Source organism: Panicum virgatum, chromosome 6N (genome assembly GCF_016808335.1).
Source record: "Panicum virgatum strain AP13 chromosome 6N, P.virgatum_v5, whole genome shotgun sequence".
In the NCBI taxonomy this organism is placed as follows: Eukaryota; Viridiplantae; Streptophyta; class Magnoliopsida; order Poales; family Poaceae; genus Panicum; species Panicum virgatum.
In genome coordinates, this window is record NC_053150.1 from 11,191,045 (window position 1) to 11,263,133 (window position 72,089).

Genomic DNA, 72,089 nt, shown 5'->3' on the forward strand with positions numbered 1-72,089 from the left:
GTGGAAATATAAATGACACCCCGGTATACTCCCGGGTAAAATGCTACAGCGGTATTCCATGCGCTTGCGGATCTATTCGTGGTTCATGAAATACTACTGTCCCAAATTGGCATCTGCAGGCGTCATCGCTACGTGACTTTGGTAGGCGCCAACAAGCATTTTTGGCGCCGTTGCCGGGGAAGGCACAGAGTGAAATATATAGACAGAGTTGTGAACAAAATCAAAATTGGTATTCGCTTGCTAAACAGGCTAACTTGGCTTTGTTTTCTTGTCTTCGTTGATATGAAAACAGGGTAGTGTATGACCGGTTTCGACTTGCCGCAAAACTTTCATTCCGATCCAAAGTCACTTTTGAGGAGGACGTGAGCTCGTCTCGTATCACCTCGGAGATCACTCTCGGCAGTTGATCCAGTCATCGCATCGTCGTCAGCTCCTAGAGCTATGGCCCAGAAGACACTCTGTGATTACTCTGCTCCGTCTGCTAGCCAGGTCCCGACCGGACCCGAGGTTAACACCAGAGGAGAAAATTTCGAGATCAAGACGGGTCTCATTACGATGGTGCAGGCCAGCCCATTTTTGGGCAGGGCCAATGAGGATGCCAGCGCTCATCTCCAGCAGTTCGTGGAGCTCTGCAGTACTTTTTTTATCAAGGGTGTATCGCAAGATGCAATCTGGCTCCGTCTGTTTCTGTTTTCTCTCTTGGGGAGAGCAAATCAATGGTTTTATACTAACAAGGCTGCTGTGGATACTTGGGACAAATGTGCCAAGGCGTTCCTCTCGAAGTTCTTCCCGATAGGCAAAACCAATGCTCTTTGTGGTCGGATTTTGAACTTCCAGCAGGCATCAAATGATTCAATTCCGGAAGCTTCGGAGAGGCTTCAGGAGTATATTTTGGCGTGTCCGCACCATGGAATAGATAATTGGCTCATTCTACAGAACTTCTACAACAGGTTGACACAGTCATCCCGTGATCATGTGGATGCCGCTGCGGGTAGAGCTTTCTTCTCGCTGACCATTGAAAGAGCTACATCATTGATCGAGAAGATGGTTTCCAACCAAGGTTGGAGCGATGATCGCCTCCAACTACGCCAGCGAGGTATGCACTTCATCAAGGAGGCTGACATGCTCGCTATGAAGATTGATCTCCTCCTCAAAAAATTTGAGGATTATTCCCAAGATAAGGCTCAGATGCAAATACTTCAAGCCTTGGAAACTCGCATGACATGCGAGGTCTGCGGGAATGTTGGACATTCGGGCGACAATTTCCCAGAAACCCAAGAAGAAGCTCTATTCCTCAATGGCAGCAATGGGTTTCGTCCACAAGGAGGTTAGGGGTGGAATCAACCGCGCCCATATTACCAAGGAGGTAATGGGAATTCGAATTCTTTCGGTCCTAACCAGCTTACCTTGAGAAATCTTGTCTACAGCCAAGCAAAGATCAGTGAGTCCCTTCAGAAGAAGTTGGCCGCTATGGACAAATCTATGGATACCATCCATGCCAAGATGGATGGATTCTCCACTGCCATCAAGAATCAGTTTAGTTTCAACAAGATGATTGAGACTCAACTAGCTCAAGTGGCTGCTACCATGCCCCCTGCTTTGGAGAATGTTAAGGCGATACGAGGAGGTACAACTACTCAAGACCCGCCTTATCCTAACCATGTTAACAGGAAGAAAGCAAGCCCGGTGGCAGAAGAACCACCTCGGGAGGAGGAACCCGAGAAGGTTCATGAAGGGAAGACGGCTCCGCATGAATTTTATGATACACAAGTATTGTCGTTCCCTATGAGGGCAAGGAAGCCAAGTACAGATGAGCAGTTCAGCCGCTTTGTTGAGATAATACAACAAGTGAACATCAATGTACCCTTGATGGATGCGATGAAGGTTCCGACCTATGCTCGTTATATCAAGGACATAATCAACAACAAGCGACCACTACCAACTACCGAAGTAATCAAGCTCACTGAGGCATGCAGTGCAGCTACACTTCAACAATTGCCCGAGAAGAAGAAGGATCCAGGATTCCCAACTATCAGATGTTCGATAGGGGCATAAAACTTCGACAAAGCCTTATGTGATTTGGGAGCCAGTGTTAGTGTGATGCCGAAGGCGGTCTTCGACCAACTCAACTACACAGAGTTGACACCGACACCCATGAAGTTGCAATTGGCTGACTCCTCAGTACGGCACCCAGAAGGAATCGCTGAGGATGTCCCCGTGAGAGTACGGGACTGTTTTGTCCCAGTCGATTTGTGGTACTTGATATGGATAATCAGAAGGAAACTACTCTCATTCTAGGACGGCCGTTCCTCAATACAGCAGATGCACATGTTGATGTTGGGGCCGGAGAAACCCGACTCCATATCAATGGTAAAGAGGAGAAATTTGACTTCCGACCCAAGAAAGAGCAATGCTTGATGATCCGGGTCAAATTTGGGCCAAATCCACAGAAAATCAAAGAAGTCGAAGTCACACCCTCTCAGAAAGATAGTCTTATACCTTTTATGAAGACACTTATGAAAGATGATCCAGCGAACTCAAAAAGGTCTAAGAAGAAGGGTAAATCAAAGGATCCTGTTCCTGCGCCGCCTACGCCACCAAAGAACACCAAGAATGTGTGGCGCAAGAAGAATAAGACGTCATCGACCGCTACTACTTCTCCAGGTATTGACGAAACGACCTCAACCTGATCAGGTATGGAGAAAGGTCCTGCTTTTTGACCCTAAACTAAGAGCTAGCTTGGGGGAGGTTCCCTCCCCTATGTCAACTGTATCCCTTTATTTGCTTTCAATAAAAATTGGTAAAAACTTCCAAAAACAAAATAAAAATTTACTGCTTTATTTCCCTTTTCCATGATGCGGGGTAAGAATGTTTTAACTCCCTTTTGATAAGTTGAAAAGATGAGTTTTGCTTTGCTCTATCATGTCTGTTGTGCTAGATTGAAAATAAGAGTTCTCTTGAGTTTATATTCGTTGGTTATACAAATATGTTGCCAATAAACCTGAAAGTTCCGTGGGTTGCATATGCTTGATCCGAGTCTAAGTTGTTGTGAGTTTAGATATGGTAAATAAGGTTATGCAAGCTTGTTCTAGTGATGCTTGAAGTCTGGACTTGTTTTTAGAAAAAAAAGGCAAGTTCCCCAGTGATATGCAATATCCTACCAGAGCCATATGTCATATTCCATGAAAAACCTTTACACATATGCTGCTTGATGTTCTGTTGAGTTTTGTCAAATTGTGTGACCCTAGTGAGATACTCTTCATGCTTTCTCGATCATAAGCACGTACACATTCCATCCATTTGCTATATTCCTACACTGGGAATTGTCACCACCATCCATTCACTCCACATTAATAAATGCTCCATGTCTTGGTAATATCTCTGGTAGAACATCCCTGAAATAAAATAAAGTCAGATTATGATTGCCCCAAAATCGGAAAAGATGGCATGCAAAAGAAGCATGACCCAAAAAAAAGAGAAAAAGAGGATAACCATGTCTCAAAAGAGAGAGAGAGAGAGAGAGAGAGAGAGAGAGAGAGAGACAGGGATGATTCGAGAGAGAAAAGCCATTACCTCAAGGAGTAAGCCATATTCATCCATCTATCCATCCATTCATACACCTGCACCTTTTGATCGAGATTGCATGACTTGTTTCTCTATGGATCCTCTCTTTGACTTTACAATAAATAGAATACAAGTGTGCTCTGTTCTTATCCTACCTTGAGCTCCACAAAGGCTTGTAGTAGCAGGGAAGATCAAAGGCAAACACTGCCATGGTAAGGAAATACAAGATGAGTGCCTCGAGAGAGTTATCCTGGAGCTTTGCCATGTTTTCAAAAAATCTTTCCAAAAAAGTGTCTCCAGATGGATTGAGGATCTATGAACAAGTAAGTACTGATTTATGCACCATTCTAACTCTCAACAGCCCAAGACAAGGAGATAGCTAAAATGCTCCATGAGGGAGTAAGGTAATTGAGCAAAGGTATGCTAACCAAATTATTTAAGCTTATAGATGAATCTCTTTGCTTCAGACTATGACATGACAGGTAAGGTACGAGTCAAAGTGATTTTCTGATCAACAACCTGATTTGTCCTACTTTGCTCAGGACGAGCAAAGGACAGCTTGGGGGATCTTGTTGACGCACACTAACGACCATTTCCAGGCGTCAACTTGATCAGAAAATAATGAGAGTTTGCATTTCTTACACGCATCCTTATCAAATAAAGTTCCTAAATCACACTTTACCTTTTAGAATATGCAAGTTGTGTTTTCAAGCTAATATGCAGGTTACAAGCACACTTTGGCCCGACACAAAATCACAGAAAATATCAGAGTACAGATTCAGGCTCAAATAGACCAAGTGAAGCCCAAGAACTGAAGCAAACCCAGCTAGGGCAGGCCGTGGCTCAACTTTAAGACAAGGGGAGACCAAGACAAGCCCACTTCAGGAAGTTGGGGGCGGTTGGCGGCCCGGGCAGGCCGACCGACCTACCTGGTCGGCCGGCCAGGCCCGTGGGCCCCACCGCATCAACCAAGGCACGTGGCGCCTCCCTGTTGGCTCACAACATCAGTTTGGGGTGCTGCGGCTGGTGGCTTCCTGCTATAAATAGAAGGGGGCCTAGAGAATAGAACACACACACACACACACACACACACACCTCTTCCTCTCTTGCATTTCTTGCATAGTCTTTAGGCTTAGTGGAGTTTAGGAGAAGTCTAGGAGTCATCGAGTCACCGGAGTTGCTTGAGAGTCTGGTTTGGGTTCATCTCTAGCTCTCTCTTGTAATATTCGGTCGTTTGTAATAGAATTAGACTATGGTTACCGATATCTACTTGAAGTATATTCTGAGTTATCGAGTATATGCTTCTTGTCATGGTTGCATTATTATTCAATGCTTGCATTACATGATCGCCCTGTGCTGGAGATGGTTAGTCTTTTGTTCTAAGAACTCTATCAACTGCTCCAGTATTCATATGATTGCTCTAGTGTGATGTCTGTCCATCCGGAGGTTGGGGGCTCAGCGCGGGACACTAGAGTATCCCTTACTAGTGTAGACATGGTGTCTAGATTAGCTAAGAGTTGCTGGATGTCAACTATACCCACAGTTTGTAGAGATAGCCGGTAGGTGGTGACAGCCCTGTCCGTGCCTTTTAGTAATCCTCCACGTTCGATATGGGGGGTAGGAGGTACATAAAGTCATCTAGGTGTACGGGCTCCTCCCGTTACTTCGATAGCGATCTCTCTATTGTGTAGTTTAATCTCTGACGAGCTAACTAATAAGAAAGTGTAGATATAGCTAGCCTAGCACAGCTGACTCGAGCTCTGACTTTTACCTTGCTCCCGGCCTAAAGTAACCTTTATTCTTTTATCCAAGAGAGTAGTTTGTATGTGTGTCACACTATCTCCTACCATGTTATTATCTTACCCCTGTTTATGCATGAGAATATCCAATCTGGATAGAGTTCACCAACTAATCTATATATCTTCTCACTCATCACCTTCCCTGCAGAAATATAAATGACACCCCAGTATACTCTCGGGTAAAATGCTACAGTAGTATTCCGTGTGCTTGCGGATCTATTCGTGGTTCACGAAATACTGCCGTCCCAAATTGGCATCTGCGGGCGTCATCGCTAGGTAACGTTGGTAGGCGCCAACAATGGCTGGAAGGGTCTCCCATTGGTTCTCTATGTACAGTCACTTGGGCTTCCAGTCGATTACTTTGCTAGAAAGCTTATAGGGGATATACACTTAATCCTTCCCCTGTCTAAGCTAAAGGCTCGCACTGCCAACTACATCTAAATCGTAGGAGTCTGGCTGGGGCTTGAGATGGAAAAAAATCGAAAGAGTTCAAAATGGGGCTCGATGCCCAAAAAAGCTTCGCACAAATGTACGAAGACGAAAATATGAACAAAAGAGTTTGGGGTGAAGTGGTGAAGCTGGATCTTGTAATAAGACAGGTGCCCAGAGAAGAATGCTGAACAAGGGAGCCCCAATCCCCGTTCAAAATAAGGGGCAAAAGCAATGATTTCGCCCGTATTTTCATACGGACGATCTTGGCCTAAGGCAGAATGCCATTGGATAATCGATTTTGCTGGTAATAAACCCACAGAAACAAGGGCCTCCAGGTCGGAGTCAGAGCACTTACTTGGCACCCATCCCTCGTCGCGAGTCGGCTGGCCGCCACGTCCTTGCCCTTTGTAGATCTCTTATGTGCCATCCGGAAATGTACTGGCGTCTTCACGCGCATACAAAGGCTAACCCTAGCAAGGAGTTGGGAACTAGAGAAGGCAAGGGAAAAGTTTAGATCTTGAAATAGCAAAGAGGTGCGAGAACATATCTAAACAGCAAAGGGGGGGGGGATGGCTGCCGGTGGGGTAAAACCTAGTTTACCGTTCTACTAAATAATAGTGGCAGTGGCAAAACGGTAAATACTCGTAAGTTTAAGAGTTAGTTACCATTTACAGTAAAAACGAGATTTTCTTTTGAGATATTTATTTTTTCTAAGATTACATTCCAGAAAAGAAAACACTCACATCCCATGGAAACTACTCGACTTAACTTTCCCACATCTGGGATTACATTCCAGAAAAAGTAAAGTACTCGATATAGTAAACTACTCGATAGTACAATTCGAGTACTTTTTCAAAAAACTTTACAATGACTTGGGCCTGCACGCACACCTCTTGGATCTCCTGGGCGAGGCCTGCTGCAGCTAGATCAGCTCAAGGCCATGACGAGGCACAAACTTGTTATTCCCAATAAGGGAATAATGATACTCGTATTCTGAGAGAAAAGTTTCAAGAGCAAGGAGGCAGATTACAGTAATCGCCTCAAAAGACCTCTTCTTGCATCTTGCAAAGGGAGCAAGGAGGCAGATTACAGTAATCGCCTCGCAAGACCTCTTCTTGCATATTGCAAAGGAATTTCTCCTTCTCCCTGAATATGTTGTGACGAGATTAAGTCTCCCCACCAGTGATGTCAGTTCTTGGGTACCCACAACCTAGGAAAACCAAGAGTATGACACAACTAGATGCAACCCGTCCTCCGAGAACCTGCCTCATTGGAATATGCAAGGAAATAATTTCTAGCATGGATTTGCTGAGAGAAGCAGGGTTGCAGGGTGAGGTAGTAGGGACTTTTCTTGTCACTCGCAAGCACTCTTCTAACATCTTTTGCTAGAAAACACTACACAACTTTCAGGAGGGTGAGAGCAAGAACACCAAATGCAAGCCATGGCTTCAGAGAGATGGTGCTTCTGGCAAGAACTGTCACCCACCTTATATAATCGCGTGGGTTTCACTGAAGGACAACCCGTGACGCTACAGTCACAGTGATCACCCATGACGCTACAGTCACAGTGATCACGGGTGTAATAATAAAGATTCTCCACACAGTGAATTCCCATGTGAGTGTACAGCAAAGAGATAGATATCCCGGGTTTTATTTTTAGTATATCACGGGTGCAATCAGTGTGGCATATCCAATCGTATCATTTTTCTAGGATATTACCCGAAAAAGGGATCTTTTAGGATATCGGATCTGATTAAACCTACATATATTCTTGGAATAAAATTTGACGCCACGAATTAGATCCTTAATTCTAAATCTTGGCTCGGGGGCTACCCACAAGATACGGGATTTTGATTTAAGGCTCGGGGGCTGCGGGATATGTGGCATCAATGATTTATTTTTCAAATATTTTGGAAAATAAAGGAAAAGACTGAAGTGACCCTCAGCCTGATTCTGCGATTCAACCTAAAGCTCAGGAGCTACTCCATATGGAGCGCGGGTACTTCGCACACCATATATGATCAAGATTTCGGGGCTTGAGCACATCACTGCCTCGGAGCAACCGGAGGAACTTGGAAGACTACTCGACGTATCTGAAGGAAGGCCCAGAAGCAACCAGAAGGACGTTCTGATCACTTGAAGTACTCGAAGACGCCTCGCCAAGTACTCGACGCCTGCAGGACTCGGCTACGAAGAGCTCGGGGGCTTGTCAGACCCGGGGCAGCGGGACTGCTTATAGGCATAGAATGTTCTAGAGTAAGGGACAGCACATGGATGTACCTTACCTTTCTTTTAACTACCCGAATAGGCGTAGAACTAGCTGCAATACAAGGAAACTACCCGACCGTGTTGAAGTAGGACTCCAACTGTACTCGGCTAAGACTTTCCATGTAATCTTGTCCCCGCGGATATATAAGGGCGGGCAGGGACCCCCTCAAAATACATCAACACCTAAGGCAATACAAGCAACCGCACAGGACGTAGGGAATTACGCACCTCGCAGCCCGGATCTGTCTAAATCCTTGTGTTCCTTGCACCATCGAGTTTCAGAGCAGTCGATCCCTACCTACAACCCTACTGCTAAGGGTATCCCTGAGAAGGCTTGGCGGTAAACACCGACACCCAGTGCGAGCGTGGCATGCAGTGCGTGGGCAGCAAGGCCGCACGAGGTCGACCGGTCGAGGTGCCTAGCGCTCACCGGTCCGTCGTCCGCCACGGGCTAAGCTGCGCCTGAGGTTTGGCTCGAGAAGGCGGCGGATGGGAACAGCGTAGTGACGGTTGGGGATGATGAGAGTAGGATGGACGGTGGAGGGCGCCGCCGCACCGGTTTTAAACGAGGTTGCTGCGTGTGGGCCGTCAGGTGGGAGATGGGCTGCTATTGTTTTTGGGTTGAAGCAGAGTTTGGGACTTTGGAAGCCTATTTTGTTGTGCATTTTACTTTTTAGCCATATATAAAGAATATGCTATGCATATAATTGTTTTGCAAAAAATAATAGATATTTAGTTGAATACCCTTGAATCACTATAGGCCCGCCCCAGGCCATCATACCCCCGCAGATCTAGTTTTTTTTCTTAGTTTAACTAGGGTTTGACTGTGTGTCACGGCCCACGGGCAAGATGGACAGTGCATGCATTTGGTTTTTGACTTTAGATTTGTAATTTAACGTTCCAAGTACTTTCTAGTCATCCTGTTTAATTTGCAATGATAGTGTTTGGATCTATATGTAATGGGATCAACTGTTATCAGGGACCATTCTTTCTAGTGAGGCCCTTTTGCGTTTTGCTGCCATGAAAACTTTATTTTGGGGTCACCGCGTTTAGCATGCATTTTGTAGAATTTTCATGCCATATTCTAGTTTGTAAAAAAAAATTGTTATAGATCTGTAAAGTTGAACTCAACTCTGTAGTTTACAGATTTTATAGTGTTCCTAATACTCAACTGTCAACTCAACTATATATACAGTTTATGGATTTTGCAGTAGAGGGCTTTCAATTAGTATGTGCAACTGCAAAAAAAAAACTTACATTTCTGGACAGAGGGCGTATGTATCAATGGAAATGAAATCATCTAGTATCAAGGCGAGGTCTTGAGTGATGAGGTTCCTTCTACCTCAGAAGCAACTGAATGGTGTACCCTACCATAATATTATGTAGTTAAATAAGTTATGTTCCAGTTCTTTACCATCTAACATACTCTATCCCTCTCAAAATAAGTGTTCATTTAAAAATTTCGGACACATTACTAGTAGTGAGAAATGACCTTGTTACCACTAATTAAGACTCTGTTTGTTTCCATGGGGCTAAAATTTAGCCCACCACTTTTAGCCATTTTTCGCCATTAGGCTATTCTCAGTGGAAGTACACATCATCTAAATAGTGTTTGAAACTAAGATGAAACACCTCCCCTCAATGCATAGTTTGATCTATTGTTGTTTTCTCAATGCATAGTTCATTTATTGTTGTTTCCTAGGTTACATGCAAGACACAAGCTGTCTAGGTAATAGTGTAGGGTTTCATCCCCGTGAAACTCATTTCACTCCTCTCTTCATTAAAACACTGCCATATCATCAAAATTGCTGATATGACAGTCTATTTAATGCCCATACAACACCCACTAAGAATGACATTAGGGAAGTAAACAGAAGAGGCCACATTAGCCTTTTAGCCCCTCCAAGGTAGGCTAAAAAGGGGCTAAGTACCCCTTCCCCTCCAACAGATAGGCGCTGCCCCTCTCTTTTTCTCTCCCCACCAGTTCCCCTCCACATCCCCCATCCGCCCTCTTCTGTTGCCGCTGTTCTGACCTCCTTGGGTTTGGCGTCCATCATGGACCGCCTGACCATGGTGTCGTCCTCGGAGACTGGCGCACCGCCGCTGCGCGAGGCCATATCCCCGAGCAATGTGATGACGTCGACCACATCCCTGCCGGCCCTCATGAGGCGCTTGATCCAGCCGTAAGTGATGGTGTCCATGATCTCCAAGGTCTCGCCATCGACGCAGTTGGCGCAGCAGAGCCAGTAGAAGACCTTGAGCGTGCACTAGGTGTCACGCCCCTCCTGCACGAAGTAGACGAGCACGCAAGCAGCAGCTCCCGCGGCGACAGTGCGGCTAGTGGGGTCTCATCGTTGCAGATGCCGGTCCACTCTAGGTGCTCGATGGTAGTGGCGAGGAGCCCGTCGGGGGTGGCAACAAGGTGCCCGTTGGGGGCTACGACGGAGAGGGGTGGTGCCCCGTGGTCGAAGCTACTACAAAACATCTGTTAATGCATGATGATTTAATTTCGTCATAGAACATTGAAAAATCATTATAAAATAGTATCTATGATGATCTCAAATTTTGTCATGTATTGAGCATCACTGATGACACCTCGGATGTTTCTTAAAAAATCATGATAGATTGCTTAATCCATGACGTTTTGAAACCATCATAAAATATCACCGGCCCCGCAGCCCAACCCAAACCTATTTTTATCAGGCGGTGTAAGCGCGCTCCGGATCCGCGTCCCACATAATCTCGGCTGGCCCAAACATGAGGAAGACGGAGATCAGTCCCTCGCGGGCAGGGCCGACGAGCGAGGGTTCTTGAGGTGGGGGAGGAGGCCATCGTTTGCATCCTGGAGATTTTGGGGCGCTAGAGATTAGGAAGCCAAGAGGAAGACTCAGGATCTTAAATGAAGATTAATTATAAAAGCTCGCGTGATATTTCCTCGAAGCTTACTCTCTTTCTCTCTTTGTGTATCTATCATTCTCTCCATTTTTACGGTTGTTTCTCCGACAACTCTTGTCTAGACAAATTAACCAGGCCGGTTTTGTTTCACGGGCCTAAACTTTAGCCCTCTAATTTTAGCCTCATTTTAGCTCTTGGAGAACCAAACATGAGGGCTAAAAGTGGAGTGCTAACTCTAGCCGTAATATCCCATTAGCTCCTTGAAGGTGGGCTAACTAGTGGGGCTAAAAGTGATCCTGTACGACTAAAAGACTCTCTCTACCCTCCCACAATATTAATCGGGGACATTAATTAGATGCAAAGGAGTTTCTGTACTCTCTGCGTATTGATAAAGGAAGTTGTTTTGAGTTTGTCTAAGTCAAATATTTTAAACTTTGACTATAAATAAATTCATTTAGGTTGAGTTTGAAAATACGAAAGCGATGTAAGTAGATTCATCTTGAAAATGTAACAACAACAACAACATAGCCTTTTATTCCAAGCGGGTTGGGTAGGCTAGAGATGAAACCCACAAGACACAAAGGTCACAGTCCAGGCACGTTGATCGCTAGTCTCCAAATGCTTCAACGTGCCTGAAAATGTAGTGTTGTAAAAATATATTGACTATATTTTATAAATTTTTATAGCAAAAATATAATGGTGAAAGCTATTTTGAAGACCGTGTCCATATCCAAAACAACTTTCTTTACCAACTTGGAGGAAGTATACCTTTATGCTAAACTTTAGCCCTTGTATGCAAATAGAAAAAAGGGGCTAAACTTCGGCCCTTAATCCAAAGTTTAACCTAAGGGATCCCAACAGACCCTTACTCTCTCCGGGCTCTTTTCTAGAACATATTTCCATTTTGCAAAATGACCGGTTTGTTGGGCGCGGCTCCCTCGGTACCAAAGAAATTTAATTGGCGAGATCATTAATTCAGTTTTCCGATGCACAGTGAAAGTCCTGCTTGACGGCACGGCATCATGTGGAATTTGTGGAAAGAGCAAAACCACCGTATTTTCGACAACATCCACTCGATGGCACGACAGGCAACTGAAAGGACAAAAAAATGCTTAGAACAGTTTAAGCGGGCACGTTCTTTAATTCCGGTCTGAGTCCTTGTGTTACTTTGCTTCTGTGCTTCTGTGTTGCACCTTGGACTCTTGTCCAGACTACACGGTAGGGGTGCGTGACCTCCTTTCTCCTTTTGTTCTTGTACTTTTAAATTTTTTTATTTTAATTGAAAGTCAGAGCTCCTGCCCACCAGTTCATTCAAAAAAACAGGAAAGTCCCGCTAGGTGCCATTCTTGCCCTTCATTCTCTTAATTTTAAACTTGGTAAACATTTTGAGATACCACACGGACGCTATACCGCAGCCGCAGCAGCAGCAGCAGTAAGGCTAAGGATCACATCTCTCAATCAGAGTCGGAGCCAAAGTCGACATCACGGATCCTGGCGCACCTCGCCCACAGCGCGTCGTCGGCGACGATGTTGAAGCAGTCATCACTCAGGTGGAGAAGCTCCAGCTGAGGGCAGCCGTCGAGGACGGAGGCGAGCTCGTCGTTGGTGACGTCACTCCCGTGGAGGGCGAGGGTCCGCAGCCCGTGCATGGCCGCAACCCCGAGTGCTTCCCCGCCGGACGTCGCGGTTGGTCGTCTTTGGCTTCACAGGAGAGACAAAATACGTCCATGTCGTCGTCGATGATGTCGTCCAGCACCTTGTGGCGCGCCATGTCCACGGACCAGAAGCGAAATAAATCAATGTCGTCGACGAAGTCGTCCAGCACCTTGTGGCGCGCCATGTCCACGGACCGCCACAGCTCGGGCAGCTTGGCGGCCTGGAGCCAGGAGCGGCACACGAGGCCCGCGCCCATCAGGATCTCGATGGCGCCGAGCTTGACGAAGACCGACGCGAGGGCGTCCAGCGGCAGCTCCGACCAGTACCTGGCCGGCACCGCCGAGTCGCCGCCTGTTCCGGTTGGCAGCGCAACGATTCCCTCGACGCACCTGATGAAACAAAACAACAGACAATTGCTAGTAAGGGCACGTACAACGCGCCGTCGGTTGCCGTCGCTATGCAAGGAAGTTTTGCAGAAGCCCACTGCGCGCGCGTCGCAGAGGCCTGGTCGTCGTCTCGCTCGTCTACGAGCGGAGCTCGTGCTCCAAGGACCGAGCGACGACTCGGCGCGCGTTGTAGCAGCCGCTGCAGGGAGACGGCGGCGGCGGGGATCCCTTGCGCGCGCGGGAAGGTTCGCGCCAGAATCCCCCTAGGGATGCTCGGCGTGCGCCAGTGCTGCGAGAGCGAGGGAGGATGAAGAGGAAGGTACCGGCAGGGAGGCGGGTGCGGCGGTGCGTGTGAGGGAGCCGGGATTGAGCGGTGCGTGCGCCTGGCGGAGGGAGCGAGGGAGCCGGGAGAGATCGAGTCAACGGAGACTGCGAGAGAGATCGAGAGATGCGTCGGTGGAATACAAGGAAATATAGAGAAAAAAGAAAAAAAAGAAAAAGGAAGTGGAAAAAAATAAAAGAAATGAGATGGAAAAAAAAGAAAAGGGAGAAAGATAACACCATGTATGTAACAAAATGGCTACAAAAATCAAATATGTATTAGATCATCATGATTTGTGTGTCAAAAAATACATTAAACACTTTGTAGACAACTAAACAGACAACTCATAGTACAAATTATCTGTTTAAGTTATCTATTTATGTCAAAAAGACAGTAGCTGTCTCCACCATTATACTCGCCCTAATTCACCATCAACCCGCAACGATCCATCTTGCGACGGCGGCCGATCGCCGTACCTTCGGCCATGAACCGTCGAGGCCATCTTCCACCACCACCGTGCCAGCTGCCAAGGAGATGGGGAGCTCGGCGTTGTGACAATGGATGGATTGAGGCCCTCATTGGAACCCAATATTTTCAGAAGTCCCTATCACATCAAAAAAAATCTTACTATTTTATAGTATTAAATAAAATCTGTTTATAAATATTTTTTGACAGCTGAGTGATTTTTCGCGAGACGAATCTAATGAGCCTAATTAATTCATAATTTGCTACAGTGATGCTACAGTAACTATTCGCTAATCATGAATTAAGATACCTCATTAGCTTCGTCTCGCAATTTAGCCCCAGGATTCTGCAATTAGTTTTATAATTAACATTTATTTAATATTTCTAAATACTAAAAAATCTCTGAGACTTTTTTAAGTCCCTATTTCAAAACACCCCTCTGTTACTGGTGGCGCCGTAGTTTATAAAGACGAGCGATCAAGAGGCTTTTCAGTCCCGCCGCGGCTTGCTTAATGAGAAATGCCTCGTATCCTGTGAGAATTAAAGCGCAACTTCAAAGGCCGGCACAGATACAAATGGGGTGGCCAGGTGCGGTTTCCCACGGACGCGTGTTGACCAAAAGAAGACGACGAGAGGTTTGGCGTGCTCAGCCTTCATCACGCGGCTGCGAGGTCTCTTGAGTTCTGGCTAGGGTGCCAATTACTATTAGGTGCCTCTCCAATCCTTCCTAATTCAAAATTTTATATTAAATTTCCAAAACTATATTTTAATTTAGAAAATTAGTATAAAATTTTGAACTAAACAAGGTTGGAGGTGTATCTAAGGGTCACCCATTTACACCCCTAATTCTGGCATTATCCGACTCTCTATTGTCTTAGATCTTTTATTTGGATCGGAACTGACACTACTAGAAAACAAACTTTAGGTCCACCCAAAAGTACCAGTATAGAGATGAACCAATACCTTAGGGTGGATGAAATCTATGAATGAGTCTTAGGTACCGGTTAATATTATCAACCGGTACCTAAGGCTCTCCATAGGTACCGGGTGGTAACTTTATATTAGTACTGGGTGGTACCACCAACCGGTACATATAGACGAGCCTTAGGTACCGGTTGGTCTCTCCATGGGTTACTTTAAAAAGAAAATATCTCCTTCTCAATTAGAACTGCTGCATAGGTGAGATGGCAAAGTAGCAACACGCGAGGCTAGAGGTCGCGGGTTCAAATCCCAGCCAAAGGATATTTTGCGTGAATATTTTAGCCATAGGTACCGGTTATTTTACCCAATACTAAAGACTCGAGCCTTTGGTACTATTTTTGGGGTACCGGTTCAAAAAACCGGTACCAAAAGGCACTTTCAACATATACCCAAGGGCAATTTTCTAGTAGTGTGACGATGTCTCGACTGTCCTCACAGATTCATGAAATTGGAAACCAACGCAGTTCGCAGTCTGAAATCATGGTGCTGTCACTAGTGCGACATTCTCAGAGCAAGTTTAACAAGAAAGCTAAGTGCTTAGCTGCCAGTCAAATCGTAAAAGCCAATCTATACAATAGCGATCTCTTATATGTATATAAGAAATATTTTTATTCCATGCTCCATCTTCTTTTTTTCTAATCCACCTCACGTTCATTTAATCTATGACCCACCATCTACATATGCTTCCATGTCTAGCTTTGGTGCTTACATGAGAGCCAAGCTCTCCTCACTCTCATCTCTTCTCTCCTCCGCATCAGCATTTGCTTGGCTATAAGTTGATTATTGTGTTTACTCTCAGGGCATGTACAATAGTTTATGCCACTAATGTAATATATACTTTGCACTTTGTTTGCCTTAACATGTGTAATGGGCCCATAGGTCGTCAAATTGGTTCTGCTGGGAAATCTAAAATTACTTGCACGAATAATTCAGGTATTGACAATGGTAATTATGGGACAAGCGCCATTATGCAGTTTGGTACTTTATCTTCCGATGGAAAATATGGCAATGCAAGAATTTGAAGAAATTACACTCAGTTATGCCAACTTCCTGGTCCAAGATGAAATTTGTTGGAGCTAATTTACGTGACAATATAGAGAAGTTCAGAAAATATATCTTCGTTGGTCTCGTGCATGTTGAAATTATTGAGGAGACACCAAGTTAATAAACGGTTCTTAATGGTAGCCTTCCTTAAAAATACAAAATCTTAACCAATTGGACTCTGCAGGCCCAGACAGGTCTGACCAGTCGGCCCAACTGATCAAACCGGTCGGCCTTGGTATTTATCAATTTTGACTGTCAACATATGCCTCCCTGCTTAAAAAAATGTATTATACATAATATACATGCTTAAAAAATAGTGTCAAGGGCGAGACTCAAATATCGGCCATCCCCATATTTAAGCGTCTTGCAACACACTGGGTAGTATTTCTTTAAGTATCTTTCATTAAGGGCCCTGAGTAGACGCTCTCCCTGCAGCGTCTCTACCATATATGAATTTTCGAAGATAACCTTGATAATCTTGTATGGACCCTCCCAACTTGGCGACTACTTGCCAAACTTGTTGCTCTTCGTCCCAAGATGTAGAATTGTGTTCCACATCAGCTCACCAACCTAAAAAGATTTACTTCTCACCTTTTGTTGTAAGCTCTAGCCACCTAAAACTTATCCTTTTTAATCTCCTTTAAATCCTTCAAATGCTTATTTGTTACCTCATCAATGTTATCCGTCATCAAATCATGGTAATCAACAGCAGATAGGTCATTTTGTTTAACCAATCTATAAGCGTCAAGATTCACCTCAACGGACAAAACAACTCCTTGACCATATACAAACTCAAAAGGAGTGACTTCAGTAGCACCATGTCTTGATATGCAATGAGCCCACAAAGCTTCAGATAAACCTCACACCACCTCCTAGGATTTTCTTTGATCTTTTTATTGATATGCTTTATCAACATCTTGTTACTAGACTCGACCTGACCATTATCTTGAGCATAATATGCAGATAAATTGAGTAACTTAATCTTGTAAGATTTCGTAAATTCACGCACCTCTTTTGATATGAATGAAGGACCTTAATCTGTTGTCAAAATTTGAAGAATACCGAATGTATGAATGATATGCTCTGTAATAAACTCAATTACCTCTATATGTGTCATGTTCTTCAAAGAGACTGCTTCGGTCCATTTTGTGAAGTAATCAGTAGTAACCAACACGAAGCGATGCCCTTTGAAGATGGAAAATCAATTTGACCAATGAAATCCAAACCCCAACCTCGAAACGGCCATAGTTTGATAATATTTAGAAAAATTAATTTGACCAATGAAATCCAAGCACCAACTGTAAATCACCGAACTGCTGACATTCTTCACATCCCCTTATAATATTTAGGAAGAAGTCCATTTTTGATCATTGAACTATCACGTGAGTTTGGTTTTGGACATCCAACTATCACAGAGCAGAGCAAATTCTGCAACAAATGGCAGAGGCAGAGGCAGGAGCAGACCTTATGGTAGAAGAGACAGAGTCACTAGTAGCAGAGGCCCGCCTTCCAGCTTACCTCACCACTGACTCAGACGTATCGGAGGACAATGTGGGCCTCGCACATGTTTTTCCTATTCCCGGAGCCACTCACGACGATGAGGCAGGAACGTCAGCAACAGCTACCACTTCTAACACCCCAGTGCCGGTTCCTCCTCCGACAGTCACAACTGCAGTTCCGAACACCCTAGCTCGGATCTTAGACACATTGACACACCAGCAGGGGTCGATGCAGGCTGAACAGGCTCACCGGCACAAGGTGCAAACTATACTCTTTCGAGAGATCAGACAGCAGCAGGATGCCATGAGAATGCAGGTCCATCAGCAACAGCAAATACAACAACAAATGTTCACCTTCTTCTCTGGCTGCTTCGGGACTATATATAACCACATTGGACTGCCTGAGCCTCAGGTTCCTACTACTCAACAGCTCCAGTTCGACTCTGCTGCCCCTCCTCCACTTGTTGGCAGTTTCGTGCAGACACCCTTGGTCTCGTTCACTAAGTCTCCACTCCTTCAGACAGGGGTGTTTGCAGCTCAAGTGCCTCAGCAGACTTGATGACCGAGCAGCAACATGCACAATACTTAGAGCAGCAGCAGTTCTTCAACAGATTCAGTAGAGCACAGCTCAGTCACGTCTACCTGCGTCAATTGTTCTATACTTGCCGGTTACCTCTCCCAATTTTGAGTCTCCCATGCCGTCTCAGCCAATTCGTCCTGAGGTCATTCGTCCTACCTCGACGGACCGCTCTCATCACTTCTCTAACAGCTTCTATTGCACCCGTAACAAAGTCCACGAGTGTCGCTATGAAGCCAGCAGCATCTTGTGCTCCTTCTACTTCAGCTGCTCCGTTGACTACTCCGGTCGAGCCCGCTACATCCGCCAACTCCTCTTCTGATGATGATGACCTCGATCGCTTCTTCACCATTCTATCTACTCCAGCTAGGACTAGTTCTTAGCTTTAGCTTTCCATTTTGGCATTTGTTGCCAAAGGGGCAGATAGATAGGGGGAGTAGAAATAGGAAGAGTATGGTGGTTTGGGTGACCTGCCCCTTAAAAAGCCATCTCCAGGAGTGAGTCACCCCCACCCGCTCTTGAAATGGCACCCATTTTTAGGGTCGGGTGGGGGTCGGGGTGACTTGCCCTTACAAATGACATTTTTAGGGATCCGATCCCTTTGTAGAAACGAGTGACATTTCGATCCACACCTAAAAAAGGAGGCATTGCTACAAATCAGTTTGTAGTAGTGTCCGAAAAATCGATGGAAAGTCAACAAATTCGTACCACTTTCAGTTGGGGGGATTTCAATATCATAAAAAGCAATGATCGCTACAATGACCGATTGCCTTTCTTATTCAATGTGGTCATCAATAGCCTCGATCTCAAAGAAACAGAGTTAACGGGCCAAAAATTTAGCTGGGCTCACTCTCTTCCTGAGCCGACTTTTGAAAGGATAGTAGTTTTCACGGAATGGGAACTAAAATTCCCCGGCTCCATAGCTCAAGCTCTAACAAGAGAAATCTCCACCGACTACACTTCTTCTCTCTTCTGGTATAGCTCCATGTGCAACACAACCTATGTTTAGATTTGAATTGAGATGGTTGATACGGGATGATTTCCATGAGGTAGTGCCAAAAACGTGGAACGAGGATTGTGGTGGTAACACTTCTCTTGAGATCTGGCAAAATAAAATGAGAAGGCTGCGGCAATTCTTATGGGGCTGGGCCAAAAACAAAAGTGGACATTATAATGGACATTATAAGAAGGAGAAAAAGGAACTTATTGCAAAACTAGAAGTGCTCGATAAAAAGGCACGAAATGTTGCAACAATGAGATATAGACTTAAAACAAACACTGAAAAAAGGTTAATTCAACTCCTTCTGGAGGAAGAGATCAAATGGTACCAAAGAGGAAAAACCTCTAAAAACCTTCACGGTGATATGGATACTAAGTATTTCCAACTCATAGCTAATGGAAAGCATAGGAAAACAAGAATTTTCCACCTAGAGAATGGTGATAAAATTATACAAGGAAATGAAGAACTAAAGAAATACATTATTGATTACTATTGTGGTTTATTTGACCCTTCGGAGGAGAGTCTCTTATCTATGGATGAAAATAGTAGGGCTGATATACTACAGATTATGGATGATGAAAATGTCCGATTGACAGCCATGTTCACCTGCGAAGAAGTGCGAGAGGCTATTTTCCAGATGAAACATAAAAAGGCACCGGGTCTAGATGGTTTTCCAGCTGAATTTTATCAAACCTTTTGGGAAATAATAAAAAAGGACTTAATGGTCATGTTAATGGATTTCCACAATGGAGTTCTGCCCCTATATAGCTTGAACTTTGGAATAATCACACTCCTCCCAAAGAAAAGTGAGGTAGTACAGATACAACAATTTAGGCCAATATGTCTCCACAATGTGAGCTTCAAAGTTTTTACAAAGGTGGTAGTAACAGACTATCATCACAAGTGGCAGGCAATGTGATCCACCAAATGCAGTCTGCTTTTATGCCTAGAAGGCACATCTTGGAAGGGGTGGTGATTCTGCATGAAACACTACGTGAACTGCACAAAAGCAAATCCAATGGGTCATCTGAAAACTAGATTTCAGGAGGCCTATGATAAAGTCAAATGGAGCTTCTTACAACAAACATTAAGGAAACTACCTGATAGACATTGGAAAGGACTCCTTAAGTAGTATTCAACTAGGATTTCCATGTAACCATGTCCCCCCAGACTATATAAGGGCAGGCAGGGACCCCTTCAAAACATAACATCATCTATGGCAATACAAACAATAACACAGGACGTAGGGTATTACGCATCTCATGGCTCGAACCTGTTTAAAGCTTTGTGTTCCTTGCACCATCGGATCCAGCACTCGGCTATTTCCTACCTACAATCCTATTGCTTGGGGTATCCCTAAGTAGGCTTGACGGCTAAACACTAACAGTACATAAAAGTATATGCATAGGGGACTATGATGGTTTTCCAGCTGAATTTCATTAGGGCATGGATAACGTATGGATCGAATTTGTAAGTCTTTGGTTTCTATACCATCAACACGCCCTAGAAAAGTCCCTCATCAGTGCATTCTCTATGCAAGTGTTTCCTCTTATTTCTATACTCTAGCTCTACTACGTCTGTGCTTTCTCATCCCCTAGTTTAATTTTTTTATCATGTAGCATTAAGGTCAAAGAATGCCAAAAAACAAGTATATACAACATCGGCTTCATGGACAATAGTGTAAAGATCTGGACAAATCAGACCGAGAACATTATATTCAGGGCCTTGGATATGCGCATTCTTGTACATTCATTCTATTGCCATACAACTTCAAGTGAGTCCTTCTACTATTTTTCATCACTTTAATTTGACAATAAGTGTATCCAACATTTCATCTATATATACATATCAACAACTTCCACTAGATTTTTCTATGTATTAAGATCGATCGGGCCCGAGTTGTGGTGTTTGACTCTACGAGGAAGCCAGTAGAACAGTATCAAAACCTCATAGACATCCTCAACAAGGCATGGGCTCACTTCCTCAAAAGCATATAGGAGTCACATTAGCGTCGTGCCATCTTGAAGTCTACCTTAACAAGTTGGTATGAATACATACCACACATCTATCTACTGTCATTTCTTTAATTAAACACCATGAATATTTCATAGCCTATCTATATATAATGTTTGAGACAGGCGCAAGGAAACAACCTATGTGGCTACTACGTACATGAGTTCATGCACTACTTTTGCGGTGGCACCAAGAGGATGACACAACACGAATTCGATGTACGTATAAAATTACTAACAATTTCTTGCATTTAATTCCATACATGTATTAATTGTTGATGTTTGCACCTCACAGATCTAAGAAATGAAAGAGGACCTCATCGAACTGGAAAGAATCAGGGCAATTCAAGAATCAATCTGTGGATTCTTGCTCGATGAGGTCATAAATCCAAACGGAGAATTTTATGTGGATCATAGGTTAACCGTGGGTCGACTTGATCCAGACATGGACTATGAGGAAGAATAGAATTATTTGAAGATTTTGTCGGTAAATTGCTACTTGTACATTTTTTAATCCCAGGTGCATTATTCTATATTAGAAGTAATTATAATATTTCAAGTGCATATAAATATAATATATTTAGTCTTTGCTTTGCTAGATACGAATGCGGATGCCAGATATGAATACAAATACACAAACAACAACAAATATGAATATGAATATGAATACCAATCGGTACTAAACTGCCGCACCGGGCGCCGCAGTGTGGCAAACAGTTTACTACCGGCTGGTAACATCAACCGGTACTAAATGCTACATTTAGTACACTGATCGGTACTAAATGCACGCGCATTTACCCCTTGTTTAGTTTGCTAATTTTTTTTTGCTTTTAGTACTGTAGCACTTTTGTTGTTATTTGGCAATTAATGTCTAATCATAAACTAATTAGACATAAAATATTCATCTCATTATTTATAGATAAATTGTGTAATTAGTTATTTCTTAACTGTATTTAATGCTTCATGCATGTGTTCGAAAATTCGATGTGATGGATACTTTGAAAATTTTTGGGAACTAAACATGACCTTAATAGCGATCAGATAGTACCGAGAGGGGATCCGGTACTAACCTGGACTTCCCGTCCGGTACTAACGCTAGTTTTTCTAGCAGTGCTTGGTACATTTGGTCAATTACAAATTCGCTTCGGTTACTTTTCTTGTCGAATTAAGTCTGTCCAACATAACTTGTTTCTTAATGTTTCACACCAACACTAAGCTACGAATAAAGTCATTTCATTCTCTATTCTAGCACAAAGGTTTCTTGAAGTTACCCTTTCTACATTATTGAAACAATTTATTCCATAGAATTAAACAAATACATTCAAGGATTGCATATAACTGGATCAACTGATATGCAGTCGAAAGTGTTTGTACCTGCTATACTAGGGAGTTCTGGCCAGTGTTTTGAATAACTTCATAGAAATCCATTATTGATTACTAAGGCCATTCCCACCCAATTTAACTGGCTCGGGTGCTCTGATCATTGTTGCTAGGCAACGCTGACCCCCAAAAATGGCACTCACCAGTAGTTCCTCAAGTGAAGCCTCGATTAAAGTCACGCTTTCCAGGATCGCACAGACAACACTCACACGAAGGTGAGCCCAGATATTACAACCCAGATCATCTCATACATATCAGAGTTTTGCAGCGAAAAGTTAAATTACTGCAAACCAGGTTCTGAAAGTAGCGGAGTACTACAGAGTCATATACTACACAAATTATTCAAGTCTCATTATTTCAGCGGAAGGAGTACAACGACATCTAGAGAAACAAGGGACGCCTCGATAAAGCCCGTACGAGACATCACTCAGTGGGAGAGGTGTCAGCGCTGTAAGGATCACCGGGGTGTCCGACCCTAGAGGGGGAGGGGGTGAATAGGGTCGCTAATCGCTTTTCTATCCTAGGGCTCAATCTAATTGCATAAGATAAACCTAACACGTCCTACACATGCTAGTTATGACTAAGGTTTATCTATGCTACCCTCTACTTACCCCAAAAGACTTGCAACCTATAGCCAATCCTAATCAAACTAACTAGGAAAGTAAAGGTAAGCAAGAAAGAGTAAATGCGGAAACGTAATGCTGTAAGTAAAGCGGTAAGGGAGAGGATATGCAAACTCCCGTGAAGACACCAAGACACACGATTTAACGTGGTTCGGTTAGGACACCAAAGTCCCTCCCTACGTCCACGGCCACTTGCTCACAAAGAACAAGTGTGATGCCGAGTCTCTTCGCTTGATCACCGTCTTGCCACGCCTCCAAGGCTCCCGACAAGCAAAGGCTAAGTGACGCCAAGTCACAAAGACGAGGTCACCGCCACCGTCTATCTCGAAGCGTCACCACGGCACCGTCTTCACTATCTTGGAGCTTTAACACCAAGTAGGGGCCTCCTTCCCCGCACAAAGTGTCGTTGCCACTCCACACCAAGTCGGAGGGTCACACGACGAGTACACAAGTTGCTTGCCGCAGCAAGACTTTCTCTCAAGCTAGTTCTCTCAAGAACTAAGCCTAAACAAGCACTAAGCACTCTCACAAGTGTGCTTAAGCCTATATGATGTACAATGAAGCTCTATGGTGGTTGGAGATGATCTTTAGCTCTAGTATACTTCTTTGAACTCCAGCACACTCAAATGGTGCGGCCTTGGGGGTATATATAGGCAGCACAAGCAAATATAGCCGTTGGAGAAAAGCTGCCAGAAATGTGCTTAACACCGGTTAATCCGATGCTCCCCAAATCGCCATCGTCGGTTTAACCGGTGATACTAAACTGCCCACTGAAAACTAGCCGTTATGTGTACGGGCAATCAACCGACGCAATCGACCGGTGTATGTAATGTTAGCGTCGGTTTAACCGGTGAGTGCAACTGTCCTCTGATCCTTGAAAAACAAACTCTCTGGACAACTGCACCGACGCCATTAACCGGTGCATCATCGGTTCATCCGATGTATGCATTTTTCTTGGTCTGCTTCTGCCATTGCACCGACGTATTCAAACTTCCTATCGTCGGTTCATCCGGTGCCAAACCCTAGCCCGCAGGCCATCTCTGTCATTGCACCGATGAGTACATTTTGCCTTACGTCGGTTTAACCGGTGATACTAAAACTCCCAGACGTGCTCAAGTCAATGCACCGACGTGTGTAATTTGCTTGGCGTCGGTTCAACCGGTGACTTGATTTCTTTTAGGTTTCAGGGCGCTGCCCTGAGACCCGCGAGGGGCGGCTCCCCCTCGACCCCCGTCCGCTAACCGGGTAGCGGAACCCCCGTAGGGGCGGCCCTTCGGGCCTAGCTTCGCCTCTCTTCTCTTTGTCATCACTTGAACCTAAAAGCCTGAGTATATCATCTAAGCAAACACATTAGTTCAAGTGTTGCGTGTGTCATCAATCGCCAAAACATTATATTGAAATATGGCATGAGAGGCCATTTTCGCTACAAGCGCCCGCTGAGGGACCATCCCACTCGACAAACCAGTCCGGAGGCAAAGTGCACGGCCAAGTCAAACTCGCAATCACATCTTCAAAGTCAGTACCTGAAAGTAGTGCCAAAAACAAATCTCATCCCGAGATTGGATGAACGAAACAGGAACAGAGATAAAGGTACCTGGGGTAGAGCTAAGAAAACCCGGGAAATGTCGATTGAGATAGTCCTCCGTCTCCCAGGTGGCTTCTTCTTCGGTGTGATGAGCCCACTAAATTTTATACATTTTCACCACTTTTTGACGAGTGCCTCTCTCTTTTTGATCCAATATTTTGAGTGGATATTCGACATAAGAGAGATCGGGCTCCACCGAGATTTCCTGTTGCTCAATGATCTCGGTTGGAACTCGGATGCATTTCTTGAGTTGAGATATGTGGAAGACATCATGGATGGCAGCGAGTTGCGAAGGTAGTCGCAGTCAATAAGCCACTGGTCCACATTCTTCAACGATTTCATATGGTCCGATGTATCGTGGTGCTAACTTGCCTTTGACTCCGAAGCGTTTAAAACCTCGAGTTGGTGAAACCTGTAAATAATCATGATCACCAACATTAAATTTCAAAGGTTTCCTCCGCTTGTCAAAGTAACTATTTTGCCGAGACTGTGCTGCTCTGAGATTTTCTTATACCACTTTCACCTTCTCTTCTGCATCGACCACTAATTGAGGTCCGAATATTTTGCACTCTCCAGTCTGGGACCAACTCAAAGGAGTTTGACACCGCCAATCATACAAGGCCTCGAAAGGTGCCTGTTGACGGTCATTAAGTGCGAAATATGACCGTCAACCATACTTATAAAAGAAGGAAAACTATACCTCTTACTCACATATTTGTATCACTAACCTAGCTCCATAGTTGTTTTCGAAGATCTATGATTTCAGGAGCACAAGTCTGGAATAAGAAGAAAATACGACGAATATGCAGACAAAGTCGCAGAAGATCGCGTTCTGCGTAACACATGCAAAGGAGGCCCACAAACCAGACCAAACCGACCAACGAAGCCCCAGCACCGACCATCTGACATCAGGACCCACCAGGTAGTGTACCATAGAAAGGCGGTGGCCAGAGCCGCCAAAGTGGGGCCGGCCGAACCCTCGGTTCGGCCGAACCTGGACTGATGCCAGTCCAGCTGCACTTTGGCGGGAAGATCACTCTGATCCTCCTGAAGGCGGTTATGAATGTTTCCATGTTTATTTTGGCGGGAACCGACCTCAAGGAGCTATAAAAGGGGCCTCCCACCACTCTCACCACACACACCACTTGAAGGCCTCTCTCTCACACTCTCTTGTGACTTGTACTCCTAAGGTAGTGGAGCTAGGCTAATACTTCATCTCTTTAGCAAATCAAGTTGGCCTCTGGTATGGTTTTGTATTCGTATTCCGACTCTTGTTATGCTATTCATATTGAGTTCATTCTTGGTTATCTTGCTATGTTCTTAACATGCTTAGCCTTGATCTATGCTTTATCAAGTTATACTAGTTGCTTGCTTAGACCAGATGATCTGGGTAAGGATATCGGTCCGTTGTGCTTTCGGGCTTGCCTTAGCATCTTACCTGTCCATCCGAAGGGTGGGGGACCCGGGGGTGCTAGGGTAGTGACCTCATATGCGGGCATAGTGCCCGGGTATGTGGGATCCTTCGGATATGACGGTGCTCCACGGTGTGACTGGGGTAGAGCGCAGGTGGTGACAGCCCTGTCGGTCCGCCGGGAAGCTGTTTCTCGGTTAGCGTACTTCCCGACGTTCGGGTATCGTGTAGGAGTTCATGCAAAGATGAAACGGGACTGGATGTTCTCCAGTGCGGGTCATTCTTCCTGATGTCCCTAATTTCTCGGCACCTGCAGCTCTAAGTATGTGGCTAACATAACTTACCTGCTAACATGAATAGTATACTAGGATCTGTGCCTATGCTCCCACTAACCTTAGGTGTGCTTGTTTATTCTTTATTCATGAGAGTTGGCTGTTCTGTGTGTGTCACATTACCCCTGATTATCCTTTATTTATCACTTACCCCTGTATAGTCAGTATTCTGCACCTTATTTCATAAAGTCATGGTTATGGAACTAGTAAATATCTTTACACAACCAAGCCATCCCTTTGGAAAATATAAATAATGATACCCTAAATACTTCCGGGTGAAATGCTACAACGGTATATCTGTGCACTTGCAGATCCTTCTGTAAACGTTAAGACATACTAACACGGCATTCCCTTGGCGGCGTTGCTAGGAACTAACCCCTCCTAGTGGCGACGCTAAGAAATGCCAACAAGCATTTCTGGCGCCGTTGCCGGGGATGGCACTAGGTGTAAAGATTTTACTAAACACATAAACATGGCAATATGACTAAGAGGTAGCTACTGCTTATACATGATAATGTGTTTATCTTTTTATTTTCTCCTGATTGGATGAAAATTGGGTAGTGTATGTCTAGTTTCTCCTTGCCGACAAACTTCATTGAAAATCCCGAGAAGCTCATGAGAAGGGTCCGACCTCGCGTCGTCCCTCCTCCGCTCTCGCAGTCGACAAGTGAGCCAGCTTCCCAACCACCATCAACGATCACCAAACCCATGGCTGAGAAGACTCTCCACGACTTCTCCGTCCCCTCAGCTGCCAATGTGGCAACTGGACCCAACATTGATGTTGGGGACGTCAACTTTGAGCTGAAGTCCAGCCTCATTAACATGGTGCAGGCTAGACCATTCTGTAGCAAGCCGAATGAGGACGCCAACGCCCATCTCCAGAACTTTCTGGAGTTATGCAAGACCGTAACCATACGGGGCGTTATGGCTGACGCCATCAGGCTCCACCTATTTCCTTTCTCCCTCTTGGGGAAGGCTAAATAGTGGTTTTATCAAAACAAGGAAGCCATCAGCACATGGGACAAATGTTCCACAGCGTTCCTCGCCAAGTTCTTCCAGTTGAGCAAAACAAATGCCCTACATGGAAGAATTTCAAGTTTCCAGCAGACAGGGATGGAATCCAGCCCAGAAGCTTGGGAGAGACTGCAAGAATACATACTCGCCTGTCCTCATCATGGGATGGACGAGTGGCTTGTGCTCCAAAGTTTCTACAATGGGCTAACGACAACATCCAGAGCCCACCTCGATGCTGCTACTGGAGGAGCCTATCTGGACCTTACAATTGCCAAGGCCACGGCCTTGATTGAAAAGATGGTATCCAACTAGGGCTGGAACGAGGAGCGTTCCCAGTTCAGAACCAAGGGCAGAATGCATACCATCAAGGAGACGGACATGCTTGCCGCCAAGCTGGACCTCCTACTGAAGAAACTTGATGAATGGAACCAGCCACAGATGCCTGTTCCCGTCCATGCCATGAACTCATACTTAACGTGCGAGATTTGTGGTGATGGTGGACACTCGGGGAATGACTGCCCCGAGAACCGTGAAGATGCAGCCTACATCAACAACAGCAACATCGGGTTCCGTCCACAAGGTGGCCAGGGGTGGGGTCAAGCACGCCCACCATTCCAAGGAGGAGGTAACAATTTCAACTCAAATTTCAATTCGAACCAACCCTCCTTGAGAGACCTTGTCTTTGACCAAGCTAAAATAAATGAATCTTTAAACAAAAAGCTTGCGGCCAATGATAAAATTTTAGAAAGTATAAATGCTAAAGTTGAAACTGTTTCTTTTGTGCTTAAAAATCAATTAAGTCTCAACAAAATGATAGAAACACAACTGGCTCAAATCGCTGCTACTGTTCCTATCTCTGAGTCCGGGAAGATTCCGGGGCAACCCGAATCTCTCGTTGAAACTGCAAATATGGTGTCTACTGGGTGGGGCAACCTTCCCCGGCAGACTTCTCGCACTAACCATGCAGGAAGAACCATGTACCCAAGGATGAATGTGTGGGGCGGGCTGACAGTGAAACTACATGGAGATCAGGGGTGCCCATGATCAGCTGTTCCATCTTCGATCAATTCTATAGATGGGCCCTCTTCGACCTTGGGTCAAGCATAAACATCATGCCCAAGGTAATCTTTGAACAATTACAATGTCCTGCTCTTCCCCAGACCCGTATGTTCGTACAGCTTGCAGATTCTACAATTCGACATCCCGAAGGGATAGTCAAAAACTTCTATGTACGAATTCGGAACTACTTCGTCCTTGCCGACTTTGTCGTCCTCAACATGGATGGGAACTTGGGACTAGATCTTATTCTCGGACGCCCTTTCCTGAACAGTGTGAAGGCTAAAATCGGTGTAGGATCTGGAAAAGTCTAGTTCCGTATCGGGGTCGACAACATATTCTTTAAATTCCTCTACAGGAAGGAGCAGAAATTCGTGATCCAGCAGGCCCATGACGGGAGTCCACTCTAGGGTGCACATGAACCCCAGTTAGAAAAACCTATGACCACATGATCAAAGAAAAGACGTGCAAGGAAGGTGTGGCGTAAGGTCACAAGCTCATCCTCATCCAATTCTACAGGACGAGCCGAGCAGTGGTAATTATAGCAGGAGAAAGGTCCCACTCGTCAGACTCAAAACGACAAGTCCTTGCCGAAGGTAAATCGGTATGTATCACATATTTACTTTTTCACCATTTTACTTTTCTCGACTTTTTCGATTTTCCCACTGCATATTTGAATTTTCAAAACACCTATGCATGCTAGAAACTTTTCTAACACTTTTCCATTTTTCACAAAAATCCAAAAATATTTTCGAGCATGAAAATCCTTTGGAAAATAAATTTGAACATCTTTTCGAAGCCAAGTTTTGCCGGGAAACCAAAATTTCAAAACTTATAGCCGTTAGGGAGCCCCTGGTCCCTGGCTGTCAGCCAGTGGGCCCATAGGGGGGCCGGCCGAACCCTAGGGTCGGCTGACCCCACCTGGCAATGGCTCCCTGCCACCTTTTTCCAACGGCTAGTGGCCGTTGTGTTCAGCTCCTAGCCGTTGTGCCCGGCCATTCTCTCTTTAAATAGAGGCCGAGAAGTGGGTGTTGAGTTCTCACACTCAACTCTCATTCACTCACTCCCTCTCAAACTCTCTCAAACTTTGCTATTGGGTTTTCATTGGATTTTTGCTCAAGATTTGATTTCAAGAGACCTCTCTCTCATTTCTTTGCTGCAAGAAAGGAGAAACTCACGGGTAAGAACATTCATTTCGGTTTCACTAATGTAACCTATTTCGAGTTGCATGTGTTTTTGTTCCATCATGAAAGGCTTAGGACGGAAGGTCTCCGGCACATTCAAGAAGATGACGGGTGGAAGTTCATCCCGTTCTCGGGGTGGCTCGAGCTTGTACACACCCGAATCTATGCCTACACCAAGCACGATGGACTACGAGGAAGAGGAACAATACGAAGAGATGCAAGCCGAACCACAAGCCGAGGTCATAGAGATTGACGCAGAAGATGCCCCGTACCTCGACTGGCGAGATGATCGTGAACGACAAGGCTACGCCATCCTCAAGAACCAAAACTTCGTCCACACCCGAGCATTCGATCCGGATCTCCTCATCAAAACAGGTATGTACGAAGACTTCTCTAACGTTTGGCATGCAATTGGATGGGATAACTTCATTCCAGTTGAGGAGTATGGTTCTTGACTCCTCACCATCCAATTTCTTTGCACTCTTCGGGAGGTGGAAAACGGGGTTTATTTTCGACTTTTCGGGAAAGAGTATTTGCTTTCTTGGAAAACTTTTGCCGGCCACCTCGATTTCAACAAACGCTGGCCTTTAGAAGCTATCCTTCTACCTTTAACCATGCTACCTATAGAGGAGCTATCCTTTAGAAGCTTCTCTACCCATTTTCAATTTTCTTTCTGCTACCCTTACCCCCCGCTATCATGGAGCAACCTTCTATTCAAGACCTTTCTGCTCCTACGGGCGAGTTCCTGGAGCCACCACCATCTGAATACCCAATTCTTTCATCCGGCTATGAACTATGTCCCGATCTTATCACTATGGTTTGGGAATTTTCCTTCTCTAGGTTAGATGGCGAAAACCCATACCATCATCTGCAAGAGTTTGAGCAAATGTGTTCATGCTATGCCTTCGCGAGCATGACACACGATACCTTTAGGTGGAAGTTGTTCCCCTTTTCTCTTACAGAGGAGGCGAGACAATGGTACACAAAGAGCATGCAGAGTGTGAATGGGAGCTGGAGTAAACTCAAAGGCAAGTTCTGCCTCAGATTTTTCCCCGAGTCCCGTATCATCGCTCTATGAAAGGATATCCTCTGCTTTCAGCAGAATGAGGAGGAAACAATAGGCGCAGCTTGGACCAGATTTTTGCTCTTAGTGAATTTCGGTCCCATCCTGTCGATACCCAATCATGTGTTACTCCAACACTTTTACTCGGGACTCGACACGAAATCTGCCCACTGTCTTGATGCAGCCGCTGGAGGGTCTTTTTCCCACAAGATCTCCGAACAAAGGCATGGAAATCCTAGATCGTATCACTGAAAACAATTCCTTCGCTTCCAAGTCTAAACCCTCCCAAGAAGAGCGTACATCAAGTCGTAAGGATAATCTAGTAGCCGAATCCGATCTTCCACTCCCTTCAACCTCAGATTCAGCTCTAGAATCCTCTCCCGAATTTGGAATTCCGGAGAAATAAGAAATTCAATCTCTAGAACTCCCTTTCAAATTCGAGGATGACCTTTTTGAAGATCCCAGGAACACCTCGAATTATTTTTGCAAGAGGAAACCACTAGTTCCCGTTGCTTCCACATATCCTATAGAAGCTTCCATCCGTAGAGAAACTGTTAAGAAGCTAACGTCCATTATGAGCAGTGAGTGGTTGAGAGAGCTTGAGCTCTCATAAAAAATTCTTCGGATTAGCTCTCCTCCTTCAACTATTCCTTGCATCATAAGTGGAACTCTGGTAAACACCCTCTATAGTCCTACTATCGAGGCCAACACCATCTTAGAAGAATGTGCGTTCTACCTTTTGGAAAATTTGCCTTTGGTTCAAACCGACAAATCCTTTTGGGCTTCTTCTGGAGAATGTGTCTATTAGGCACGAGGACATCGATGTAATCCTAGACTTTCACATCTTCGATGTCCGAGACTTCAATCTCTTGATCGGGCACCCTATCGAGAAATTGCTCATGGATGCCCCGACTCATGGTAAGATCGATGTCCGTCTAGGGAAGGAAACCATTTATGTCCAAATCACTAGGGCCACAAACTCCAGGGCAGAACCAACCCTAGACTCTGAACCAATTGAAGACGTAAAAGGGATCCTCCCTATTGACTCACCGGAATCCCTCCTCGAAAAGGACGCTAAAAAATTCATCGAGGAGGAGGATGATTCCGCCGAACACGTAGATCTACCTGAGTTCGAGACTCCCCGTAGACCTCCGATCAAGTTAAAGCCCTTGCCCACAAGCCTCCGTTATGCCTTCCTCCATGGTGATACCGAGTCCCCAGTAATCATTAGTGACAAACTCTCAGAAGAAGAATCCGCGAGACTCATCACCGTCCTCGAGAAACACCGGACTGTTCTGGGATATTCCCTTCAAGATCTCAAGGGAATTAGTCCGGCTCTTTGTACTCATCGCATCCCCTTGGATTCCACTATCACACCTTCGAGGGAACCTCAGAGGAGGTTTAATAATGTGATGAGGAAGGTTGTCAAGAAGGAGGTCCTGAAACTCCTAGACGTTGGGATTATCTACCCCGTGCCGTATAGTGAGTGGGTTAGTCCCATTCAGGTAGTGCCTAAGAAGGGAGGGATGATAGTCGTTGCTAATGACAAGAATGAGCTAATTGCTCAACGTCTCCCCACTGGGTGGAGGATGTGCAATAACTATAGGAAACTTAACAAGGCTACAAAGAAGGATCATTTTCTGCTGCCCTTCATTGATGAAATGTTGGAACAGCTTGCAAACCATTCTTTCTTTTGTTTCCTCGATGGGTATTCTGGTTATCACCAAATCCCCATCCATCCCGATGATCAAAACAAGACCACTTTCACATGCCCTTATGGAACCTATGCCTATCATAGGATGTCGTTCGGGTTGTGTAATGCACCCGCATCTTTTCAAAGGTGCATGATATCTATTTTCTCAGACATGATTGAGGAAATCATGGAAGTTTTCATGGGCGACTTCTCCGTCTATGGGAAAACTTTTGATCACTGTCTTGAGAATCTAGACAAGGTCTTGCAATGATGTCATGAAAAAGATTTGGTACTTAATTGGGAAAAGTGCCATTTCATGGTTTGCGAAGGAATCGTCTTAGGGCACCTTGTATCTGAACGAGGGATAGAGGTGGATAGAGCCAAGATTGAAATAATAGAAAAGCTTCCACCTCCTATCAATGTCAAGGGAATCCGTAGCTTCCTAGGCCATGCTAGGTTCTATCGCCATTTCATCAAAGATTTTTCTCAGATTGCTAGACCCCTCACGAGCCTCTTAGCTAAGGATGCACCCTTTGACTTCACCGATGAGTGTTTCGCTGCCTTTCACACCCTCAAAAAGGCACTCATCTCAGCGCCGATCATCCAACCCCCAGATTACATGCTTCAATTTGAGATCATGTGTGATGCTAGTGACTATGCCGTAGGGGCCGTTCTCGGCCAAACTAAGGACAAGAAGCATCACGCGATCTCTTACGCTAGCAAGACTTTGACAGGAGCTCAACTAAACTATGCTACCACTGAAAAAGAGCTCCTAGCCATTGTCTTTGCTATAGACAAGTTTAGATCTTACTTAGTAGGAGCTAAGATCGTTGTTTACACCGATCATGCTGCATTGAAATACCTGCTTACTAAGAAAGATACTAAACCCCGCTTGATACGATGGATCCTTCTACCCCAAGAATTTGACCTTGAAATAAAAGATAAAAAAGGAGTAGAAAACTCTATCGGTGTTTACCGCCAAGCCTGCTCAAGGATACCCTTAGCAGTAGGGTTTGTAGGTAGGGATCGACTGCTCTAGAACTCGATGGTACAAGGAACACAAAGATTTAGATAGGTTCGGGCCACGAGTTTGTGTAATACCCTACATCCTGTGTGGTTTGTATTGCCTTAGGTGTTGATCATTGTTTGGAGGGGGGTCCCTGCCCGCCCTTATATATCCGGGGGGACAGGGTTACATGGAAAGTCCTAGCTGAGTACAGTTGGAGTCCTACTACAACACAATCGGGTAGTTTCCTTTGTACTGCAGTTAGTTCTACGTCTATTCGAGTAGTTACAAAAGAGGTAAGGTACATCCATGAGATATCCCTTACTCTAGAACAATCTATGCCTATAAGCAGTCCCGCTGCCCCGGGTCTGACAAGCCCCCGAGCTCTTCGTAGCCGAGTTCTGCAGGCATCGAGTACTTGGCAGGGAGTCTTTGAGTTCTTCAAATAATCAGAACATCCTCCTGGTTGCTTCTGTTCCTTCCTTTAGATACATCGAGTAGTCCTTCAAGTACTTCCGTTTGCTTCGAGGCTGTGAGGTGCTCAAGCCCCAAAATCTTGATCATATATGGTGCGCGAAGTACTCGCGCTCCATATGGAGTATCCCCCTAGCCTTAGGTTGAATCGCAGAATCAGGCTGAGGGTCACTTCAGTCTATTTTCCAAAAAAATTGAAAAATAAATCTCTGATGCCTATATCCAGCAGCCCCGAGCCTTAAATCTAAATCCCTTTTGTTGCGAGTAGCCCCGAGCGTAGATTTGGAATTAAGGATTTAAGTCGTGGCATCATATTTTATCCTTCAGATTATTTGCAGGATTCATCAGATCCGAAATCCGAAAAGACCTCTTTTTCGGGTAAAATCCCAGAAAAATAATACAATTGGATCTGCCATACTGATTGCACCCGAAATAACCTCAGGAATAAAACCCGGGATGTACGGCTCTTTATTCAATGCTCACGTTGGACGTTACTGTTTGGAGAATCTGCATTATTTCAACTTTGACTGCGTCCGTGAATGCTGCCATGAATGTGTCTGTGAAACGTGCACTGTTGGTTCACGGGTTCTCCTGAGTAAGCCCCTTTGTGGCTATAAAAGTCAGGGGAGAGGCCTTTGACAGAAGCACAAAAGTGTAGCGACTATGACTTTTCCTTGGTGTTCTTGCTCTCGCCCTCCTGAGATTTGTGTAGTTCCTTCCAACAAAAAATGCTAGAAGAGAACTTGCGAGTGACAAGAGAAGTCTCCGCTGCCTCCTCCTGCACCCCTAATGCCCTTGTCGGATCCATGCTGGACATCATGTCCTTGCATCTCCCAATGAGGCAGTTTTGGGGTCACTGGGTTGAGTCTTGTTGTGTCACATCCTTAGGGTTGCCTGTTTCTAGGTGCCCAAGAACTAACATCTCTGGCAGGAAAGCTTGATCTTGCCACAAAGTGTTTAGGGAGAAAGCGAAATTTCTCAGCAAGATGGTACAAGAGGACTTGTGAGGTGATTATTGTAATATGCCTCCATACTCTTGTAGCTTATCTCCCTGAATATGAATATCTTTATTCCCGAAATGGGAATACTAAGTTTGTACTTTGACACGGCCTCGGGCCGATCTAACTGCAGCATGTTTCTTAGGAAGCCAAGAAGTGTGCGTGCAGACTCGAGTCATTTTGTAAAGTTATGTAATAAAAAGTAATCGAGTTGTAATGTCGAGTAGTTGTACTGTGTCGAGTACTTATCCTTGTTTTGGAATGTAATCCCAGTTAAGGGAAAGGATGTCGAGTAGGCGACTAGGGATGTGAGTGTTTTCTTTTTCAGAATGTAGTCTCAGAAAAAGGAATATCTCTTTTAAATCCTGTTTTTTCCGCGATTTACAATGGACTGTTGGCCTGTTGGGTGTTTTTACCATGTTTGCCACCATCATTATCAAATGAAAAGGTGACTTAGGTTTTACCCCACCGGCCGTCACTAGTTTTTACTGCTTTAGATCTATCTTTCGCTCTCAAGCTCCCAGATCCAAAGTTCATATTCCTTGTCGTTCCCCATCCTCCTCTTAGGGTTTCCACCAGTTTATGCGTGTGAAACAATCTGTGGATTTTCTTTTTGTAGGAGGACGTGGATCGCTTTAAGAGTAGTCCTTCGCTACCAGGCATTTATTCACCCTTTTGTTCCTCCAATTTCCTCGATCTGTTAATCAAATCTTAGTATGCTCATATGAGATTTCATATAAGTAGTACTGATGTCCAGACTTGATTGTGCAGATGAGGCAGCGTCTGGAGAAAGGAGTGATGGGGAGCACAGCCCCACTCCAAGTGCTGATGCCCAGACCAAGCGCCTGAGGAGTACTCGGTCAGTGGCGAGTTAGTGTAGCAGCTCCTCCAAAACTACTAGCGACTGGTGAGTAGCTAGTTATATTTGCAATCGAGTACTTTCTAGATGTCGATTTGCAAGTTCTGATTTGTGTTTTTGCTTTTCTAAGTCCAGCGGCTAAGATGACACGGACCTTATCATCGGGGGATGATACTATGGTGGTACAAACTGTCCCCTCAACCACAGTGGACCCATCAAGTGGGATCGGGGCTGCTCCTTCAGTGAGTAGTTCCGATATAAATAAGACTGTCGATGCGGGTAAGCTGGCCGTGATCACGAAGCCTACCCGCAAATTTGGCGTCAAGGGGTTTGCCCTCATAAGAGCTCCTGCGTAAGTTATTTAGAACTTATATACGTAGGATCTGTTTTGAATTAATAGTTTGTAACTACTTTGTCTTTGCAGAGATGCGGTCCTGGGAGAGGATGTGGGGGCTGAGAGCCACTCGGCTTCTTAGCTGGAGCTGGGGAAGCCCCCGAATACTCCCTATATGAGTGCTCGTGATGTGGAGGCTATGGTCGACTCCATGCTTCTGGATTCTCCTTTACCCCATTCTGAAAGGGCCAACGAGGAGACCCCGGAAGGTGGTGGAAGCGGCAAGCTTTCGGAAGAAGGAGAAGACGAGAAGCTTCCTGAGGGAGGCGATAATAAACAGCCTACGGAGACCCCTGCAGGTAAGCTTGTAGTGCCTTGTAGGAAAAGTATCCTTTTATTTGCCCTTGTTGTAATTTAAGTAGCATGTTCTTCTTTTAGATTCCCAAGTCACAGGGAATACTGTAGGAAAAATTGAAGAAGTGCCCAAGAGGGCTGTTACAGAGGTGGTGGTGAGTGCTTCCCAGGTCACATCGGGAAGCAATTTGCCAAGAGAGAATGTGGAGTTAGTTGTCAAGCTGCTAGAAGTATGTAGTCGAATACTTCGAGTACTTTTGGAGTAGATCGAGTAGTATTCTGATCTTTTTGTTTTGCAGGAAGCACTGGGACGAATGAATGTCCAGTCTCCAGATGAGATAGAGCTAAATGCTCTCAAAGAGAGGGTTAAAACAATCACGTCTGAGAAGACTGCTCTTGAGGGGAAGCTGAAGAAGCTTTCCCAATCTAAAAAAGGTTAGTCTTTGGCATTTAATATGCACTCGACTAGTAGATCTGCTTAGTGTTTATAAGATTTTCTTTCTATCGAGTACACAGCTTGTGCCAAATCTTTAGAGATTCAGGAAAGCTTAGTACTGGATTTAAAGATTCGTATGTACCACAAAGCAGATGAAATAGAGAGGCTTAAGAAGATCAAGGAGGAGTCTGACCGTGATGCAGCGACAGTGCTGCAACAACTCAAGACTTTGTCAGAGTCTCGAGACTCAATGCAGCGAGAACTCGTGGAGCTGAGAGAAGTCAGAGATGCCACCCTGGAGGTGGCGGAGGCCATGGATATCCCACAAGAGGATGGAGACGAATCGCTCACGCTGGCTAGGAGGCATCGCAGGGTTCTTGGAGCCTTCGAGAGGTTTGTCTCCGACATCACCCGTCAGTACGTAGGTCACATGCTTGGGCTGGTGAAGTCTTATTCGCCAACCACTCGTCTGGACGCCCTTGGACAAGGTGCCAAGGCTGACTATATGGAAGATCAGTTCCGTGAGTATTTGGCAGAAACCTCCAGGGTGGCTGATCAGATTGTAGAAGCCTTGAGTAGGGCAGAGTCTCCTTAAGCTTGTCTTGTAATTGAATTGGCATGTGAGCCAAAAGTACTTTGAACAAATGTTGGATATTTGTGTAATGTTAAGTACTTGGAGGTAGGATTATGGAATCCTTTGTTGTGTCGAGTAGCTGCACTCGAGGGTCCTGAGTGTAGACGGCATCGCGCCCACTTAGTTATAACAGTAGATACGATGCATTGTATCTATAAGTGTCTCGGGAGGCATTCTCGAATAAAATCGAATCTGTATGGTTCCGAAACCATGGTGCTAACCGGTTAGGATTGAATCCCTCGGGATTAACCAAGTGGGAATAGCACTATGGGGGTGTTCAAAGCCGTAGCTTAGTATGGGTTTCCTTTTCAAAGGAAATGTTTTATTAGCGCGTAGCTATTGTGGACTTTGTTGTCCAAATCGAGGGGAGATCTCATTTAGAGTGTCTAGGAGGTATAAGGGGTTTCTTGTTAGACAAGAGGACAGTCAGCTCTCGACAACTACTCAGAGTACTAAGGGAAAATAGGAGTTCTTTTTGTATCTCGAGCAAGCGAGTAATACCCGTCAAGTACCCGAGACAAAAAGATTTTGTAACGGAGATTCCCATAGTAGACTAAGCAAGCGGGAAACTTGTGTCAACTTATTTTAGAGTATCAAGAACTTATTTGTACTCCTTGAGGGGTTTTCGTATTTGACCATTTAGGATAGACCTTGTCTGGTTACCCAGATAGTATGCAGCTGTTTTATGAAAATGGCCGAAACTACTCAATCGTATCGAGTAGTATGTCCTTTAATGGACTGGATTGGTTTCTGGAATAGGACTGTTTGGATTGAACTCTGTCGAGTTAACCAAGATGTGAATATTCTAGAAACATCCCAAACTTACTCGAGCAGAGCGAGCAAGGTGTCCTACCTGAGGACTGGAGTAACTCTTAGGCAAGTCTGTTAGGTACTAACCCCGTCGAGTTGTCCAAGACGAAGGTGCCGAAAGAGTATCCAAGACCTACTCGAGCCAGCGAGTAGGGTGTCCTTTAACCAAGGACTTGAGTAATCCTTAAGACAGAACTGTTAGGTACGAACCCCGTCGGGTTGCCCAAGACGTAAATGTCAAAAGGATATCCAAAACTTACTCGAGCGAGGCGAGTAAGGTGTCCCTTTAACTAGGAACTGGAGTAATCTTTAAGACAGAACTGTTAGGTACAAACCCCGTCGAGTTGCCCAAGACGTAAATGTCAGAAAGATATCCAAAACCTACTCGAGCGAGGCAAGTAGGGTGTCCTTTTAACCAAGGACTGTATTAACTCTTAGGGCAAGTCTGTTAGAGACTAACCCCGTCGGGTTGCCCAAGATGAAGGTGACAAAAGAGTATCCAAAACCTACTCGGGCGGGGCGAATAGGGTGTCCTACTAGAGGACTAGAGTGTCTTTTAGGACAGAACTGTTAGGTACGAATCCCGTCGGGTTGCCCAAGACGTAAATGCCCAAAAAAGCACTCAAGTATGAACCATAAAAACCGCTCGATAGCTGCTCGAGCCGAGCAAGGCTTTCGAGATGGGGTACTGGTCGTGTGAGCGAGAGCCAAGTAGTCGATATATGAAAAATCAACTTTGGTTGGATTTGTCGAAATTACGATAGCTGTAAAGTGACAGACTCTGACTCTTAAGGCCTACCCCTTGCTCGTTGGACGTGGGCAATGGTTTACATGACTGGACAAAATTTTATTCGAAGAAGGAACTTAGTCGATATGATGGTCGACTAAATTCGAGGTAGAACTAGTCGATGCAGAGGTCGACTAGATTTATCGGTGGCGTCTCCTTCAGGAGAGGTGCCCCAAGGGCCTTGCGGAGTGAGTCACACTGGAAGATCGTGTGAGAGCTCTATGGGTGGATAAAGCACTTGCGTAGCAGTACTTTGTTGATTCTATTTCCGCTCGGAGACGATTCACCTTGATGCTGGGTGTGTGGTTTACCCTGAGGGCGGGTGCTGATGGTTGCCAGCATGTGCTTCTTGAAGGGAGCGAAAGCCCTTGGCGGAAAGCGGTTGTTGGAAGAAGGGCTATATGCCTCGACTTCCTCCCGTTCCTTTCTCCTTGAGATGATGATGTTGCGCGCGTCTCGCCCAACGTTGATCATACTGCGGAGGTTGCAGTTGGAGTAGTCGTAGTTGTCACCTTGCTGTTCTTGTAGGGTGTTAGCGGGGCGCTGACGCCTGAACGCCCTCTTCTAGTTGAGCTGGCGATGACATTCGTAGATGTCTTCTGCTAGATTATGCTCGTCCAGTTGGATGGTGACGGTCACCACTAGAGGGAGAGGAGGAGCAGGTGGATCCTTATTGGTGGCAGCTTGGGCTTCTGTGATTGTAGGAGGAGTAGTTTCCATATTGTTGGAAAGGTACTCGTCGAAATCATCAGAATTGTAGTCGTCAAGGTTAAGACGCTCCGTGGGGTCACCCTCAGGTTCTTCGGCGATACGAACCATGAGCATTTCGAAGCAAAGGTCTTGAATTTCTTGGTCTTGTTTGCCTGAGGACGGGTATAGAGGAGTGCTCTGTTGGTATGGCAGATCCGCTGGCTGTGAGCCGGAGGCGTTGGGATCTTGTGCTTTCCTGAGATGCACTATCCATCCTTGCGGCATTGCATATATAATCAGGTTAGGGAGGGAGTCCTGATCGGACTTGAGGTTCTTAGCCGAGTTGGACTCGACTTGTTTACTATACTGGATTAGGTTGTCCAGTTGTTCCTCCGGGTCGAAGGAGTACTCAGATTTGGAGTCGGTTAGCCCACCAATTTTTGCGTATGTATGCTTTGGGTGAGTGAGAAGCGGTATGCCCATCTCTACACGGAGGGCGTTCTCGTTCATCCAGTGTAGCCATGATTGAGTAGGAGTTAGCCCCTCAGGCTCCTTAATCTAGGGTTATCATAGATTGAGTTGCTGGATTGTTCTGGGGCCTTGGCTTTTCCTTTTTAAGCTTGGCCAGTTCCCAAAGAGCGTCGGCATGCTCGGTTGGTTTGGCCATGGCGTCCATGAACTGCTTCACATTGTCTGACCACTCTTCAAGATCGTCAAATGGTTCAAAGTTCTCGAGACTGTTCATGAAGTGATCAAAGTCCTGATCGAACTTGGACTCGACTGGTTTCAGAGTCCGAGTGTGAGCAGGTTTCGGTGAAGGGCTTTGAGGTATCCTGGAGATAGACGGTCCCATCCGAACAAGCCGGGGGTTTGTCTCACCAGCTCCCCTGCAGATTCCTCCTCCCGATTTCTGCTCTTTGTCTTGCAGAGTGCTTTCAGCCACCTTAATGCAGTTAGCAAGCTTTGAATTTACCCGATCGATCCCTGAGAGCATGTCGCCCGACCTCTTCTATGGTGGGTTTAGTGCGTTAGGCTTCTGCTGTAGCGCAGATGAGCTGAGAGCGGTTTCCGCAAGTTTGATGCAGCCCTCAATTGATCATGAAACTCGATCTACTCCAGCGAGTAGTTCTGAGCTTTTGATCTTGGGGTGTTTGATTGTCTTCAGGCGAGCCAGGTATTTTCCAAGAGTTTTGGAAAAGTAAGGCTTTTCGGAGTCAGAATTTGTGTCAAACTCGACAAAACCAAGAGTTCGGTTTTGGGTTGTCATGTTTTCTGGGTTGTCCGAGTCGAGTTCGGGTGGAACTCTTTTCTCGTCGAGATCCGTGGACTCGTGGATGCCGGCAAGTTGGGAGCGGGTTTTCGATTTAGGTGAATTAGGCGTGATAAGGTGGCTGGAAAAGCCTCCCATTCCATCAGCCGTGCAAGCCCAGGAACCGAAAACGAAAGTCGTGCCCTCTGGCACGCTGTTGGCGTTTCTTGATCCGGCCATCGAATTCGTTGGTGAACTAGCCGAATCCCCTACCTGGCTTGCCAGCTGTCAGTATTTACCGCCAAGCCAGCTCAGGGATACCCTTAGCAGTAGAGTTTGTAGGTAGGGATCGACTGCTCTAGAACTCGATGGTACAAGGAACACAAAGATTTAGATAGATTCGGGCTGCGAGTTTGCGTAATACCCTACGTCCTGTGTGGTTTGTATTGTCTTAGGTGTTGATCATTGTTTGGAGGGGGTCCCTGCCCGCCCTTATATATCCGGGGGGACAGGGTTACATGGAAAGTCCTAGCTGAGTACAGTTGGAGTCCTACTACAACACAATCGGGTAGTTTCCTTTATACTGCAGTTAGTTCTACGCCTATTCGAGTAGTTACAAAAGAGGTAAGGTACATCCATGAGTTATCCCTTATTCTATAACATTCTATGCCTATAAGCAGTCCCGCTGCCCCGGGTCTGACAAACTCTGTCGCAGATCATTTGTCGCGTATGCACTGTACTAACACACAGGAACTACTGATAAATGACTTCCTTCGGGATGACATGCTGATGAAGGTAACGGACTCCACTCCCTGGTATGCAAATATTGTGAACTTTATGGTTTCAGGATATGTGCCACCAGGAGAAAATAAGAAAAAGTTGATCTATGAAAGTAGACTCCACTTGTGGGATGATCCGTACCTCTACAGAGTTTGTTCTGATGGCTTGCTGAGAAGGTGTGTACTGGCAGCCGAAGGAACAAAGATCATTGAGAAATGCCATGCAGCACCATATGGGGGACCCTATGGTGTATTTCGTACTCAAGCGAAGATCTAGCAGAGCGGATTCTTTTGGCCAACCATGTATGAAGATACCAAAGATTTCGTTCGAAGATGCCGGAGATGCCAAATGCATGGAGGAATCACCGCACGAGATGCAATGCCCCTACAGAACAACCTCCAGATAGAATTATTTGACGTATGGGGAATCAACTTCATGGGACCTTTCCCAAAGTCCTATGACAGTGAATACATCCTAGTGGTTTGGCTGAGTCACCACTGCCTTGATCCCCATCCTCTTCAAGAACGATGGTTTGTGCATCCTCTATCTCTCAACTCTCTTTGATTCATGAGTTTGAATGAACCTTAATTCTAAATCATTAAAATCAAACTCAAAATGAATCAATGTGTTCCACTTGCTCTACATGTTTACTATGGTTGGCTTGCATATGTTCTATTCCATGCTTATCACCTTGTTGCTTGTGAATGAAAATTTTTAGGAAAACATGCTTATCTAAGTAGTTGATGTTTGAGATATGGTTTGGATAATATGATCTTCACTCTTGATGTTTAAGTGCTTGGGAAATTTATTTGAAAATTTGGAAAATCCTTTGCAAAGCTCCTCTTTGATGTGCCAAAGTCCTACCATATGATGATACCTCCTGAAGACCTTATACACATATGCTGCTTGTCTTATATTGAGCTTTGTCAAATTGTTGTGACCCTTAAGAGAATTCTTTTCATGCTTTCATGATCAAGATTCACGTGCACACCACATAGCCCTTAATATGCTTCTATGAGAAGTTAGCATTGTACCATCCATCCATTCCACACAATAAAAGCTCCATAGTATGTGTTGGTCTCTCTCTCCAGTTACTATCAAAAAAAAAAAGAGAAAGCATGGGCTATCGAAAAAAAATGGACACATGAAGGTCCATGAAAAAAAAAGATAGCCATGCTCTCAAAAAGATTTTATATATAGGGAGAGAGATCATACAAATGGAGTTTCCATTTCATCCGCCACAATCCATACACGTGGACATCTTGATCTGATTGTATGACTAGTCTTTTTCTTTGGATCCAATTTTTGACTACGCAATATATGTGATACAAGAATGCCTTATCCTTCATGCCCTACCTTGAGCTCCACATATAGCCATCACTAGAAGTAGGATGAAGAAAAGGCAAGTCAAATGCCTTGGTAAGGACATATACACATTGAGCGATCTGAGAGATTCAAATGAGGAGCTAAGCAAGGTTTGTTTTGAAAACTTATTGAAAAACCCCCCAAACTACTTGACATGAGGAGTAGAAGTGATTTGATTTGCGACCATTCCATTCCTCAACTACCCAAGATGGCATGATAGACACGTCAAAGTTCACAAGTGCAAGGTATGGTTTGGAATATCTCTTATGCTCGCTTCACACCTTTGGAATTCATGTTTCACCTTAGTCCTTTCTACTTTACTCGAGGACGAGCAAAGGCTAAGTGTGGGGGAGTTGTTGATGGCTTTTAAGTACCAAATTTAGGCCATCAACTCCTGCATAAATACATAAAATGTAAACATCAACATAGTGGTAGGGGTTTATTACTAACCATTTCCACGAGTGTTGGTAAATATTTGTATGCAGGTGAAGTAAGGGTGAAAACACACTTCATGAGTTGGGAAACACACTCCTCAGTTCAAGACAAAATGCGTAACTACGTACAAGGATCAAATGGCCCACTAAATAGCCTCACATGAGAAGGAATGCAGCCCACAATCAAGGTGACACGTCATCAATCCGTGGCAACACCCTCTCAACTAATCAGACGCATTCATGAGGATCCATGGGACCACCAGAGCATCTAAACCACCTTAAGAGGGGCCCACACCCCTGGGTATGACATGAGGGCCCACCTAGCAGCCTCCAGACCAAGTTTGAGGCGGTGCGGCCACCTTTTCCGGTCGCCCGACCAACCAGGTCGCCCGACCTAAGGTCAGTTCGCCTCGGCCTCATCTTCCATGTGGAGATCACTCATTTGATTCCAAAGGCGGTGCTAGGAGGCACCAGCTCAATCCTCGGCCGAAAGCACCATGTACCCCCTCTATAAATATGAGGGGTGGGGCTCCATTTCAACACACCCACCAAGTTGGAGTTCACATCCAAGTGCTCTCTCAAGTATTCTCTTGGTTTAGAAGTGTCTTAGAGTAGGGAGAGGGCAGAGGTACTCAGGAGGGGAGCCGATCTTCGGCGTTCTTCTCCATTGTTGTACCTCTAAGAGAGTGAGGGGTAGTTCGGGAGAAGTGCCGGGGTGTCGGCATTCTGCTCCCAACTTGTACCTCTACGGATGCTGCTACATTCTTCGGTATTTAGTAAGTATTCATGGTTCCTATCTCTAGTATTTTACTTGGTATAGTAGATGCTAGTAGTGCTTGTAGTTGAGTGAGATCAGTTCTCTTACTCACGGGTTTGTCGCTCTATATTCGTACAAAGTGCTGTAGTTTGCTACGGGGGCCCAAACGTAGTTAGGCTATAGTAGTAATCAATAGCATAGACGTGGTGTCTAGGTTAGGGGTTATCCTTCATTTGGCTTATATCCCACGGTTTAGTAGAGGTAGGCCATAGGTGGTGACAGCCCTATTGGTCCTTCATAATCCTCCACATTCGGATATAGCGTAGAACTGTTGGCCGGAGTCGACTGGCAGACCAGTTGTAAGCCAGTGCCCGAAGCGAGTATTGTGCCCGAGAGATCGACCTTTAACTCAGCAGTAGCGCTATCTTAGGAATCCCCTCATCCCTTGCTCTTTATCTTGGTGTGTCCTTGGACTGATTAGAATAGAAGAGAGTGTACACACGTTCCCTGTGGATTCGATAACCATTGGAATAATCTGAGGTGAAAGCTACAATGGTATCCGTACGCTTGCAGATTTATTCATGATGCTAAAATACCCAACACTTGACAATCGGCAGTAAGACCCTTCCTACCAGTTTCTTTGTTATTAATGGCAAGGGTTCATATAGTTTGCTGTTGGGATGGGATTGGATTCATGCCAATTGCTGCATTCCGTCTACTATGTATCAATGCCTCATACAATAGGTCGATGATACTGTTGAGGTAGTGTCTGCCGATTCATCATTTAATATAGCATCGACTGAAGCCCACACATGGAGCTATGAGAGAGTAAGCTGTTTCTCTGGCCAAGCATGGGAGAAGGGTTTCTTGAAGATATCCAATTATGATTTTACACCGATTCAAGCAGTCGGTTCTTCAGATGAGTCTTAATGGATGAGTTCCTAGAACATGAAGGTAAACTAGGACACGGGTTCACGTCGGCCAATATATTAGAGGAAATAGATATTTGAGATGGTGATAGACCAAGGCCGACGTTTATTAGTGCTAGTTTAGATCCTGAGTATAAACATGAGTTAAAGAAGTGCTACTCCAGTATGTGGATGGATGCATAGCCGATATATAATTACATCGGTTGAACTAAGGGTCATAGCCGATACGATAAGTATTGCCTTCAGTGCAAAAAATATGAAAAGCCGATCGTAATTTGAGTATATCGGTTAGTTTATGGCCGATGTGATACGCGTCGCCCTGAGAGCAATAAAAACACAAACAAGAAGGGGAGATATTTTGTTTAATAAAGTTAACGCTTGCATATATACATCAAAATAAGGTTGCAGGGTCAATAGTTAGCATTGTTTGCGTCACGATGGACGACTTCCAGAATTACGATATAAAGTATTATCAAGTTTCTTACAATGACCCAAGAGCGTTCTGGATCGCGGTCACCGCGTGCAGGCGGATGTCATTAGTATCCTGGACTTCTTTTTGTTCGGTGTCGGTGGAACCCGGGATTGGCTGGAGGCTTTTGTGTAGCTAGTAGGCTTGGCGGCCTTGCTCGTGCTTCTCATCCTCAAGCCGTTGGAGTGCCGATGGGAATTCAGATAGACTGTTACTTACATCGGCAATTTCCTGATTGACTTGTTTGAGCTCTTTGAGGAGGATTTCATGCCATGCTTCAAGATTGCTCTTGGTCTTCTCCAGTTTAGCTTTGGATTGTGTCAGGGAGTTGATTTTTGCTTGAGTGGAGTCCACGAGACTTTTGAGATCATCCCTCCTCTTGATAGCTTGCTCTTGTTGAAGCCAATCGGCAAGTCATTTTTGTGCTCTGCGGACTTGTACTTGACGACTTTCGATGAAGGCCGCAGGGATCAGCGCTTCTTCGATCGGCTCTGGGAGCTGGCCTTTCAAGGATTTTAAGATGGCCCGGATCGGCTCGGCATCCTGAACAAGCTGGCTGATATCTTGGTTCAGAAGTTGTAAAATTTCCTGGAGCTTGACCTTGACATCTTCTGGTAATGCTGCCAATTCTACTGATGATGCTTCCTCCTCTTCTGGGGCAGTCACTCCAAGTTGGAAGGAGAACATGTTGTTGTCCGGTGAGTCTTGTGCCTAAGAAGAAATAAAATTAGCCGATGGAAACTCTGAATATTATGAAATCAAATGGAGAGAATAATTACCTGTTTCAAGTTTATTTCATCAAAGCTAGAATCAGGAAGAGTAAGTGGTTCCATCATCAGCAGGGGAGTGGCAGTCCCAGCATCAAGAGCACCGCGTGGATAAGCTAACTGACATTAATATCAGAATCAAGAGCAGTCCCCGCATCAAGAGCAGTCCCAGACAATACTTGCTTGACAGTAATATCCTGAAGATGATTGAAGATAATTATCAGAATCAAATGAAGATTTGCAAGATGATGGCACAAGATTGTTACCTGGGAAGATGAAGCAGTAGTCCTTGCCTTCTTTAGTGCTGGGGATAATGTCTTGATCTGAAATCAGTTGACAAATGTTAGTAAGTATGAAGAGGCAGTATGAAAAAGAGGGTAGTGTCAGAGTGAGATTACCCGAGCAGAAGGAGAGGACAGTGGTGATTCATTTTGGGAGTCTGTTCTTCCTATTCGATCTCCAATGAGTGTGTCTTCAGCAGACTCTCCAGCTAATAACACGATTATAATCAGAGATAGGAATACTGTTCTGATGCAAGAATTAAAAGGATAAGGTAATTACCTGGTGGAGTGTCTGGAATATCTACAATCGGGGTATCGGCAACCTGTGCCGATGATGGTGTTACCAATAGCAGAGCTTGCTGGCTTGAAGACCCTTGGACTGGAGATTTACGCGTCACTTCTTTGGTACTGGAAGGCTTGCGTTTCCTTCCTACCAAGATGTCTTCCAGAGATGGAGCATTATGGCCGATAAGGCGATCAATCGGCCGCTCCTACTCATCATTTTGGCAGTAACTTAACATGAGTTAGCATAATTTTTCCAAAGTTCATTCGATCAGTACTGCATGTGAACTTTTTATTATAGCGAGCACATACTCTAAACAAGAATATGTCCAAAAATCATGATCAGATATGGTGTAGTTTACTCAGAACAAAAATGGTAAATCTAACCATGAGAAGCTAAGCATGATTTTTTAACTAAAGCAAAACTCAGTAACTGCAGCTCAAAATTTTTAGACTGGATCACAGAACTAAAGTGAGACTTCAGAAATAAATATAGATTTTTCTGAGCATAAAAACTATATATGATGAATTAAGTTGATAAAACAAGCATAAATCATGGTATATAGCAAATGAACTCTAATAAAACTGAAATTTATGGATTAACAAGGTTTCAGTTACACATGCATGCAGTAGAAATTCCAGAGCAAGTTTAGGTATATGTTTTCCAATATTAAATCCTGAAAGTCAACAATAGATTAGAGAATCTTGATTGTTCCAACATGATAACTATTTTGGTTGAGTGCCATCTTCTTACTGTGAGCTTAGTATTCCATCAGTGATAACATATTCAAAAATCAAGGTCATTTGTTGAGTGGAACTTCCTGAACATGCATAGGTTGATTTTCTTATTTTTTTCCTAGATTAAATTTGGTAGAGTTTATGCTGATTTGACTGTTACAAAACTTGTAGATCTTGTTACAAGTATTCCAGATCAGTTGAGTTTGCATTTTTACGATTTTTCTGTGATTTGTTTTGCATTTTAGAATTCACTGACAAACACTGGAATTCTTGCAAACACACCCTCAAGCAAAAAAACAAATTATAACCGGGTCCTTCGCCGGCCTTCTCCGCCGTTGCATCTTGCCGGTGGTGTTCTGCTAGGCAGGGCTTACCGGAGCTGCAACGGGGAGGCGCGTGAGAGAGAGAAGGTCGAGGAACACCTACCCAGGTCAGCGTTCGAGTGCAGGGTGAACGGAATCAAGCTCGTCGGCGTCAATGGCGGAGATGTTCGGGTTGCCGGCATTGTAGGTGAAGGAGGGCTCGGGATAGAGGAACGTGGCATGCACGAGCACCACAAGAGCGTGAGGAAGCTCCTAGGGTAGCCGTCGTGCACAGTCTCCCTCTGGGTTGGCCGGTCCACGGTGAGCCCGAGCTCGCCGGCGGCGGCACAGAAGGGGAACGGCGACGGGGAGGCGTTTGGGCTCGATTCCGCGCGCATGGAGCTTAATTGGACGGTGCTGGGGTGGATGGATGGAGCAATGCGAGGCTGTGGTGGCCGGTCCGCGCGAGCTAGATCTCGCCGGCCATGGCGGACGGCGGAAGGAGGAAGAAGAAGGGGAAGTCGCGCGACTGCGGGCCCTGGGTCCTCTTTATAGGCCGGAGAGCACCTGGGCAAGGCTATTGGCGTCTGGGGGAGGTCGATTTGGTACGGGGCGACTCGACGGCGAGCGGGCGGAGCGAGCAGGCGGCGAGCTGCATGGCGGGGCGGCGTGGCAGCTCGGGAGGGCCTCAGGGGCGCGTGTCCTCTTGGGGAGATGCCAAGGGGCAGTCCAGGTGGCGCTAGAGGGGTTCCCCGGGTCCATTTGGCTGCGGACGCGCCGTGGACGAGGTCCACCGGCGGCGTACGGCGGGCGGCGGGCGAAACAGAGCAACCGATTTCTTGGAGAGAGATGGAGGTGAGGGCCTATCTGCGATTTCTAAAAGTTCAGGGACCTCTCAGTAAACTAAAAATATCTCCTACTTAGAGGGCTCAAACAAAAAGTGTAGAATACCAATTTGCATAACTTTTCAGGATCTACAACTTTTGTGTTATGCAAATTTTCATTTGAAACTCACATTTTGAACTATTTGTAAATTTTCAAACTTGCACAAAAGGGCTTTGGTTTTATTCAGTTTTTGATTGTTTTTTTGGCTGAAGTTCAATTAAGCACATGTCAATTGAAGTACCTCTCATGAGCCAACTAAAATTTTGTGCACATTTTTGAATTGAAATTTGAGTAGCTTTTCACTCCTTTTTCTTTATCCTTTAATTTTTTTGTATACTTTGACTTTTATTTGACCTTTCCTCTTTGAATTAATTTCCCACATTTTTCTTTAAGTTTAAATGGGGTACAGTGATCTGTATTTAAGTGTACTGACACCTGAGGTGTCACAGGTTACTAGGCAACGTATGCTATGCAAACCACCTTCGTATGCAAACTATGGAAACTCCAATCTGGGTCATCGGATCAACATCCAAGGGAAGGGGCGCAGGGGGGTGGGAGGGGGATTTGGAAAAGTGTGATTACCCAATCCAAGGACAGGTCCAGATTGTAAAATTATCCCATCCCCCATGCCCCTTGGATGTTGATCCGATGGCCCAGATTAGAGTTTCCACAGTTTGCATACGAAGGTGGTTTGCATAGCATACGTTGCCGGGTTACTACTATGGCAACTATATGGGTCTCCAACCCATCTCCCTCGATGCACTTTCTATCACCTTCCGTGATAGCCCTTTTGTAAAGGAATCTGCCAGGTTTTTATCTGTTTGAATATAAGTCACACTTATTACTCCGGAGTTTCTCATCTTCCTGACAGATTTCAGTTGTCTTTTAATATGTCTTGATGACTTTGCATTATCCTTAGCACTGTTCACTTTGACTATCACCGTTTGATTGTCACAGTTCATAAGTAGCCGGCACTGGTTTCTCAACCACAGGCATGTCCATCAAGAGCTCACGCAGCCACTCTGCCTCAACAGTGGCTATATCCAAAGCAGTAAGTTCTGCTTCTATGGTTGACCTCATCAAGATGGTCTGTTTGCAAGACCTCCATGATATCGCACCACCTCCAAGGGTAAACACGTACCCACTCGTGGCATAAAGCTCATCAGCATCAGAAATCCAGTTTGAATCACTATATCCCTCAAGCACAGCAGGGTGCCCAGAATAGTGAATCCCATAACTCATAGGACCAACTAGATAGCGCATAACCGTTTTAAGTGCATGCCAATGATCAGTACCCAGGTTAGACATGAATCTTCTCAATTTGCTCATAGCAAAAGATATGTCGGGTCTCGTTGCGCTAGCTAAGTACATGAGTGAACCAATTATCTGGGAGTATCTCAGCTGATTTTTTGCAATCTTCTTGTTCTTTTGGAGTATCACACTGGGATCATATGGAGTTGGAGAAGATTTGCTATCCACATAGCCAAAGCAGCTTCTCCACATAATGAGACTACGAAAGAGTAATCCCATTCTCCCCCTTAATCGGCTTGATGTTCAGAAACACAACAGCTTCTCCCAGATCTTTCATATCAAAACTCTTTGATATAAAAGACTTGACCTCATTGACTGCATCAATATTCGTGCCAAAAATCAGTATGTCATCCACATACAAGCACAATATGACTCCTACACCCTCACCATAGCGATAGTACACACATCTATCAGCCTCATTTATGGCAAAGTCCGCAGAAGTCAAAGTTCTATCAAACTTCTCATGCCATTGCTTAGGCACTTATTTCAGACCATACAAAGACTTTAACAATTTGCACAACTTGCTCTCTTGACCCTTCACTACAAACCCATCAGGCTGATTCATATAGATCTCCACATCCAACTCTCCATTCAGCAAAGCTGTCTTTACATCCAGCTGATGAATGATAAGACCATATGAGGCAGCCAGGGAAAGAAGTGCTCGAATAGTAGTCAGTCTAGCAACATGTGAGTATGTGTCAAAAAAGTCTTCGCCTTCTATTTGTGTGTAACCTTTGGCCACAAGCTGAGCCTTGTACTTCTCAATAGTACCATCAGGCCTAAGCTTCTTCTTGAACACCCATTTACAGCCCACAGGCTTGCAACCATAGGGTCGCTCAGTGAGTTCCCATGTACCATTGGATAGAATTGAGTCCATCTCACTTTGAACAGCTTCTTTCCAATCATCTACATCTGGAGATGCATATGCCTCAGCAATAGTAGTGGGTGTGTCATCCACAAGGTACACAGTGAAGTCATCACCAAAGAATTTTGCAATCCTTTGTCTCTTGCTCCTTCGAGGAGCTTCACTATCATCCTTCTCAAGGATTTCCTCATGCTCAACTGGTTGTTTAGAAGTCTCAGTAACAATAGGAGCAACAGGTTCAGGAGTTATCTCAAAAGAAAATCTAGAAGTTCTATGCATATCTTTCATAGGAAATCTATTCTCAAAAAATATTGCATCATGAGATTCCGTAATACTATCAACATGTATATCAGGTACCTCAGATTTAACTACTAAAAATCTTTAAGCTATACTCCTCTGAGCATATCCTAGAAAGACACAATCCACTGTTTTAGGACCCAACTTGTGTTTCTTGTTGATTGGGACATTGACTTTCACCAAGCATCCCCATGTGCGTAAGTAAGAAAGCGATGGTTTTCTTTCCATCCATATCTTATATGGAGTCTGTTCTTTATTTTCTGTTTGGAATTCTATTCAGGACATGACTCGTAGTTAATAAAGCCTCCCCACACCATGCTTTAGATAAACTAGCAGTGTCTAACATGGCATTAACCAAGTCAGTCAACGTGCGGTTCTTTCTCTCAGCAACCCCATTTGACTCGGTGAGTAGGGAGGCGTCCTCTCATGAATAATACCATGTTCCTCACAGAATTGATCAAAAATTTTGGGAAAATATTCACCACCACGATCTGACCTTAAACATTTGATCTTTCTCTCTAGTTGATTTTCAACTTCGGTCTTATAGATTTTAAAGTAGTCTAGCGTTTCATCTTTAGTTTGCAACAAATAAAGATAGCAAAATCTAGATGCGTCATCAATCAAAGTCATGAAATATCTCTTTCCACCCTTTGTCAACACACCATTCATCTCGCACAGATCAAAATGTATGAATTCGAGAGGTGCCAAGTTTCTCTCCTCGGCTACCTTGTGAGTCTTTCGAGGTTGCTTCGATTGCACACAACTATGGCACTTTGAACCTTTGGCAATGGTGAAATTTGGAATTAAACACATGATAGATAATCGAGACATTAAGCCAAAATTAACGTGACATAAACAAGAGTGCCAAATACTTGCATCATCATTAACAGCGCCACAAATATGGTTCACTGACTTATTACAAAAATCTACAAGGGAAAAGTGGAACAAGCCTCCGCAATCATAGCCTTTACCAATGAATTGTCCATGTTTCGACATGACAAATTTATTGGACTCTAACACTACCTTAAACCCGTTCTTGCATAGAAGGGAGCCACTCACTAAATTCTTGTTGATAGTTGGGACATGCTGCATGTTCTTCAACTTCACGATCTTCCTCGAAGTAAACTTCAGATCTATCGTACCAACACCACGAACAGAAGCATGTGACCCGTTCCCCATCAGCACGCTTGAACCTTGGATGGCCTGATAAGAAGAAAACAAAGAGATGTCAGCACAGACATGAACATTAGCACCTGTATCAAACCACCAACTCATGGATTGAAATACTGAAAGAACAGTAGACATATTACCGTACCCATCCTCAGTGCCACCTAGAGTTGTCATGTTGACAACCTTGGATCCTCCTAATCCATGATTAGCCTTAGTCTTGTGGTCTGCATGGTTTGGACAATCTCTCGCGAAGTGTCCCCCATCACCGCACGTGTAGCAGGCTCCTTTGGCGTTTGTATTCTTCTTCTTCTTGAAGGTAGTAGTCTTGACAGGCTTGTGGGCTGCCTTTTTGTTCTTATTGTGTGGGTGGTTCTTCTGCACCATGTTGGCGCTAGAGTTACCCTCGCCTCCTTTTTTAGAAGCATCCTTAGCCCAAGCTTTCTCCTCGACATCAAGAGATGCTATCAGATTTTCAACTGATATCTCTTGTCTCTTGTGTTTAAGAGCAGTAGCGAAGTTCCTCCATGAGGAGGGCAGCGTTGCAATTACGCATCCAGCCACAAACTTATTATGTAAAGGACACTTCAAGAGTTCGAGCTCTTTGACAAGAACTTGTACCTCATGATCCTGTTCTATAACAGAATGGTTGTTCACCATCCTGAAGTCATGAAAGCTCATCATGGTATACAGTTCACTTCCCGCATATGTTGCATCATACTTAGCAACCAATGCATCCCACAGCTCTTTTGCATCTGTTATGTGCATGTACACATCAACCAGACAATCATGTAGAACACTTATCACGCATCCCACAAAGAGGTTGTTGGCATCCGTGAACTTCTTTCCCTCCTCAGGAGAAAGTTCACCTGCCAGAATACCAGTCCTCGCTTCCCATGCATGCAACACAGTAAGCCAGAGACGGACCTTGACTTGCCATCTCTTAAAATGCACACCAGTAAACTTGTCTGGCCTTAGTGCATCAGCAAATCCAGCCATAGTAAAATCAATAGATTGCCTATAATAAGGTTTTTGCATTGTTGAATAATTAGGCAATTGCATAATTAAATTCCAAAATAAATAAATCATGAACATGACTAGATCTAGCATGAACAACCCTATCATACTAGCGACTAGATACAACATAATCATGATTTCAAAAAATATGATTAAGAACCAGATTAAATAACAGTATACATACTGAGCTTTGGCCTTCGGGAATACAAATGGCTGCGACGGGACGAAGACGGTCTTGCAGACGGAGTGCAGCAGATGGTGTCGCAGACGACGCGCTGTAGCACCTGAGTTGGATGAAGGACGAGCCGTGATGAAGATCGTTGAGCAGTCGCGCCGGGCGCTTCCCAAAAACCTTATTCGTCCTCTCCCGGTGCAGGATCCCAAAGATGAAAGGTTCCGGAGACCTGCTCTCCCATTCGTCGGTGCACGCCGATGCTCAGGATGGAGAAGACTACATGGCGGCGCAGCAGCGAGAAGAGGCAAAACCCTAACTCAGATTGGATTGATTTTCGGTGAAGGCCAATAGGTTGTATATATAGGAGAGTTCGACATGACGTCGTGATTGGATCCGTAATCAGATTAGGAAACCGATTAGACCTTCCATATCTCATAAACTAATGCCAAGTAAACAAAAAATAAAATAGTAAAAGGAAGACGCGCCCCCAAAGGGTGACGAGCCGGATTTCGGTGGACGTCACGCGCCCGCGTCTTTCGCCCCTGCCCCAGCGAGGAGAGTGAGCGCGCGCGTGTGGAGCTTCCTTTCTCTCCCACACTCATAGTTTGGAGAGGCAAGGATGGCCTCACTATTTAAGTTAGCCATTCTCACTCTTACCAAGCAAGGTGGGACTAAAGGCTTGCACCACTCCTACACTTCCTCATGCTCATATGGGCCTTTGAGATTTATTTGAATTTTGCTGAAATATTCATTGGGCCAAGCCCAAATTCCAACAGTTCCCAGATTGACCTACTTGCAGGGGCTAAGATTTGGCTTCGGAAACACAACATGTTGACATTTGCTTTAGACCAAAGGTTGAAAATTCTAAGTTATGACCCAAAAAAAGAAGCAGAACACTCTTCTGAAACGTCCACATAATTCTTCACCACTCCCTAGAAAAAAAGATAAATTTTGGAAATGCCCACGCAAAAACAAACACATCTTACCTTCCATTTGTAGACTCAATCATTGCTAGCCATGGATTTCAACTAAACACATATCGAACACATAGACATAGAGCCACAATGCATAGGGCAGAGTAATCACTACTAGAAAACATGCCATGGGCACCGGTTGGAAAGGGACTTAGGCACCGGATATCGAACCGGTACCCCGAAACCGAGACCAAAGCCGTCGGTCTAGGACACCGGGTATTTTAACCAGTGCCTAAGGCGGCCTTTGGTACTGGTTGGAAAGATTAACCGGTACCACAGAGGCTACCACCTGACGCAAGCGGGCAGCCCCTTTGGTACCGGTTGGTCGACTAACCGGTACCAAAATGTTTTCCTCATTTATCCCAAATTCAGTTTTATTTATTTTGTTTATTACTATTTATTCATTCAGAACTGCTACGCGTACCCGAGCTCTACACTACTATACGTCCATTGATCGTGTTCATGTCAAAATAATATATGAAAATAACTAAAAGTCAAAGGCAAACATATAATTAAGTTATTTAGCTATAATAATGAAAGTGATTGGATGCACGTAGCCTAAGAGGGGGAGGGGGTGAATTAGGCAACTAAAAACCTTAACCTAAGGCTCCAACTAGTTTGCACAAAAGAGTTTAGCCAATCCTATCAAGATACTACTCTATGAATGTAAAGGCACACAAAGATTTCTAGTATGAAATGCGAAAATGTAAAGGAGGGATGAGAGGAAGCAAACTCTCAACACGAGAATTTATCCCGTGGTTCGTTAGCCACAAAGGCACCCCAACTCTACGTTGTTGAAGCATTCACGAAGAGTATCGCTTCCTGGTAATTAAGTCTCTTCCGGGGACACCAAGTCACCATGGTCACCTTGATCCCGCTTTCCGCTAAGGAGCTTCTCCACAAAGGATGGGGGTCTCCACGTCCCCCGTACAAGGTCGTCGACGCCGCTCCACACCAAGCCGGAGGGTCGAAGACGTGCCGGCAAGCCACCAAGACTCCAACGATGGCCGGTGCACCGAGATATAAGTTGATTCACTCTAGAACCAGCACAAAAGGTTCAACACCTTGCTCTCACACTCTCTCAAGAGCTAAACCTAGTACTAACACTCTCAAAGGTGTGCTAAGTACTAAAGATTTGATCACTAAGCACTTGGATGGTTTGGAGAAGTTCTTGGATGTGGGTGTGACTTCTAGGGACTCCAGCAACTCCAAAATGGCCAGGGTGAGGCTTATATATAGCCCTTCAACTCAAAGTAGCCATTTGTAGCCGTTATCAACGATGCTCTGCGTCGTATCAACCGGTCTCTAATGGCTTCAAACTAGCCGTTGATCTTATGACGCATTGCCTGTAGCTGACTCAGCACCCATCGGTTAAACCGATGCATTACACCAATGCCTATCGGTTGAACAGGTGCAGAAGATCTTTCTCCTCGGTTTTCTGCAGCGCTGACATCATTGCTCTGATGCCTTGCTCCGATGCACCATCGGTTTAACCGCTGCGGAAGGCTTCACTCTTGGCCTCTTGACATGCTCTCTGGACAATGGAATGGTGAATGCACCAACGCCTTCATCTTGATCATCGGTTCAACCGGTCGCATTGGAATTTCTTCACTTGGCTCGGCACTGCTTGGGCCATTACTCCGACGACCTCGCGTCGGTCTATCCTATGCCGACCGGTTTAAGCGGTGCAGGGTCATCGGTTAAACCGGTGCTGTTGTCTCTGCATCCACTACGGTTTTTCACTACGGTTTGGCATCTCGATGGTGAATTGGACACATCTCTACGGTGCATTGGACACATTCAATTTTATCCAAGGGACCTAAAAATTCTACAAATGTTATCTCACAAACTTGTTAGTCCCATTGATTATGTTGTCACTCAATCACCAAAATCACAAACAATGGTCTAATGGGGCCATGTTCCTTACAAATAATATATATATATAAATATACAAACAACATGATATCATGTTTAGAAATAATTACAAATATACAAGTCACGTTTATAATGCAAGTACTAGGACCCTCACGACGTCGAAGTGGATACTCTATTGATGTGACCGTCGTGGTAGAACTCGCCTCTAGGATCTAGGATCTCCCTCATAATGAATCTTGCGAGCTGCTTGCACACGACGTTAATCCGATTGACATCGAAAGCGGCATTGTAGATTTGCAACATCTATCATTTTGGGAAAGATTGATATATTAATTCATCTCGTTAGTATAATTAGGAAAACATAGTTGTGAACTATTTGTACATACTCTTAGATCCTTCGCAGTATCCTTCACGCATTTAACTAGACCATGTATGTAGTCGCATATGTAGTACCTACACCAATCAGTTCCTTGTTTTTGTCTCGCACACTGTAGGAGAAATAAATTAGTTATTCAATATTTGTGTACGCTGCCTATGCAGAACAATTGATATTGCTTAGAGAATTGGTCGTGACCCAACATACCAGAAAATCCATTCTAATGTCCAATTCCGACTTCCCTTGACCGGCTCCTTTGTTCTTTTTTACAAACTGTTTCCACACCCTGCGCAAAAAATTAAGTTTCATGTTCAATAATTGATATCTAAAAATGAAAAGGATTTGATTGTGCACATTGTACTTACCTGTTCAATGGGTCTATGAAGTGTTGGATTGCGGCCTGTGGGCACCTCATGGAGTCGAACACTACAAGATTGCCGCTCTCCGTGGAAAGTACAAGCAAAATCCGATGATAACTGCAGATATAGATACACAAGCATATATACATCCATATTAGACTTAGCATTTATTTAGGAATATAAAAGAGGTATGAGTCAACCAAGACTTACCCATAGTTGTAGGGTATCATTATATAGGATTTGTAATGTTACCGCATCAGGGAATGGTACAAGTTTTTACACGTCTCCTTGTATTTTTTGTTAAGAACTTTCTAGTTGACTAGCAACGGCATCATGAAGCCCACCTGATGCTGCCATCCTTCTTTTCGGCATCTTTGAATCTCCATACTGAACCATAAAATACAAATTATATAGTGCACAAATATACTTACGTTGATGGTAATCTAGATATTATTGATACTTACAGAACCCAATTGGTGATGATAGAGATGTCTAGGGCTTGTCGACGGTATATGTGATGTAGAAGTTCAAAGTTGACCCAGAAGTCGTCCTCCCCATAGAAGAAATCGTGGTCGTGATAGTTAACTCCAAACATATTCATTCATCGTTTGACATGCGCATGTACCATTTATGTAAATTGAATACCTGTGTGCCCAGATTGATCTCCTCCTCCTCAGTGACAAAAGGTTTTCCAAGCTTGAATGGAACAACAACAACTTTAGCAATTGGGATATCTTCCGTTCTCCCCACTGCCTGCTCAAGCGTTAATCCTGTTTCGTGAAGAAATTCCGCCTTGTGTTGGTCTGGCTCCCTTGGCACCAAGAGGGGCTCGAGTTCCTTTGTACTGTGCCTAGCTGAGGAACGGTCTTTCCACATTTTTTATTTCTCTGATGTGCCTTTATCAGCGTCTGGTCGAAGTCTGAGGGTAGTTTGATCGGTGCTGGTGGGTTGTTCAGGCATTTGTAAACCTTTGATGCTATTTGTGGATCTACTGGTACCCTCTTCTCTGGGACTTTAGGTTTTAATTGTTCTTTCACCTCGTGATCCACTTCCTCCATAAGTTCCTCGGGGGTCAGCTCATAAGCTAATTTCTTCTTAGGGCATATCTTCTTTTCGACCCTTTTCTACTTCTTGTTTGTGGATCCAACCGGTGGACAGGATGATGTCTTTTTCTTTCCTTTTTCCGGTGCTGGAGGAGTTAGAGTACTCCTGGCCCTTTGCCCAGGCGGAGATGGTGGTGATGGAGGTTGCGGAGAGGGATCGCAATCATCATTATCATAGTCAGGCGGAGAAGGGGGATCCACAGGAGCCACTGTATTCCCAATAAGTTTGATGTCAGCCTTGCGCCATAGAACGATCATGTGGAGTGCATCTCCCAATGTCTTCTCTCCAACCCCTCCAACGAAATCGAGCTCAAGATTCTCATTGTCTCCGATCGCTCCAACTACCTGCTCGACTGTGACGGAGGCGTAGCTAGGGGCTATCGACATTCCATGAATTGTACTACTAGGATTCACTGGTAGGGCTGACCCATATGCTATATGAATGGATATATTTTTAGCTCGCACATGTAGCTCGCATGCTGTTGGAATGGTGATATCATCCACTGGGTACCTCTTTTGTTCCTCCGCTGGTGCCTCAATCTGGGGGTGCTCAGCTGGTATGTCGGGCGCCGCCGTGGATGCTCAGGGGCTACGTTGCTGAAAGACCGGGCTTATCACAACATCCGGCTGCGGCCCAGTAATGGCCCATTAATGGCTCAGAGCAAGCTGCACTGCCTCATTGACCCTTGTATCCATCTAAGATTCCAGCGATGCAACTTTTTTGTTCATCTCTTCTTATAAGGCACGGATTTTCTCATCCTGTTCTGCCTTGCTCTTTCGATGAGTCTTGTATGAGCTATGTCCAGCCCAAGCAACTTTCCATGGGACCACGCCGATACCACGGACTTGTCCAGGGTGTTCGGGATTCTTTAACGCCCTTGTCCAGCCTCTCCCGTTGAGGCTGGAATGTTCCTTGTTTGGCCTCATCTACTGCTGTGACCAGATCGCGGTCCACTTCTTGCATTTGCTCTGGCATGACCAAAGTTCCATCTGATTGGTTTAATGTCACACTATTAGCAAATAACGACCACTTCGATCTATCCGTCCAGTCCCAAGTCGCCGGCCGGATGCCTCTATCCATAAGGTCCTTCTCCATCTTCTGCCATATCCTAACTGCCTTCTTATACCCACCCGCCCCAAGGTGGTGGATGTACTTCTTTTGTGCCGCATTCTTCTTGGCCTGTTCAGATTTTTCTTGCGCATCCTCGAATAGCTTGTACTGTTTGAACTCCTCCCAGTAAGGTTTAACCTAAGGAAGATCGTCCTAGTTTGGATCCTTATCCTTCTTGATGTAATTGGCAAAGCAACTTCTTCTTGAATGTTGCAAATGCAAGGGCCATCTTTTTCAAGGCACATTGCTTCACAAGTTCTTCATCTACTCCTTCAGGAAAAGTGAACATATCCTTCAGCTCTCTCCATAGTATTTCCTTCTAGTGTGGAGGCACGGCGTGTTGTTGTTCTTCTGGATTGCTCAATTTTCTGAGTCTTGTGGTGATTGGAATTCTTGCCCGAACAACAACCCCACATTGGGTGACAAACTTGGTGCTGGCAACCTCTGGAGCACATGGACAACCCTCTACGTCCACTTTTGTGACGACTTGTCTTCCCTCAAGTTTTTTGGTCGGCCGACATCTCCCTTTTGACTGGCTCATCTTCGATCTAAAGCACGACTAAATAAAAGAAAAGATATGTTAATCGCAAAACTAATATAGTTAAGTCACCATGCATAATTAAGATACGTACTGGAACGGGCTACTGAGCGGGTGTCGGGGTGAAGTCATCATCTCCTTCACTGCCATCTCCGGACATATTCAGGAACGAATCAGCTGTCCGGGCCTCTTCTGCACCGAATTGTTCGGCGGCGTTGGCCCTATATCTTTGTTTATTACATCCATCATGTATCTTGCAGCGGCCTCCTCATCATAGGGGTCCATCCTTAATTGAAACCCTAAGTGTGTGTTTTTGTGTGTGTGTGTGAGAGAGAGAGAGAGAGAGAGTAATACCTAGTTATCTAAAATCAAAGTTATATGTAAAGATGATATGAGTATGTATCTAAATTAAATTCTAGTTAATATCTAACTAAAAACTAAATAAACTAAGTACATGATAACATGATAAGTACATCATAAATAAACTAAAAAGTAAATAAAATAATTACGAAATAAATGATTACATGATAAATACATGATCAATTCAAGAGTGCGTGTGCGTGACACTAAAAAATATAAAAAATGACACATGCACATGACATTAATTATATAAAACAATTAAATTTAAACAAAAAACCCACTACAAAAATGTAACTAAACCCTAATTAAATACCTAGTTGTCTAGTTATCCAAAATACTAAGGAAGTACTAAATTAAATACCTAGTTATCTAGTTATCCAAAATACTAAGGAAGTACTAAATAATTGAAGTGGCTGTGATTGCATGGTACATCATAATTGTACATATTTGAATTCAATTAAATCTGAGCTAAACCTAAATAGTTATCACTAAAACAACTAATATATAGTTATCACTAAAACAACTAATATCAAATAAATAGTATAATTAAGAAATACTAAAGAAATATCTAACTAAAAATTAAATAATTAAGAAATACATGATAACATGATAAATACATCATAGACTCAAGTCTAAGCTAAACCTAATTAAACAATTAAACTATCTAATTCATAATTTAATTTCTAAATTTGTACAGTAAATAAAGGCTATTGCAAATTAAAAATAAACTTAATAAAACAATAAAAGAAAATGTTAAAAAATGGCCATACAGAGTGAGAGGCGGCGTGCGGGGTTGGGCGGTGCCGGCGTTGGGGACGCTTGGCGGCGTCGGCGTGCGGGAGAGGCGGAGCTGGCGTGGGAGAGAGGCAGCCTCGGCGTGTGGGAGAGGCGGCACCGCAGCATGGGGGAGGGCGCACCGCCGGCGTTGTGTGGGGTGGCCGCCACCACCCAGAGGTGAGGGAGCGCGTGGAGGGCGTCGGCGTCGAGGCAACGGAAGAGCGGCAAGAGGAGGCGAAGACCGGCTAGGAGGCAGCCGGAGCGAGCGCGGAGAAGATACGAACGGCGGCGGCGGCGGCACGACGATGCGGCGATGCACGATGACCAGGCGCGGCTCGGGTATGGAGGCGGCGGCAATCTCGACAAAGTCTTGGAACAGGGGAGGGGACTGGAGGAAGAAGAAGAAGGCCGGGGGTTATATACCCAGGTCCTTTGGTACCGGGGGAAAACATCACCCGGTACCTAAGACAGGCTTAGGTACCGATTGTAGATCTAGTCGGTACCATATGCAAGCCATAGGTACCAGTTGATGATCCATCAGTGCCTTAGGTCCCCAACGGGCGGGAAATGAAATCCCCTTTAGTACCGGGTGAAGAAATCCAACCAGTGCCTAAGGATGGGGGCGATTTGCTTTTCCCGCTTGTTGGGCATGCGTTGCCTGAAATCCGTCAATAGCTCAATGGTAACGCAAGGTATTTTGGGCATCGCGGCCATGGTTCGAATCCCGCCCACCCTTTTTTTTCCCAAAAGGGACCTTTGGTACCAGGTCAAATTCCCACCCGGTACCAAAATCTCTCCTTTGGTACCGGGTGGCCTTTCCACTCGGTACCATAAGGTCCCTTTTTTTTGTTTTCTTTTCTAAATATGTTAATTGGCTAATATATCTGTTAATTATCTAATAAATCAAATATTGCTTCAAAATATTTGCAAAAAATCAAATACGCATTCAGAAAATTCACAAAAAAATTTATACGTTATGTATTGATTATATGTAAGTAGGGAAAATACAGTTGTTCAATTTAATCATTATTTTCTTTTGTTTTGTTTGCAGAGTTTGCTTAATTGCATAAAAAATCAAATATGACTTGGAAAAATTCACCAAAAATGTGATAAAAATTGTATTGATCGTGTATAAGTGGGAAAATATTGTATATTGTTAAAGTTAATTAGTTGTATGTCAGAGAGAGAGAGTGTGCGTGTGTGTGACGGAGTATCTTTTTCCAAAAAAATATTCTGTGAGAGAGTATTTTTTATATCTAGGTTACAATAATACTCTATATGGTGCTCACAGATATTGTCGACTGATTGGGTCAAACAAAATAATATGACAAATATTTCAAATGATGAGTACAGATAGTAAATGTCGATGAGAAATATTACAAGAGATAATCATTCAACTAATGGAATATTAATGATGGTTTGCTTTACAATCATCCCTTCATTGTGATTATGGTGTGCGTAGAGAGCCTCCTCTTGGGCTAAAAGGATACTTGTGTGAACCTCCGCTATTCAACCTTGTTGTATTCTTCTTCATCTGTGACATCGTTGACTCCCATAATTTTTCTTGTACCTGCCAGAACTATGTGGCGCTTTGGCTCATCTCTATCTGACTGCTTGTCCTTTGTTGATTTATTTATAGACTTGTCCTTCTTGGGTTTGCTAGACATGTCCTGCACATAGAAAACTTGAGTAACATCCTTAGCTAGGACGAATGGTTCGTCTCGATAGCCAAGCTCTTTGAGGTCTACAGTTGTCATTCCGTACTCGTCGATATTGACACCTTTTCCAGTCAGCTTCACCCATTGGCAACAAAATAGAGGAATCTTCAATGGCCCATAGTGTGGCAGAACCACCTGAATTATCCCGACTCAAGTGCGCTGGCCATCACCATAAAGGCAACACCGACACAAACGCACTTCAAACGGAACAATTCTTGGTCTGTCGGGTAACGTCCCGATACAACCACCGGTTCTCGGATCGAACAAGCATACCCCACACAAAGACGAGTCCAGAGATATTACAACCACATATTTTACAGCACAAGCATAATAGTTATTACAAACCAGTTCAAAGCATTATTACAGATCCAAACTCAGTAAAACATTATACAAGACATAAGTTTAAACTTCAGAGTTGAAAAGCAGCGGAAAGAAAACCCGACGGCTACAACATGTCGCAAAAGTATACCAAGCTAGCCCAAGCAAGGTATCACTCGTCAGGGTCATTGCCGGTCGAAGACGGATCCCATTCTACGGACCAGCCAAAAGCAAAGATCAGGGCCAAGACAGACTAATGATCTGGTCCTCAAAACTCATACCTGAAAAATGTTTCAACAGCAAGGCTGAGTATTCTAATACTTAGCAAGACTTAACCGTCAACGGGTATACTTAGTCCACCTAGCTAGACTATGCAGGGTTTTGTAGGCTCTGGTTTTTCTTTTGCTGAAAAGCAATAAAGAGTAGGTCCTTACTTCACATTTTAGCTTTCCATATTCTAGTTGATTAATCATTCTATGTAAGCAACTAATCCTACCCAACCATGGTAGAACTTTAGTCAAACATCAAGATTGATCATAATAATGTTGCTCTTATTACTCTATGTGGCAAAGGGATCAAGCAGTCCCAAACCATGAGAAGCGGACGATTCGAATCGAAATTTGTTAACCTGGCCAGGCAGACCTAACACACACGTTTGGAACACCGTCGGGTCGTTCCCAAACAACCGTTTACCTTTCATTCCGGCTTGTCGACAGTGTCACTCTCCCCGACTACAGGGCACCAACCTCGTCCCTGCAATCGTGGTGTTGCGCAACATAAACATAAATGAAACATATCTCTAAGAGAGAGTGAAAGGTATATCCACTCCCCGGTCCGATCGGCTACTAGGCTTACCGCATACCATATTTATGGCATGTGGCTAGTACGTTCAAAAACTTAACCATCGCTACCACACACCACGACCTTAGCAGAATTTATCAACACAAACGGGGTCTCACCCAAGATCATGATATCGAACACGACCCCGTCCGTCGTCCTTATATTGATAGCAGAAAGTAAACAAGCAATTCCTATAGAGCTCGCGATTGACAGGCAATCACTCGACTTTTACCGGTCCTATAATAGCAATTATTTGAACTCAGGTCTAGTGTTCAATACATAGGTTCCTAGGATCATGCATCTAGGGTTTTAATTCAAATTCTAAGAACTGTAAATGCACAAGTAAGTAATAACGATAAATTGTAATAATTTGAAATACTGGGTTATGTCCGGGGCTTGCCTAGAATTAACACTAGGTCAGTGTTAGTTAGAGAATATTCACTTGTCGAGCATCTTCCTTCAGTTGTGCCCATCTGGATCCATCTGTCCATCTTCTAGACGTGTCCACCATTCACCGTCTTCTGACTCGGCTCCAACATCACGTCCTTCACATGGTGCATCTATCGTACCTAAATGAAATGCAACAATGCATATGTATGAATGCATGGAAGTGCAAAATACAAAGCATTTATAAGGCACAACATACTAACATAAGCACCTAAAGCTATTTAGTTCAATCATCGCTCAAGCATCTCATAGGGATGAGCACATCAAGCTAACTTGTATACGTTTTTAAAATTTTCCAAGTACTAGAACTATTTATCTTGATTTTGTGCTATCAACATGGATTAAAATCAAAACCGTAGCTAAATAGTTGTAAGGGTTTTAAACTTTTATCCTACCATTCTTGTAGCATTTCAAGTGCACTAGAAAAGTTTCATCCAGAGAAACTAAGTACAGCATCAAGAACTAAAATAGGTAATTTAAACCAAGATTAAAACAAGAGCTAGAGAAACATATAGTTACAATGGGTTTCTGGTTATGAAAATTTTATGTGAGACTCTACTCAGTGCTGTAAGGCTACCATCCAAAAATCATCCTTAGTTCCTGTGTGGACTCCTAGAAACATTATATGCTAATTATTCTAATCTTTCTCTTAGACATAAATCAAGATTTAATTAAGCCTTTATGCACTATTAAACATAAATCTATTTTTGCAGCAAAAATTTCTAACTAAAACATGTAATATTATGATTCTATATTGTAGAGATTTTGATAAGGATTCCAAAAAGTATTTATTTGCTATTTTAGGATTTTTCTACAATTTGTAATTGAATTTCCAAGTTTACTGCAAAAATTTAAAAACAAAACTAATATTGCAAATGGGGCCCTGGTATTTGCACTGGGAGCCTTGAAAGAATTATAACTTCACAAAAAGGTGCTTGGCCGGTCTTCAAAACATGGGAAATGCGGCAGGGGGCGGCGCCGGCCGTTTTCGGCGGCTCCGGTCGCTGGCGGCGAGGGATCTGGGGTGGAGAGCTAGAGGAGTTCGGGATCGACCTCTGGGTGGCTTCGGCGCAGCTCGGGGTGGACTGTGGCGGTGGCTCCGCGTGCTCCGGCGACCGGCGGCGGGCCTGTGCCGCGGCGGCGGCGCTCCGGTGGGAAAAGAAGGGTGGGTTCGGGTCGGAGAGCACCAGCGAGAGTCGAAGGAGGTGGTGGTGTGCTCGGATTGGGAAGAAGGGGACCACAGAGGGGAGTTCCACGGTGAGCTGCTAGGGGGCAGCGATCATGGCGGAGGCGGCGGCGCCTCTGGCGCAGGGAGAAGCTGGGGCACGGCTCCTAGCGGTGAGAGGGGTGAGGGGAGGGTGCCGAGGCTTGCGCTACGTCTAGGGGAGGTGTACTTGGGCTGGGGAACGGTGGGCAGGGGTGACGGCAAAGGCACGACGGCGAGCGGCACACGGCGTCGGCGTGTCGGGTAGGGAGGCGTCGAGGGCGCGTGGCACGGGGAGGAGAGCTCCAGCGCGAGGGCAAAAGAGCGGTGAAGGGCTGGGGCGCGACGCATGGGTGCCACGGAGAGCAGGAGGTGGCCGGGGCCGGCCCTAAGCGGCGGGCGGCGCTGGACTGCCGGCGGCGGTGAAGCAGAGAGGCAGAGAGGTAGAAGATGAAGTTTGGACTGATTTGCAAAATTTGAAAAGTTCAAGGGTCCCACTGTAAAACTAAAATATCTTCTAAACTAGGGCTCAAATGAAAAAGTTCCCAACATGAAAGTTGTTCAATTTTTCAAGATCTACAACTTTGATGTTGTGAAAAAATTGATTTGACCAAAGGTTAAAGAGTTATTTTGAAAACATAGGAAGGATTTTGAATTTAATGGACTTTTGTCTTTTCCAAGGTAAATTCACCTTACATCAAGACTTAAAAGTAAAATTTGTTGCCATGTAATGATTGCACTGAATTTGGCAAATAAACCCACCACCAAAACAATAATCACACATCCTATTCAAATAAAACTATAAGAATGACCCTACATCAATTCATATTTACACAAATGGGCCTGATATTTTTAAAATAGACCCTTGCTCAAGCAATTTCGCAGATGAAGAACAATAAATAAATGTTGTTCTACTGTGCAGACACCTAGGGTGTCACACATACTCAAGTTCCCAAATCTCCTCAATGTAACCAAAATATGAGTTCGTTTGGCCACTAGAGTCTGTGGCATCTGTACGGACACCACTATTTTGATTTGTGCTATTGTTATCTTGGGCTCTTATGTAAAATGCGCATCCATTAATTTCATATCCTTGGTACATCAAGATTGAATTAGCTGGACCCCTGGCCAGCCAGGCTAGCTGCTCATGAATTTTTTCGTTGCCCATGAGTTCCTTCTGCAACTAGGTGGCGAATGTATCGTTATGATGGTTTGTAATCCATGTTTCAGACTTCGAAGGGTACCTACTTTGCACTATTTGCTTGTGCTCCTCCATGTACAGAGCCACCAATGCTGACTGTTGCAAAACTGTGAGATGTGCTTTGCTCAAGTAGCATGGTCACTGGCATTTACTAATTTCCTTCCAAGTCTGCCCTTTCCAATCAGCCACCCCTCATGTCGTGATTTTGGAACCCCAATCGGACAAAGTTCATCCACATAGTCAACACAAAACTTAGTGACCTCCTTTGTCACATAACCCTTCGCAATGCTTCCTTCCAGACGAGCACGATTAAGAACGTATTTCTTTAGGACTGTAAAGAATCGTTCAAAAGGGAACATATTATGAAGGAAGACAGAACCGAGAATACCAATCTCTTTGACTAGGTGAACCAGGAGATGCGTCATAATATTGAAAAATGATGGATGAAATATCATCTCAAGGCTAACTATACTTTGGACAACATCCTCTTGTAGCCGGATTAGACTCGTTAGATCGATTGCCTTCTGAGAAATTGCATTGAGAAATGCACATAGCTTTATGATTGTTGCTCGAACATTAGCTGGTAGAATACCTCTAAGTGCAACTGGAAGTAATTGCGTCATCAACACGTGACAGTCATGAGACTTTATGTGTGAAAATTTCTTCTCTTTCATGTTTAGTAGCCTCTTTATATTTGAAGACTAGCCTGTTGGGACCTTGATACTGTTCAAACATTCAAACATACTTTGCTTCTCTTCCTTGCTTAGAATGTAGCAGGCAGGACCTAAGTAATGACGTCATTTATCCCTCTTTTCTGGATGTAGGGCGGCCTGTTGTTTCATACGTTGAAGGTCTTGCCGCGCTTCTAGTGTATCCTTGCGCTTATCGTAGACACCAAGGAAGCCTAACAGGTTAACGCAAAGATTCTTTGTGAGGTACATCACATCAATTGCGTGGCGGACCTCTAAGACTTTCCAATAAGGTAAATCCCAAAATATACTCTTCTTCTTCCACATAGGTGCATGTCCGTCATCACTCTGCACTGATCTGCTGCCAGGTCCCTTTCCGAATACTACTTTTATATCTTTGACCATTTCAAATACCATTTTCCCACAGTGGTGCCTAGGTTTCGTACGATGATATGCCATTCCACCATAGTGAGCATGCTTATTCCTTAATGAGTGCCTGATAGAAAGAAATCGACGATGACCCGTGTACATGATCTTCCTACAGTGCTTCAGATACAAGCTGTCAGTTTCATCTTAACAATGCGTGCATGCCTTATAACCCTTGTTGGACTGTCCGGACAGGTTGCTTAGTGCAGGCCAATCGTTGGTGGTTACGAAAAGCAAAGCACGTAGGTCAAAATGTTCCTCTGCGTGCGCATCCCACACACGAAGACCCTCCTCTTTCCACAGCAATAGAAGATTGTCAACTAGTCGTTTCAAGTACACATCAATATCGTTACCAGGTTGCTTCGGGCCGGGGATAAGCACCGGCATCATAATGAACTTCCGCTTCATATACAGCCAAGGAGGAAGGTTGTATATACAAAATGTCATAGGCCAGGTACTATGGCCACTGCTCTTCTCACCGAAAGGATTCATGCCATCCATACTTAAGCAAAACCTTATATTCCTCGCATCATCTACGAATGTTGGGAATGTTCTTTCCACCTTTCTCCACTGGAACCCATCAGCGGGGTGTCTCAACATATTGTCTTGCTTATGATCTTCTTTATGCCATCACATCAATTTAGCATTCGTTTTGTTCATGAACAATTATTTCAGACGTGGTATTAGAGGGAAATACCACATTACCTTCACAGGCACCCTTTTATTGATACGAATGCCCTCAACGTCACCTGAATCATCTTGAGGGATCTTATACCAACATGCGTTGCATACCGGACATGCATCCAAATTTTCATACTCCTTACCACGATAGAGGATGCAGTCATTAGGACATGCATGTATGTTCTGTGCTTCCAATCCTAGAGGACAAACAACCATTCTTGCCTCGTACGTTGTTTCGGGCAAGGTGTTACCCTCATGGAGTAGGTTTTTTATAAGTTTCAGCAACTCCTCGAATCCCTTGTTAGACAAACCATTTGATGCCTTCCATTGCAACAATTCTAATGTGGTACCCAACTTTTTGTGGTCTTGTTTGCAATCTGGGTACAACAATATTTTGTAGTCCTCCAACGTACGCTTTAGATCTCTCAATTCCTTTTCTGTTTCGCAAACTTCCTCCGCTTCGCGCAACATCTGACCAAGATCATCTTCTACACACGTGTTCTTTAGCATCTTCTTCAGGCTCACCCATTGCAGTATCTTCAAAGAAGGCACTGTAATTGGCCGCAAAGTCAGAAATCATGTCCTCTTCTTCTTCATTATTATCCAGCATAATCCCTCATTCTCCATGCTTGGTCCACATAGTAGTTGGGATATGCATAATCCCTCATTCTCCATTGAACAAGTGACTGTGGATGGTTCTTGATGATGAGTAATCCTTCTCATTTTGACAGAATATGCATGGACAATGAATGAAACCACCGTACTTGTATTTCTTGGCCGCTGTTGACGGCCATTATTTCACATTTTGACCGTTAACTTCTCGGGAATAAATTGAGCTTTGCACCATGTTTCATATATTTTTTACTTATTTCTAACAAGTGCAACAACTTTTTGGATGAGTTGTGGTTGCAGGAAGTAATGTACCAAAAATGAGGCAAAACTGGGAAAAACCTAGGCCGACCAGCCTCACCTAGGCTGGTGGCTTGGCACCTCAACTAAGTGTGCCACATCTTCGATCCAGAAGTGAAGTAACACGCGCACATTACCTCTAAACCGTGGATTGCGTGCTGATTTGATCAAATGGACCGAAAGGCCTAGCACATGGATCGAAGGACCCCCTGCAGCACTTACCCTGATCTTTAGGCCAGAAACCTCCTCTCTGGACTTCATGCAACCCTTGATCAAGATGTTGGTGAAACGGAAGGCCGAGATGTGCCAAACCCAGGCCGGCCAGCCTGGGAGAGGCCGGCCGGCCTATAAAATGTCAGCATCAAACCGAAGCAACCATCCACCGCCATCTCGAGAAGATCAGGAGCATCCATGAGAAGGTCGGCGCCAAACAGCAAAAATCCCAGGCCGGTAGGCCAGGGATTGGCCGGCCAGCCCCACTTTGCAGCGTCTCGAGCTCATCTTAGCATGGAAGCTACATAACCGACCCTCTTGCTTACAAATGATGCCCCGGCCAAATACCAACCTCTAGCATCTATAAATAGGCCTCCATCCCTCACTTGTGAGACACACACCAAGGAGTTCTCTTCTCTCACTTTTACTTTCTAGAGTAGGATAGGTAGTCTGGGAGTTAGAGTTGAGTCGAGCTTGTCTCGGGATTTCGGAGTCATCATCGGAAGTCGGGTATAAGCTCCTGTATCTTTTCCTTTGATATTTATCAATATAAGTTATCTTCTTTATCTTTTCGAGTTAGCCTTATTTTCTGCATTTATTTATCTTTCCAAGTTATATTGCTTGAGTGTGGAAGTAACACCTCTAGTTTAGACTTTGTTATCTATCTTGTTTATCGGGATCTTACCTTACAGGTTTTCTTGCCCGGACTAGGAGGCTCAAGTCAGTTCCCTAGGTTGAGGGAAATTTCTCTTGAACGTATCAAGAGAAATCCTAACACCGAGTACGGACGTGGTGTCTTAGCCCAGTGTTAGCTAGAAAGTGTGTTCCACCCCACGGTACCGTTGTGGTAGGCGGCAGGTGGTGACAGCCCTGTCCGTCCTTTGTAGTCCACCACGTTCGGGTGTTTTCATAGCAGTAGTTGCAGGTTGCCATTGGACTCCCCTCTCAGCCCTTTCTGAAGTCCTTCCTCTTTCAGCCGCCGAAGTAAGCTCTAGGTTCCCGTTAACTAGTTAGAAGCAAGGTTTAGCCTAGAGAGGCTAGCTCGATAGTTTAGAAGTATTTTAGGAGTCTTTCTCGCTCGTTGTCCTCCCAGCTGCTTACCTCTCTAAGGATTAGAGTCTCTTGTGTCAGACGGTCATCACTTGGCCATTATCTTATCTATCTTATCAAGCTAATCCCCACTAAGTTAGTCGGTTGATATCTCTTGTAAAGTTTGTCATTCGATTCTTCGATATTCTTTATCCATAGTGCTTCCCTGAGGAAATTACGATACCCTAGAATACTCCAAGGTGAAGTGCTACAACAATGATTCTGTGCGCTTGCGGAATACATATTCTATTGGGCATAAGAAATGCCAACATGCATTTCTGGCGCCGTTGCGGGGGAAACAATTGGCTAAAGATATCGTCAAATAGTTTGACAAAATTTACTAATTTGTCACCGCTAATTTTAGCAAGATTACCATTGCTTTCGGTATCTTTGTGATTTCTGCAGTGCAGTGCAAGACCAGTTTTGATCTACCATGTCACTTCATCTCAAATCCGGAAATTGGGCAAATTGTGAGACGTAGAGTCATCCGACCTTGGAAGAAACTTTCTCAGGGTCAAGGTTTGACAATACCAGCTTCATCACCTATGGCTTAGAAGACACTCCGCGAATTCTCAGCCCCGTCCAGCAGCCACATCCCTACTGGATTGAACAATTATCAAGGCAATGAAGGCTTTGAGCTGAAGACTGGGCTTGTCAACACGATCCAAGCAAGTCCCTTCTACGGTAAGGCATCGGAGGATGCCAACGCTCATTTGTAGAATTTTCTGGAAGCGAGCAGCATAATCAACCCAAAAGGCACTACGATGGATAACGTTCACCTTCGACTATTCCCATTCTCTTTGCTTGGAAAAGCAAAGATGTTGTTCTACAACAACAAGGACGCATTCATCGATTGGGATATGTGCTCCAATGCTTTTCTAGCCAACTACTTTTTGGTGGGCAAAATAAACGCCCTTCAGAATAGGATTTCTAGTTTTGAACAACTCAAGGACGAGACAGTCCCAGAAGCCTGGGAACATCTTCAGGAATACATTGCAGCATGCCCACACCATGGCATGGAAGAATGGGTTATCTTTCAAAACTTCTTCCATGGCCTGAACCAGCGATCGCAAGATCACATGGATGCAACAGTGGGAGGAGCATTCCTCTCTCTCGATGTTGCAGGAGCTATAACGCTCATCGACAAGATTGCCTCCAACCAGAGTTGGAAGGGAGTTAGGCAGCCGG

General features: G+C 44.6%; 2 non-coding genes and 1 pseudogene across 2 annotated transcripts; all 3 read right to left on the reverse strand.

Moving 5' to 3' along the window:
• Nucleotides 1-12,322: 12,322 nt before the first annotated feature.
• LOC120677906 lies at nucleotides 12,323-30,553 on the reverse strand (annotated as a pseudogene).
• LOC120680345 lies at nucleotides 27,306-27,412 on the reverse strand. The gene has a single exon (XR_005677615.1). It is a non-coding gene; the product is annotated as a small nucleolar RNA R71 (small nucleolar RNA).
• Nucleotides 30,554-71,812: 41,259 nt separating the features above from the next.
• On the reverse strand, nucleotides 71,813-71,919 carry LOC120680398. Its single transcript, XR_005677664.1, has one exon. It is a non-coding gene; the product is annotated as a small nucleolar RNA R71 (small nucleolar RNA).
• Between the last annotated feature and the right edge of the window lie 170 nt (nucleotides 71,920-72,089).